The sequence below is a fragment of the Ostrea edulis genome, chromosome 9 (genome assembly GCF_947568905.1).
Source record: "Ostrea edulis chromosome 9, xbOstEdul1.1, whole genome shotgun sequence".
NCBI classification, from domain to species: Eukaryota; Metazoa; Mollusca; class Bivalvia; order Ostreida; family Ostreidae; genus Ostrea; species Ostrea edulis.
In genome coordinates, this window is record NC_079172.1 from 30,228,886 (window position 1) to 30,300,974 (window position 72,089).

The window sequence follows — 72,089 nt, forward strand, 5'->3', positions numbered from 1 at the left end:
ATATATATATATATATATATATACCAAATGGTAAATTGTATTCATTTTACATCTAAACACGTAGTTTACGAAAACGTAAATTGATTTTTCATCATTTATGAAAAAAGTTTGTTTGTAGCAAGTGTTGTTCAACTTTCTTCAGTGTTAGGTTCTAGATATATATAGAAAGATTCTGCAGCCATAAAAGTATTCTATACCTTCAGACAAGTTACTGAAGCCCCTTGTCGGCATAGTCTGTCATGATCAAACTTTGAATTCTGTGATAATGGTCAGCTGCTCTATTTGCTGTTGACAATTTTTCATTTCTTGATATGCATTGATAAGGCTATTGTCTGAAGTTATTTTTATTTATAGAATATTTAACATGAATGATAGAATATAACTAGAGTTTGGAGATGTTAAACATAGATTCAAATGTTATAGATTCTGAATTTTAACATCTTCAAACTCGAGTTTATGCCTTATTTTAAATAGATAGATGTGAATATGATGGTTATGGATAGGCAGGACAGTGGCATAAAAAAAATTGTTTATAAATTTTTCACATACTCGGTGAAATCTTGCAATAGGGGGCCCTCAATACAAATATGTCTAAATCATATTGGGGGGTGGGGGTGTTATTTTAGGAATAGTTATGTGCATGGAATAAATACCTTTCATGATAACTGATTAATATTATATTATGTCCCATTAAACTTTCCTTAAAATTAATTTCGATCACAAAACATGGGGAATGGATGCCCTTTTAACGCTTTTTCAGATTTTGTAGTGTAGACAAAAATATAGTCCTTTTCTCATCATATGTACTTTAAAAAAACAATTCTTTCACTGTTTATCAATGTAAAAAACATCAAATGAACCACAGAAATAAAATCTATTTCAAATATTTCATCAGATCGAAGGAGAATTGTAGGAGAAATTCAAGGAAAATAGAAAGAAAAAAAATCACGTTCCAGCAAATTTTTTGAGAACTCGGACTTGAGAGCCTTATCACTGTGAAAATCGATGTACCCAGATATGACATCACAGCCTACATCACATAACATAATTTAGTAGGTATTGATGTCTTAGCTAGTAAAACGAAGACAACCGCCATTACGATGTGACGTCTGCAACATTTATTTCCATCACATGATCAGTGTCCTGCCTGTCTTTTTATCCACATGTCAGCTAATGCATAGATTAACAGCGTAACACATGGCACTTGTTGAAACAAATTGAATTCTCAATGATTTCAGGCACATTAAATGCACAGAAAATATATAAAACTGCCAAAACATCAGGTCCACATACATGATTTTCATAGCACCCAACCCCTAAAAACCTCAAATTTGAAATTCCAAGATTTTGCTCATGTTCTTAAAAGCATTACCAATCATTTTGTAGTAAAGAAAGTTCTTTTTTACAATATGCAATATGCATAAGAATTGCTTGATATAAGTTGATTTCATCCTCACAACTATGATAAATGTTATAGGGGGTTTACCCATCCCTGTAATGGTACTGGTCAGTAAATAACCAGATAGATTTTCAATATGCAGTGATATCAAATTCAAATTGCCTTTTGTCATTTTTATTTATTGTCTTTGCAACATTGAGGTACATAGCAATTATTTATTTGCATCTTTAATGAAACATTCTTGCCAGCATTATTATTTTTCTTTTGCTAGAGTAGTCATTGCATGATAAGACATCTTACAGTATACACTGGCTTTTGTATGTATACTTAACATTGCCTTCTACACTGAATCATTGTCATAAACTAAAACTGCAAAACTATGTTTATTACAATAGTTGATGATTTGATCATGCTTATAGTCATTGAATGTATAGCCCTTGTTTATGTTGACCGGTCATATTCAGGTATACCACTAACACTTAAACCTGCCCATCTTAATATTCATATGGAGAGGGTAAAGAAAGTTTGTATATCTCGCATGCCAAAATCAAAAACATCTATAACAAATTCTCTGTACAGTCTTCCAGACAAAGAAAGAGTGCTGAATGATGACACAATCCCCCCCCACCCCCACCTTCTTAGTGCTTTATTATGATGCCAGCGATTAGTGCTAAAAAATTCCTGTATTTAACAATTATTTTTCTGTATTTTATTGCCTGCACATTGTTTTATGTTTTTGTTATTTATATTTAAAAAGTGCTGATTTTTTCTATCCTTTTTTTAAAACATACATTCTTTATAGTGCTTGGTATATATTTTTTTATACCATGAAATTGAAGCTGATATATATGATCAAGCAAAATTTAGTACATCTAATTAAAACTGTAACGAACATGGGAGAGTTTATAGGCAACTAACAGAGACTGTGTATAATGTATTGGATACATTTTTTCTAAATACTCTTAGTTTTTATTTTCTGTGGAAACTTTCAGTCTTTTAATTGTTTTACACACATTTTCTGAATACTCTTTGTTTTTGATTTTCTCTGGAAAATTTCAATCTTTTAATTACATGTATATGCACACATTTTTCTTGACTTTGCTCTGTGATATCACATGATGAAAAGAAATAGGGTTTGTTAATGAAAACCATTCTTGATTGATATATGTAATTATTTTACTAATATAGATTGAGTGGCGAATTTAAGATCATTTGCAGTAACATAATCCAAGTTTACTATATCACTCTTGAAGGTTTTAAAATTCTTAGAGCATATTCAGGTATTTTCTCCAAAGTCAAAGAGCCATGCAATAAGAAATTTGCATATTTTTGTGTACACTATGTCAAAGGAAATTATATTGGGCATTTCAATTATAATTTAATTTTCCATTGAAAGTATTTCATTGCATTTCTTTAAAGAAATCAATAATTTGAAAATGAACAAGTGATTATGACCTCATGCATTTGATATGCAGTTCCCGTAACTCCCTTTGTATACACACTTCAGGTAGAATATTCCCAGTTTCTGATACTCTTGCATGTGCACAAATCACACTTCGCAGTTTAGAATGCCATTTATATCTGGAACTATGAATATCCATAACGATGTTGTAAAGTTTGCCAACTTTATACATTTCATATAGAGTTTGATTACAGATTTAATTTTGTTCTGATACTTTGGTCTATGAACCACCATAAAATGCTGCAGATTCAGAAATATGCAAGACGCTTTAGTTTTGCTAGGTCACTTATGTTGATTTATACTTCAAAGAGATTTTGATTTCGTACTTATAATAGAAGCTATGGACGGCATCAAGGAACAATCAAATATAAAATTTCGTAACCATGTTATCATGCAAAATTTAACTTTAATACAAAAACTTCAAAATAAAAGACTGTTTTAAGATATTAATTTTTCTCAAGAAAGTTTTGGCATTGCTTTAATAATGCTTAAGCAGTCTCTGTTCTTGTACATGCAGATGATTGAAATGTGTTCACTTTCATTTTCACAGTGTTTCATTTGTCAAATCAATGTTGAAAAATCATGCTGTATACATGTATTGTAATCTAATCATTTCTTGTCGTATATGTTTTTCTCGTGCATGAGTGCTTCTACTAATTCTACTATAGATATGTATTTCATGAAACTGAAAAATGCTTCAAGTTTTACCAGAGTCTGTGTTAGCTAGCCGAGTCCTTCTGTGTGATATTAAACAGTACATCTGTAAACTAATAGATATTGCAATCAATTTTTGGCTAATTTTCAATCATGATTTACTTAACATACCATCAGCTGTGGCCTTTGCAAACTTTTAAGCAAATTACAAGTATCTAATATTGGCGATAACCACCATTCCAATATAAAAAAAAAAAAAAGGTTGAGACCAGTTAGCTTCTGATTCCTATCATGCTTTGTGACACATGTATGTGGTATATATATTGTTGATCTTGAAATATTAGGGTATACCTTCTGGTGTTTATAGTTTTGTTAGTATTTTATCAGTTATTTTTGTATTTATTATATATTCTTATTTATTTGTTGATTCTATATTATTGTTTAGTTGTCACTGTATAAAAGTGGTGGTCAGTTATTTCAAATTATTTGATTTGTCAGTTACCGTATTTACCCCAGTAAATAACCCCTTTCTTTTATCGACTATTTTAGATTTTAAACCAGAAAAGAATGAATAGTTAAATATTTAGACGTGAAAATTATGAATAACTTTGGAAATATGAACATTTATTGATATAGCCTGACTGTTAAGGTATAAACATCTAAAATCCAAACATTTTAAGTAAGTAAGAGGGGACACATGCTGCAGTGAATATATTATCTTTTGCATAATTGGATTGAATGAAAACTCATCTTTTCTGAATTGAATAGGTTTACTATGAAACCTTAAATACATGTAGAAATGATTATACAAAAATGGACATCTGTTTTGATATGTTTTATTTTTATACTTTTTTTCATTTGGAGTCGAAAATGTCTTTTGAAGTTGTTCACATCTCAGTGTGTTACAGAAGTTGTTGAGTAGAAATTGCCATTGAAATGAAGCACTGTTGTTTTAGTCAATGTTGACTGTAATTATAAGTGCGGAATTGAATTTTAGCAAATTTCAGTCTACTCCAGATATATTGAAATTCAGGGGTCCGACCCGAATTCTTCATTGTAACAAAAGTTCAATACATTTAATATATGGATTAATAGTGTTATTGGGGTTTTAGTTTTACTTCAATATAACACATAGTTCAATATAAGTGACTTCAATATGACAGATAGTTCAATATAGCAGATAGTTCAATATAAGCAACTTCAATATAACAGATAGTTCAATATAAGCGACTTCAATATAACAGATAGTTCAATATAGCAGATAGTTCAATATAAGCGACTTCAATATAAGTGGAGTAGACTGTAGGGTATTTACAGGGGAGTGTAAACGGATTAAGATGGTTAAAGTTGACTTTGTTGTAGCTTAGAAAAGTTTGTGTTATATTTATTCCTGATTATCAGTCATTGGTTTTCTTGTGATTTGCTGTATTGCCTTGTATAACCCACACATTTAGTTGTAATGAATATAAGATGGTCAGACAGTATATACCATTTTACAAGGAGTCAAACATGGGGAAAAAATATTGTTAAATCACATAATCATACACTTGAAGTTATATCCCAGAATTTCCTGTGAAGATTTAAACACTAAAACCTGGTTGTGAAATAAGAGTTTTATTTTTGATATTCACATGTGCAGATTTACATGGATTATAGAGTTATTATGGTGTTTGAGATCAGTAGAAGAGTTTCTATAAATATGGAAATTTCAAGTAAGCAGAAAATGAGAAATATAGAAGTAGTATTCAGTCAATTCTGTACATTTATCAAGATTACAATTGTGTCCTACACATCCACAATCACAAGGTGACCTTGAAACTGTTGTAGTACCTCAGGCTGTAACAGGGTTGTGTACATGCATTTATCAAAAACATACAATAGTGGAAAAGTCAATTTAACAAGCTTCATTCAATATATAAATCTTAATAGTTGTTATTGCTTTGTGGTTTACCAGTATAGGACACTGTATAAATTTTCTCTTGTATGAAACATGTAGAACACAGTTTTCCTTTTGTTGCGATTTTTACGTTAGAAAAGTCAGATGATCATGTGATTATATTAGCAGGCGTTGTACTTAAAATATTGTACAGTATTGGCCAAGAAGGGTAAATCAAAAAATGAAATATGAGATTTGGTCATTGACCTTTATATACAGTTGTTAATCGTTTTGATGCTATATAACAGTGTTATAATTTAAAATAATTGTAAAATTTGTAAAAGAAGTATTTGTAAATTTTGATGTTTCTCTCTGATTAGAATGATTTATGACTGGTAAGGAGATATTGGTGTAACAACAAAGTTAATGTCAAAACTGTCGTAAAACCTTCTTCTGTGTTTTACATTCTCGCAAGTATTGTGTAAAAGGAAAGGATTGCCCACTTTTCATGTTCACCTATTTTGCCTACCGGCATATATTATGTAGTAGAATTCTAAAATGTCAACGAATATAAATTAGCTTATTTAGAACAATGAGTTTAAGGTGGCAAAAAAAAAAATCACTCGTCATTTAAATCTAGACCAATAAAAATCTTTTTTTTTAATGTGTGCAGGCAAAAATATCCCTGTACACAGTATATAAACCCTCATAAAATTGTGTACCCCTCAGCACTTCAGAAAAGAGGGGAGTAGTGTACATTGTATTTCACCTCCGTCTCTTTGTTGATCGAATCAGTATTGGTATATAGCATTATGACATTTGTGACATCATTGTTTATGGTATGATATTGGATGATATGTATGTCTTATATCGTATTCCATATGGTATTGTATGAATAAAATATTACCCAAAATATTTATGGTTTGTTTTATCTTTAACGGATCACCTGAGTGACGCGGGTCATTTCTCACCAGATATGGGACATTTTTGGGGGCAAGCTATGGGAAAAATAAAATATGAATATCTTGTTGAACAGTTCGTTGCATCCCTTTGCTCCCATGAACCTTAAAAGTCTCCTGTACTCAGGAGATGAAACTGACAAATTGTGTATATACACATGATGAGCAAGGTTACCTCTTAACTATCGAAATTCTGAAATTCATGGCCCCTATGCCAGAGATCTGGAGCTAGGATAGAGGTTAGACCCACCCCACCCCACCCCACCCCATTATATTCTTTGAAAATCAACCTTCCTTTAGTCACAGACATTTAGTGTGTGGATAATCATAATGAACAGGGAAGCCTTTACCTAAATAACTTCTGGATTAGTTTGTGGTGTTGGAATGAAAGGTGAAGATAACGACAGGTGTTTAATCTCATACGAGGGCTGTTCGATATGTAATGTATATTGTGCGACGTCTCAAAAACATTCGACTCAAATAGTGAAATGAACATAATATCCCTTCAAAGCATTCTCCGTGATTTGAAATACATAATTTCAATCTCTGAATCCATTTCTTAAATGCGTCACAGTACGCTGATTTAGGTATACCTCTGAGTCACTGACTGATGGCTGAGCCAAGGGTTTGTCGGGACTTGTAACGACGACCAGATAAGAACTTTTTAAGTTTTGGAAAAAGGAAAAGGTCGCATGGGGCTAGAGAGTAAGGTGGGTGTGGCAAGACGGTAACCTCCGACTTTAAAAATTGCTTCACAAGCTCAAATGTATGTGATGGAGCATTATCATGAAGTAGACGAACATGCCTAAATCCTGACACAGGGCGTCGTTTTTGATAATATTTCTTGAGCTTTTTTAGTATAACATCTCAGTAATACCAACCTGTAACACTTTTGCCCTTCGGCACCGGAATTTGTATGGCTATCCCATTACATGAGAAGAATATGCATTAAAGAACCTTCTTTGTGCTTATGGTTCTCTTGGCAACTACAGGCCTTCTACTGTGTTTAGTTAGCAATATTTTCTTTCCCATTTTTCTTACTAGTTCGAAATAGTGAACCCATGTTTCGTCACCGGTAACAATGTTTGCAAATAGTTTTTGATTGAATTTGGGAAACATTTTGAGCAATTGCTTAAAGCGGTTTGTACTCGTACCTGTTTTTGGCCATCTGTCAATATATGCGGTATCCATCTGGCAGAAATCTTTCGTACTTTCAAAATACGCTTCAAAATGAAATGCATCCGCCATAGCGATATGCCAATCGCTTTGGCAATATCACGAATCATGTATCTGCCATCACTTTCAGTTATTTCCCTCACTTTTGAGACATTTGACTTGCCTGTTACAGTCACAGGTTGGCCAGATTTTGCTGCATCTTTGACGGACTGTACATGTGCCAGTCAGAAATTTCTTTCTCCACCTACGGACTGTCTCATAAGATATCTTATCAGACCTATACTCTTCCCCCAATTCAGTAAAAATCTGCATTACCAAATGACCCGAGTTTTGTGCAAACTTTCGTATAAGCTCTAATTTCTTCATTATTCTCAACCCGTTTCCCAACCATTTTTATGCCCCCCTTTGAAAAAGAGGGGGCATATTGTTTTGCACCTGTCGGTCGGTCTGTCGGTCGGTCTGTAGACCATGTGTTGTCCGCTCAATATCTTGAGAACCATTCACTTGATGATAATGATATTTCATATGTGGGTTAGTTATGAGTAGAAGAGGATCCTTATTGTTTTTCAGGTCAAAAGGTTAAAGGTCAAGGGTCAATCTACTCTGGACATAGGAATATAATGTCCGCTCGATATCTTGAGAACCCTTTGCTTGAAAGACATCAAACTTGGCACACTGGTACATCCTAAGGAGTAGATGACCCCTATTGATTTTGAGGTCATATGGTCAAAGGTCAAGGGTCAAACTGGACATAGGAATATATTGTCCGTTAAATATCTCGAGAACCCTTTTCTTGACAGACATCAAACTTGATACACTGGTACATCTTCAAGAGAAGATGACCCCTACTGATTTTGAGGTCACATGGTCAAAGGTCAAGGGTCAAACTTGACATGGGAATATACTGTCTGCTCAGTATCTTGAGAACCCTTTTCTTGACAGACATCAAACTTGGTACACTGATATGACTTCAGGAGAAGACGACCACTATTGATTTTGAGGTCACATGGTCAAAGGTCAAGGGTCACACTAGACAGGAATATACTGTCCGTTCAATATTTTGAGAACCCTTCGCTTGACAGACATCAAACTTGGTACACTGGTACATCTTCAGGAGAAAATTACCCCTATTTATTTTGAGGTCACATGTTTAAAGGTCAAGGGTCAAACTGGACATAGAAATATACTGTCCGTTCAATATCTTGAGAACCCTTTGCTTGACAGACATCAAACGTGGTACACTGGTACGTCTTCAGGAGAAGACGACCCCTATTGATTTTCAGATCACATGGTCAAAGGTCAAGGGTCAAACTGGACATTGGAATATACTGTCTGCCCCATATCTTGAGAACCCTTTGCTTGACAAACATGAAACTTGGTACACTGGTACATCTTCAAAAGAAGATGACACCTATTGATTTTGAGGTCGCATGGTCAAAGGTCAAACTGGACATAGGAATATACTGTCCGTTCAATATCTTGAGAACCCTTTGCTTGACAGACATCAAACTTGGTACACTGGTACATCTTCAGGAGAAGATGACTACTAATTATTTTAAGGTCACATGGTCAAAAGTCAAGGGTCAAATTGGACATAGGAATATACTGTCCGTTCAATATCTTGAGAACCCTTTGCTTGACAGACATCAAACTTGGTACACTGGTACATCTTCAGGAGTTGATGACCCCTATTGATTTTTAGGTCACATGGTCAATCCACTCTTGACATAGGAAGATACTGTCTGCTCAATATTTTGAACTGATGATACTACTCTCAATTAAATGATGTGTGTGTGTATAACCCTTTTCAATTTTGCACCATGGGGGGCATATGTGTTTTACAAACATCTCTTGTTACAAAAGTGGTCAATGACTGGTTCTATTGAAATGACTATAAGTTTAAAACTATGTGGAGCTGAAGGCTCGTGTTTATACTGTTGGAAAGGTATTGAATAGAGCTATTCAAGAGTATCATCTACGAAATCGTGCAAAGCGTTATCGCCCTGTGGTACAATACACATTACATATCGAACAGCCCTCGTAACTCCTATAATGAATACATAAAAGAGAGTTTGGCAAACATGGACTCCTAGTCGACCAGAGGTGGGATCAGGTGCCTAGGAGGACTAACCATCCCCTGTAAACTGGTTTTATATAATAGCCTTTCCCCCTAGCCATCCCCCCAGTAATAGCTATATAGCAGCCCCCCCCCCCCCTGGAAAAATGGCTATATAGTAGGTCTTCCCCCAGGAAAACCGACTATATAGTAGATCCCCCCACCTTTTCATTACGGTTACGTTTACGGCGGACCATTTTCATACATATTTTTTTCCATTCTGAAATTAATCCTTTACTGACTATTCATTTCTTTTATATCCTAAATGGAGAGTTAATTCCGAATTGGGATTTTTGGATATATTTATTCTACAAATATTTCATTCAGTCAAATGTTATGTAAAACAATCATATATTTAGAATGTAAAATCAAAATATTCCGTGCTTGTAAAACAGCACCTATTTAGACAACTCAGAATTTGTTAGTTAAACAAATAAGTATTTATCGTACGAGAAATCAAAATTGTCTCTTTCCATTTGATTTACACTAGAGCTTTTGATACAGATAGTGGAGTAAAACTTAAATTCTACAACTCTGTTGATTGTCTACCCCTGATTCCAAATTGCCGCTAATAAGGAATCAACTCGCTTTCTCGCTAGACATGATTCTTAACACCTCATTGGGAGATTTTTCAATTGGGAATTTTTCAATTGAATTAGAGGTTCTTGAGAGGACCCCCCCCCCACCCACCCACTGTTCTCGGGTCATTGGTGGATTAATAGATGTGAACATGTTATCGATATATAATCGTAACTATTCCAGGCGGTGCAACTCCCAGCTGTACTGTCAGTACTTTGATTTATACATGTTCGTTTACAAATTTCTCCAAAGATGAATTTATTTTTAATCTGACAGATGGACAACGTCATCATACTTTATTCCCATATGAAGAATATTCTGGAAAAGTTTTGATTTTTAACATGCACTCCTAAAACTTTTTAGCTCACCTGAGTGAAAGCTTAACTATTATTCATTTTGCCATCTCAATTTTATTACATGTACATACATGTATATTACATGTATCTGCTATCCTAAAAGATCCTAGATTGATTTAAAAAATGAAAACGAAGATTCGGGGTAGTATTTCGTCCATCTTGTATTAAAATACCCCCTAGACTCGTTTCGATTTCGTTTCGTGGTTTTCATGTGCCCTAAGGATCAAATGACCAAAGTGTCAAAAGAACGGCCTCAATCCATTTGTTTCACCTAAAAATTCGAAGTAACATGTTTTAGACAATAATGATAATGCATTGTACATTAATTATTTCGGAACATTGAAAATGAATCGTCATGAGAATATAAAAGGTACGTAAAATAATGGTACATACGATCGTTCTTTTTACATAATGCCTTTTGTTCCGCAGTTCAGACTTTGCGTTACCATGGTTATCAGGAATCGTTTTCTTTCTTTATTTTTGTTCTTACTTTAAATATACCGGTAAGTTTTTCTCAATACATGAACAAATTCTTTGCTAAGAAACACTTCTACTTCACAAACGATGTGTTAAAATAGCGCAGTTGAAACGCACAGCTACTTACAACTTGTGTATCCATACCGACCGCCTCGTGGAGGCCCGTAAAATGATCAAAAATTCTAATAATTACATGCGCTTTTCATCATATGTGTTCAAACGTGGATATAACATTAGAAATACCAAGTACTCTCTAAATTGTACTCGAAAATACAGATACCCTACCCCTGAGCATGTTTTCAATGAGAATGCAAATTACAATTGTGAACTCTCTCTCTCTCTCTCTCTCTCTCTATATATATATATATATATATATATATATATATGGGTGGGGTGAGTGGGGCAGGGGCGGGGGGGGGGTTGCTTTTACATGTGTGTTATGGGATGAATTTAATTGTTGTTGTTTTGAAATATAATTTCGTATGTTTTATACTTTCTCAGTAATACCGTAAAGCATATCTCTAAAATTTGTCTCTATGAAAATACACGTATCTGCATTCAAACAATCGGCCACATGTACACTTTTCGATACTTAGATCTATGCAATATCAATATTTGTTGTACAAAGTCCGACTGCCTTTCCATAGTCTGTTTTCTAAAATCAAAACCAAAAACGTGAGGGGGGTAACCTGCTATGGGGGGAGATCTGCTATATAGTAGTGTTTCCCCCGCGGGGAAAGGCTATTATTGGCTACTATATAGCCATTTTTCCGGGTGGAAAATCTACTATACAACACCGGTCACATCCGACTTGAGCTCTTTTTCTTCATCAGATAAACGAAGTAATCTGTAATCAAAATCAGTGTGCCAAGAACGACAAAACAATCGGTATCATTAAATATGTTTCAACACTGAGTACCTTTATGAAGAAGAACATCTCATAAGCAATTAATCCATGCTAAGTTCAGCTGTAGGAATCCCCCCCCCCCTCTCTCTCTCTCTCTGTGTGTGTGTGTGTGTGTGTGTGTGTGTGTGTAGTCGTCACTCCCAGATCTACAAACAACTTATAAAGGTGAAGATAACGAACAGTGATCAATCTCATAACTTCTATAAGCAATACAAAATAGATAGATGGGCAAACACGGACCCCTGGACACACCAGAGGTGGGATCAGGTGCCTAGGAGGAGTAAGCATCCCCTGTTGACCGGTCACATCCGCCGTGAGCCCTATATCCTGATCAGGTAAACGGAGTTATCCGCAGTCAAAATGGGTGTGCCAAGAACGGCTTAACAATCGGTATGAAACACGTCAGACATCATTTGACCCAATGCGAGGCTGTATTGACGAACTAGATCATTATAACGACCATTCCTGTGTTCTTGTTACTGATATGTAGACTGATTTCTGAAGTTCAAATGTCTACTAAAATAATAGTTCTACATGCGACAAAGGCAGATAACATTTTAGGGCGGTCGGAAAGTTTTTGACTGAAAACAAAACACTGTCAATATTCTCTGCTTCTATCGCACGTAGAACTACCATTTTAGTATATATTTTTTCCTGAGAAAATTCTGCTAATGTTGATATGTGACAATTCGTTTTTGATCAAGGTGTTATTTACTCGTTTGAATTTTTCCTTGTGTTGACTCTCGTCGTCATTTTCCCGGGTAATAGGTCGTGTCATAGTCACATGATTTGCCATCGTGACATGTATCTCTAGAAAAAATAGTTCTATAAACAATATACTAGTATCAAAGTTAAATTCATTGAAGAATAATAGGTTTCTATCGGAGAAGTGTCATGAAAGGAGAAATAGATGTTAACGGCAAATTAACAACTCGACTTCATGATAAACGGGATGATTTCAGCTTCTCTATCGTCAATTTCCCATATTTATATGTATTTATTTAGCAATATTCCATTATCACCTGCAGATGGTGTTTAGATCTCTCAAATGATTCGATACGCAAGAGGTTGTTCTGCGTATGATCAGTTTTTAAATCGAGGCAGGCTACTCACAAATAAGTTGATGATGCAGGGGTTTCAACAGTCTCGTTTAAAATCAGCTTTTCCCAAATTCTATGGTCGTTATAACGATCCAGTTTGCCAGTACAACCTATGATTGGGTCAAATGCTGTCTAAATTGTTTCACACCGATTGTTAGGCCGTTCTTAGCACTCTAATTTTGACTACAGATAACTCCGTTTACCTGATTAAGATATAGGGCTCACGGCGGGTGTGACCGCCGGTCGACAGGAGATGCTTACTCGTTTTTATATTCATATGAAGCAGAATTTGTTCAAAAATTTCTACGTGAGAAGAAAAAATCTCTTGCTGTGACCTTCAATTCGACATTTAGATATATCGACGACGTTTTGTCTATTAACAATAATAACTTTCATTCATATCTCGATTCGATATATCCCTGTGAGCTCGAAATAAAATACACCACAGAGTCGTCCACTTCTGCTTCATACTTAGATATTTTATTAAAAGTAGACATTAACGGCAAACTGACAACTCAACTGTATGACAAACGGGATGATTTCAGCTTCCCCACCGTCAACTTCCCATATTTATGTAGCAATATTCCATTATCACCTGCATATGGTGTTTATATCTCTCAACTGATTCGATATGCAAGAGCTTGTTCTGCGTATAGTCAGTTTTTAATCGAGGCAAGCTACTGATAAACAAGTTGATGGTACAGGTGTTTCAACAATCTCGATTGAAGTAAGCATTATGCAAATTCTATGGTCGTTATAACAATCTAGTTCATCAATACAACCTATCATTGGGTCATATGCTGTCTGACGTGTTTCATACCGATTGTTAGGCCGTTCTTGGCACACTCATTTTGACTGCGGATAACTCCGTTTACCTGATCAGGATATAGGGCTCACGGCGGATGTTACCGGTCGACAAGGGATGCTTACTCCTCCTAGGCACCTGATCCCACCTCCGGTATATCCAGGGTTCCGTGTTTGCCCAACTCTCTATTTTGTACTGCTTGTAAGAGTTTTGAGATTGATCACTGTTCATTATCTTCACCTTTTATTCACCACTGTGTTATTAAGTGACCATTCCATCATGCGTACTTTCTTTCCTCGGGAAAATGAATATGTACAGTCTTCAATGAGAAATTGTATTCAATGCACCACTGACCCAACCCTCAAGGTAGCACAGTTCTGCAGAGTGTGTCAATCTATGATTGTTTATGTAACTTATCACTGTCGTGTTGTCTGCTTGTACAACGATTACTTTCCCTTTTTTCAATGCAATGCCTCTTGTAGTGGTAAGTGCACACTCATTTATTCCAACCAATTTAATATATCCTCTTTTAGTATTTGGGGGTCATACCCCTGAAGTCCGCCAATCCTCCTGATGAGCACCCCACCGTGGTCTGATGCATCTTTACCAACATCAGCTGGTATGATGGGTCCTGTCATAGACCTTCATCTAAAACATTTCCCCTGATTCATCCACCATTTTAGATATGGAAAACTGGACGAATTATTATATGTGAACGAGGGTGAATATTCAGCCTCCACATAGTAAGTATAATTGTAATGAGCATGAGCAACCTGTTCAGTTGAACAAGACAAATGCATGAAGCCATCAGACCTAATAGTTTAAATATCACTACAGCTTGGGTGTGTTGCTGTTCTAACAGACTCTGCACTATATCTATTATACTCTGAAACCTGAACTCTGTAAAAATTGTAATGTTCTTTTCCAGATTGAACAATGCTCCCAGATACTCTCTATGTTGGCATGAAATCAGAGATGACTTCTTGAAATTGACTAACAACCCAAGGTCTGGAACTAGTTGTAACACACAATATCGCTGATGACGAATAGTTGTTTTCTCTGAATTGATCAGCAACCTGTCATTTAGGTACATGGAAGTTTGAATTGACAGTGTATCTTAAATATGCATCAAGAACTGAAAGTTTTGAAGTAAAACTGTCGGAGTCCAAAAGGCATTGCTTGGAATTGATAACTCCGGCCCAGAAACCTGATTCTCAGAAATTTCTGATAATCTGTGTGTATAAGAACATGAACATAAGCGTCCATTAAATCGAATGAAATTGCGAAGATCCCTTTCTTCTTTGCTCTCATAATATATTGGAGAGTCTCCATCTTGAAATACTGCATTTGATTTAGAGACATTTCATTCAAAATTGTTCAAAGGCATCCTTGTTTCTTTGACACCACAAAATTGTACTGTAATAGCCTATGAATTTTTGACTTAAAGAAACAGATTCTATAAGAAGTTTTCTAAACAATTATTTCTTCTAAAATAACAGACTCGTGAATACCATGTCTTGGTACACAGGTTCCTTTATATTTACACCTGTTTGACAATGGAATTCCAACATTAAGCATTTCTTTAGGATTTGTATAACCCGTTGATTTTCTGTGATCGAGGTCCACTTCTGTGAAACTTGAATACACGATCCCCATCTGGAAAAAACTTGGATACAGTCTGAACGTTTTCTTTCGTGAAGTTGAAAACCTTTTGGCCTCCAAATGCTTTCCTGCAAAAAGAATCTTCATGACCTGTCCCCAACGAAAATTGTCATTACTCTTCTATGAATTCAGGGAATTACTTGTTCAATTCATATTTGTTTGGTCATCCTGCCAGAATCAGATTGATATTATTCAAAAGAATCTGATTTTCTCTTCTACTCATCTCCATGAAGTTCTTATCATCTCTTCTCTTGTAATTCTTATCAAAATCTCTAGATGTGATGTAAACATTTTGAGTTTCTCTTGTATCTCGCAAGTTTTCTGTGGATGTATTTACAAGAAAACTTTTCTACGACTCGGCACTAACTGTGCCATTATGTTAGCAGTCAAATCAGTAAGAACCTAACATGCCTCAACTTTATCATCTTCGCACTCTGTCACATCTAAAATGGCAGCTATCATAGTACCATATGAAATGGCCATGAATAAGTTTCTTGCTGAATTGTCAACACGACGAGTCATCTAACTCCTTATAAAAGAAGAAACACTAACTTTGGGCCATCCAAAACCACTTTCTGTCCTATCAATAAGCCTTCTTCAATATTGTTATTCAACTTTGAAGGAGTACAAAAAGCATCAAAGTTATTTTTCTTACCATGAAAGCATTATCATCCCTGCTGAGAACTGACCTGTTCTTTAAATGACTAGAAGTAAGTTTTTTTCTCATCAGCCTCTATCATATTAAGAGGAGTACCCTCAATAGGCATTTTAACAAGATACATATTTTTGCCACTCTTGTCTCCTTGTAATCTAAAAGAAATAAATCATCTTCTCAAGATCAATAATAAACGCTTTTGTCATCTCAAAAACAAAAGAATTCCACTGCAGAGGATCAATGGAATCTGTTGTACCAAAGGCACCTCAACTGGCGTATCTGCAAATAATGCACCAGAATCTTGATCATCATAATCCCTGTCAGGTGCAATCATAGACAATCGATCATTTACACAGGACGCAACCGCCGACATTTGCTCATCTTGTCAAAAAGAGCATGACTCCAAGCTGCCGTTTTAGAAACGGCATGTTTATTATTTTTGGCCATCTTCTCATCTGGGACTACTGACTCTCATCTTAATAGTTTTCCAAGTTGCTCTTTAACTTACAGTTGAATTAAAGCCACCCCCCCCACCCCCACCCCCCAAGGATAAAGCGACATGCCATCATTATCGTTAGGATCATTCGACCTGGGACTACCATCTCCACAGACGAGTTCGTGTCCAGAATTGCTGCCATTCCGCCTCCACAGAAGGATTGCAGTATAGAAACAAGTTTCAAAGATTTCTGTATACTTTTTCAATCATCTTGTTCACCTTTTCTTCGTCCTTAACTTCGTGTGATGCACGGAAAGGCCTCATATAAAGACAATGTTAATAACAACTATCGCGATTATTTAGGACATATTTCTTACCAGAACATTTTGAACAATACTTAAAATCATTCTCCATATTTATTTACCACCAAACAACTCCAAAATGAACAAAATAGAAAATTTGCACACAGGCACTCGATGTTTTAAATATCTATAATTAAAAAATTGTCTTCCTGTAAACATAATTGAATATTGTGTTTAGATGAAGACAATTTATTTTATTATAGATATGTGAAACGTCGAGTGCCTGTGAATTTTGCACTATATGAGGATCAAATGGACTAAGCCAATATAGCATCGAGAGAGAAACTGAAGAGTTGTAGTCAAGGAAATTAACTGTAGGTGATAATGAACTGTATTCTAAAAATAGCTCGACGCATTGTATGCGGAAGTAGAGAGTTAAGGGGGCAGGTAAGTGGAAATATTGAAATGAGTACTTCATTTCTGATTCAATACCTTTCCTACCTCACTTGTGGAAAAGGCTATTTAAAGTGAGCTCTTCTGATCAAAATTTGTCCGTTTCCTGTTCTTAACTTTTCATATTAATTTCAACCAAATTTTGTACAACATATTCTTAGAGAAAGGGTTTTTAAACATTCCTAGCACAGACAATACAATTCGGCGGGGTATATTAAAAATGGTTTTGAGAGCAAAAGCTGTTATCTAACGTACAAAGAGAATAGGTTGATATAACGAATTACCTCATACTGCTTATGTTTTATTAAAACTAAAACAGTTACTTCATGAGTATTTCCTTATATATATTCCTTAAATATATTCATAGCTGGGTTTTCCAACGCCTTATTTGGAAAATCTGATGCAATGAAATAGAGATAAGATAAAACTCCTTACTTAATCAGATTATTTCAGATAGTTTCATTTTTAACAAGGATATTTGTGGTCCATTATAACTCATTATTCATTCAAAATCAAAACTGTTTTTATTGAGAGATTGATAGACGCTGCTCTATGAATTAGTTACAGAATGGATGACATTCCCCGTGTATCAGACGTCCTATATGTGGGTCTGTGCCATGAGATAGGGACACCGACAGAAGTGACTGTTAGAAAAGACGCGAAGGGCATGGAAGGAATCATGAATAAACCTGTACTGACATATAGAGGAGAGATAATTATCTTAAGTGGTAGTTATAGGGAGGGATTCAGGTTTCAATCATCGGACAGGGACGTCATGCACTGGTATTGTCACCATAAACTAATTACCGATATCTCACAGGCCAGGCTTTACGATAGAACAAAACACGACATTATACTGATGGAGGACAGTGATACACCGCCTGGGTTTGTGAGACTACAGCTTCTGACATCCCCTAAAGACGAATTAATTGCATCATTAGGGGTTCCAGTCAATGGCAGAGTTTATATCGCTAGTTTGCTATGGCAACAAGAAGAGCTCGATCAAGTTAATGATTTCAAAGGTCACGAGAGAGTCACTAGTCACGGTCCTTGCGCTAATGCTTATATAGAATCTCGCGAAGTTGATTATGCTCTTTGTATTTCGGGAACACATTGGCCTGCATTGACACAACCATGGATTGAAAGATGTCTATTGCATACTTGGCCTCCTGCACCTGAGCTTCAAGAAATTTTAGAAAATGGATATCACTGTGTGCCCATAGCAAGTAAAATTGTTTCAAGTGGAAACCTATTAGAGTGGAGATTGTCGTTTTCTCTAGCCGAACAGAAACTTGTGTCTACCATGAATCATACACAATTTCTGGTTTACGGACTTCTGAAAATATTTCTAAAGGAGATAGTCAATGATGGCGTAGAGGAACCATTGCTATGTTCTTATTTCCTGAAAACCACCGTATTCTGGATGATACGGGAGGGATCTGTTGAGTGGAGCCCTAACAATTTACTGAATTGTTTCTGGAAGTGCTTCAAATATCTCATTGGCTGTGTTTATCGTGGTGTATTCCCGAATTTTTTTATTCCACAGAACAATATGTTTATTAACAAAGTGACGGGTAGTCCAGGCGAAGCCCTCTATGAACAGCTTGATCAGTATTACAGAATGGGTGTGTCCTGTCTGCTGCTTAGCCCAACCCTCAGATCAATCCTAGAGCCAACCCTCAAGTGTCCAACATTTGCGATTCCCTCAGTTGAAGGACATATCAAAGCTGTGGTGGATATCGATACGGTTATCTACAGTGAAATGTTTATTCTTACTCCGAATATCAAACATCCTAGCTGCCATTTCATACTTTTGATGACATTAGAAAGATTAACACAGTTATCACATTCACCCTATCAAACATTAGCATTGCAATTTTTTACAGCTGAGGTTCTCGTTCACACGGCTCTCATAATGGTAAACAGTACTTTGTACAAGACATGTAGAAATGTGTACAAGCTAGACAAAATTGTCTGCAACATGTTGAAACTGGCATCAAGGATAGGCCCTGTGTCATATTCACTGTATCTCGCCCTGTATTACTATAGAACAGGTAGATATAACGAAGTACTCCGCGTGACTTATCTCGCAAAACAAAGACTATCACAGCCCTATATCATGTATAGCGGTGATGTAGACAGACAGAGATACAGTGAGGCTGTAGGTAGTCTGTCTCTGTCTCAGAAAATGAAAACAGCCTGGGTAGACAATGTGAAGTTAAAATATGAAGTCCACTATATTGATGAATTCATCTTAGAACAGGAAATGAGTTACCAAAACGATGAACCTGCTTTATACATTTCCCCCTTTGTGTTGACAGACATGCTATTGGTGTTATCTCACTACAGACTAGGTGATATATCCCAGTGTCTACAGTCACTGACAGACCTACAGACCCTGCTGCGTTATGATGATGGCATATATGTACCGTTACACTTCAGGGATCTGGCCTGGCAGATACTGGGGATCTGTCAGCATGTTGTGGGGGACTTACACGGGGCGTTACACTCTTATCGAAAATCACTCAGACAACGAAAATTCCACAAAATACAGACAGCTACAAAAAATAGAATAGTGTTTGTTAAACGTGAGTTACACAGAGATGGGCAGTCATAAACACTATATTTACTGCTATAAGCTTTAGGGACATGTCGGAAGAAATAAACAGCCTGTGTTTTATTGCGACCCTGTTCTACTCATAGAGATAATCTACCTATTAACAAAATCTAAGTCTCATACCAAAACAAATGTCAAAATATGTGAGAGTACGGCATTATATATTATCAGAAGTCCCTCATGGCCATGAGAGTACGGTATTCAAGTGATGTACTGACAGATTTTTTTTCCAGCTATGTGAATTTCAATTGTTTAAGATTCTGTAGTCGTTCTTATATTGAATATTGTAATGAGCTTACTTTCTGTAATGTTACAGTCTTAAACCAGATAGATAGAAGATACCACCATGTATTGTGTTTCACGTTGCTTATGTAAATAAAAGTGAAGACTTGTTCATTGACAGTCTTTGACACAGTTGTAATGAATGTGTTACAATATTAAGATGTTACAAAAATGGTCGAATCAATAAAGTGAATTTACACATAAAGACTGGAAGACTGGGTTTTCACGGAACATTTTTATATACAAATATATACTACTAACAGATGCCGTGGTATTCCTCTCTAAGATTTGGTTCTTAACGACAGCCTAGCATTCTTTTTATGCGCCCGTTCCTCATATCGTAGTGACTATAATCCTCACTTTCCAATTCTGTACATCTAACTCCGGACGCGAGAATATTTTCCTACCTTTCATAAATGGAGGGTAATCTTGTTTTTTAAAACTCCAAGCATCTACATGTAGGCTTGTTAATTCAAACATGCAACCATGTTAATTTCTTTGTTTCAGCTAAATGTATGTTTCATCTCAGGGGTTGTAAGTTACACAGGCACCTGAAGTATGGATATTACTACCCCCTCCCCCCCCCCCCTTTTTCATAATTTTTTTTTGGTGGCAATAATTTCTCTGAAATGTTTGAATTCCCAGTCTATCTCATCCCTCTTTCGATTCATGTAATCGTTTCATGCTTTTTGTAAGCTTTACAGATTGGCCTTCTACCGGTATAATAAAATACACAAGGTAAGAAACAAAAATTTGTAAACAAACAGGGGGTCCCCGTTTCGGGTCACATTTTCCAAGTAATTACAGCGTTACCTAAGGAATTTTGGCGAGCGGCAGGTCGGGGAGATGTCATACTACGAGTCTCTTCAACTCAAAACCCATCTCATCTCTTCTATTTGACAAAATCCTGCGTGCATTGATCGGACAGGGCTTCATCTCTTCCACTGGCAGCCAAAAAGGAGGTCACAGAGTACGAATTTATAACGTGTCGTGTGATTGGTCCGCGAATAATCCCGAGACCCTTCGGATGATCCCGAGACTAAGCAATGTCTTCGCGAACCAATCACACGGCGCGTACAACAAATTCGTACTCTGTGACCTCCTTTTTGGCTGCCAGTGGAAGAGATGAAGCCCTGTCCGATCAATGCACGCAAGATTTTGTCAAATAAAAGAGATGAGGTGGGTTTTGAGTTGAAGAGACTTGTAGTATGACATCTCCCCGACCTGCCGCTCGCCAAAATTCCTTAGGTAACGTTGTAATTACTTGGAAAATGTGACCCGAAACGGGGACCCCCTGTTTGTTTACAAATTTTTGTTTCTTACCTTGTGTATTTTATTATACCGGTAGAAGGCCAATCTCTAAAGCTTACAAAAAGCATGAAACGATTACATGAATCGAAAGAGGGATGAGATAGACTGGGAATTCAAACATTTCAGAGAAATTATTGCCACCAAAAAAAAAAATATGAAAAAAGGGGGGGGGGTAGTAATATCCATACTTCAGGTGCCTGTGGTAAGTTATGTTTCTCAGAAACGTATACCTCAGTGTGTACTCTTCATTAGTGTCATCCTTTGATTTCTTATTTTACACTTCTCTTTATGAATTGTATCAGTGTTTCCCGAGTTATACGCTGTCATCCCTAAAGTATTTCCGTTTATAGTTTACAAATTAAACATATTTTTACCTTACATCATCTCGATTGACACGTTACAAGTCAACAAATGTCAAGTGTACATGAAAGGTGAAGACAACGAACAGTGATCAATTTCATAACTCCTATAAACAATACAAAATAGAGAGTTGGGTAAATACGGATTCCTGGATATACCAGAGGTGGGGTCATGTGTCTAGGAGGAGTAAACATCCCCTGTCTACTGGTCACACTCGCCGTGAGCCCTACACCCTGATCAGGTAAACGGAGTTATCCGTAATCAAAATCAGTGTGCCAAGAACGGACTAACAATCGGTATGAAACACATCAGACAGCATTTGACCTAATGATAGGATATATCGGCAAACTAGATCGTTATAACGATCATAGAATTTGCTAAATGCTGACTTTAAACGAGATTGGTGAAACCCCTGCACCATGAACTTGATTGTCAGTAGCCTGTTTCGATTGAAAAACTCATCATATGCAGAACGAGCTCTTGCGTATCAAATCAGTTGAGAGATATAAACACCATATGGAGGTGACAATAGATAATCTCAGAATCTGAATAAACATTACATCACATGTGTACCTCAAGAAATCATATGCTTATTACTAGGTGTTGGTGTCATTCTTCATAACCTTACGAGTGCTGTACGTTATAATATATGTATAAATCAAATCTTTTTGTGTGTGTAATATGTATTGATTCTGTGACACACGTCTCTTGTATATAAAAACTTAGAAAATTGGAGTCGCCTATTTCACTTGTTAATATTTGGCGTCTACGCTTTATAGCTTAGTCCTGACGTTGGGAAATATTTCAGTTCTCGGTAATAATCGTGAATTCCTGTTGTCTCTCCATATATGGTCAAAATTCGACAAACGTGTAGGCTTGACATTTGTTGACTTGTAACGTGTCATCTGTGTTGTTGTAAGATACAAATTTGTAAATACTAAGTCTACAAACGGAAATACTGTAGAGATGACCGTGTATAACTTAGGAACGAAAATTTTTGAATTACAGACCAAGAATGGAAAAAAAATACTTTAAATGTTTTTAAATTTACAAATGATAGAAAAATACAGTGGTTACAATATAGAATAAATCAAAGAATATTAATTACAAATACTTTCTTGAAAAAAATTTAAATAATCAATCATGACATGTGCAGTTTTTGTGTTAGAGAAAAAGAAACACTAGAGCATATTCTATAAGAGTGTAAAAAAGTGCAGAATTTTTTATGTATTGTTTATACATGTTTTTTTTTAATCTTTTACATTTGATATTGTCAAAGATAAGAAAGCATTTTTACTTGGCTGTTCAGAGAATGAAATGATTAATATCATAAATTTTCATTTGAAACTATATATATTCTTCTCGATGTAAAGAAAGTCCACTGCTTCTAGTAAAATTTAAGAATATCTGGATGAATATATATCATATTCAAAGACACATAGCTCTTAGAAAGAATTGCATAGAACGATTTGAGGGAAAATGGAAATTGTTTAAAAAACTGAATAAATGATTTTGTATTACATTGTGTATAAGGATATCATAGGCATAAATGCTACATTACATCAGCATGATTTGTGCATGAATATATATATCTACTGATTTTGATACCAAAAATTTGAGACTTTTAGATTGTGCACAGGGTAAACAAAACAACATAGCCTATGTTGGCAATTTTTCCTTATTTTTATTCAGCAGCCAGAGTAATTGTTCCCTCTATCTTCTTTCTCTTTACTTCTATCTTTGGTATGAAAGTCTATAATAAGTGTGAAAGTTAGTGTTTCTGTAAATAGCAACGAGTCCCCATACCCGCTGGTCAGGTTGGGATATAGGGACAGTTGTAAAACTCCTGACTAAAAGAATTGAATAAATGTGTTGAACCAAAAAAAAAAAAAAAAAAAGATACTTCTCAAAATTGGTCATTCCATTTCAATTTCTTTAAAAAAAAAACAAGTCTACAACGGAAATACTGTCGAGATGACGTGCATAACTGGGGAAACAATGATACATTCTTATAAAGAGACGTGTAAAATAAGAAATCAAACGAGTACAACACCGAGGTTTACATTATGATCCCTGGGTCGAGGCCTCTGCTGGTGGACTGTTAGTCCCCGAGGGTCTCTACAGCCCAGTAGCTAAGTACTTCGTTACTAGCTTGAAAATACGGATGTATATTTAATTGCTCTTATAAAATTTAAAAATTCATTTCAAAATTAAGGATTATCTCCCTCATGCATAGCTCTTATCCTTGGACGAATTTGGCTCCACTTTTTTGGCACGCTGTTTTTGACTATCCTTAGCTCTAAAACTTCAAAGTTATTTCGGATTTCAAACATTTCGGTTGAGCATCACTGAAGAGACATTATTTGTCGAAATGCGCATCTGGTGCATCAAAATTGGTACCGTATAAGTTTTATATAGAGACAACACTGAGGTTTACATTCTTATATAGAGACAACACTGAGGTATACATTCTTATATAGAGACAACACTGAGGTATACATTCTTATAAAGAGACGTGTAAAATAAGAAATCAAACGAGTACAACACTGAGGTATACATTCTTATATCGAGACAACACTGAGGTATACATTCTTATATAGAGACAACACTGAGGTATACATTCTTATATAGAGACAACACTGAGGTATACATTCTTATATAGAGACAACACTGAGGTTTACATTCTTATATAGAGACAACACTGAGGTATATATTCTTATATAGAGACAACACTGAGGTATACATTCTTATATAGAGACAACACTGAGGTATACATTCTTATATAGAGACAGCACTGAGGTATATATTCTTATATAGAGACAACACTGAGGTATACATTCTTATATACAGACAACACTGAGGTATACATTCTTATATAGAGACAACACTGAGGTATATATTCTTATATAGAGACAACACTGAGGTATACATTCTTATATACAGACAACACTGAGGTATATATTCTTATATAGAGACAACACTGAGGTATACATTCTTATATAGAGACAACACTGAGGTATACATTCTTATATAGAGACAACACTGAGGTATACATTCTTATATACAGACAGCACTGAGGTATATATTCTTATATAGAGACAACACTAAGGTATACATTCTTATATACAGACAACACTGAGGTATATATTCTTATATACAGACAACACTGAGGTATACATTCTTATATAGAGACAACACTAAGGTATACATTCTTATATACAGACAACACTGAGGTATACATTCTTATATAGAGACAGCACTGAGGTATATATTCTTATATAGAGACAACACTGAGGTATATATTCTTATATACAGACAACACTGAGGTATATATTCTTATATAGAGACAACACTGAGGTATACATTCTTATATAGAGACAACACTGAGGTATATATTCTTATATACAGACAACACTGAGGTATACATTCTTATATAGAGACAACACTGAGGTATATATTCTTATATAGAGACAACACTGAGGTATACATTCTTATATAGAGACAACACTAAGGTATACATTCTTATATACAGACAACACTGAGGTATACATTCTTATATACAGACAACACTGAGGTATACATTCTTATATAGAGACAACACTGAGGTATACATTCTTATATAGAGACAACACTGAGGTATATATTCTTATATAGAGACAACACTGAGGTATATATTCTTATATAGAGACAACACTGAGGTATACATTCTTATATAGAGACAACACTGAGGTATATATTCTTATATAGAGACAACACTGAGGTATACAATCTTATACAGAGACAACACTGAGGTATACAATCTTATATAGAGACAGCACTGAGGTATATATTCTTATATAGAGACAACACTGAGGTATACATTCTTATAAAGAGACGTGTAAAATAAGAAATCAAACGAGTACAACACTGAGGTTTACATTCTTATATAGAGACAACACTGAGGTACACATTCTTATATAGAGACAACACTGGGGTATATATTCTTATATAGAGACAACACTGAGGAATACATTCTTATATAGAGACAACACTGAGGTACACATTCTTATATACAGACAACACTGAGGTATACATTCTTATATAGAGACAACACTGGGGTATATATTCTTATATAGAGACAACACTGAGGTATACATTCTTATATAGAGACAACACTGAGGTACACATTCTTATATACAGACAACACTGAGGTATACATTCTTATATAGAGACAACACTGGGGTATATATTCTTATATAGAGACAACACTGAGGTATACATTCTTATATAGAGACAACACTGAGGTACACATTCTTATATAGAGACAACACTGAGGTACACATTCTTATATAGAGACAACACTGAGGTATACATTCTTATATAGAGACAACACTGAGGTATACATTCTTATATAGAGACAACACTGAGGTATACATTCTTATATAGAGACAACACTGAGGTATACATTCTTATATACAGACAACACTGAGGTATACATTCTTATAAAGAGACAACACTGGGGTATACATTCTTATATACAGACAACACTGAGGTATACATTCTTATATAGAGACAACACTGAGGTATATATTCTTGTATAGAGACAACACTGGGGTATGCATTCTTATATAGAGACAACACTGAGGTATACATTCTTATATACAGACAACACTGAGGTATATATTCTTATATACAGACAACACTGAGGTACACATTCTTATATAGAGACAACACGGAGGTATACATTCTTATATAGAGACAACACTGAGGTATTCATTCTTATATACAGACAACATTGAGGTATTCATTCTTATATACAGACAACACTGAAGTATATATTCTTATATAGAGACAACACTGAGGTATACATTCTTATATAGAGACAACACTGAGGTATATATTCTTATATAGAGACAACACTGGGGTATGCATTCTTATATAGAGACAACACTGAGGTATACATTCTTATATACAGACAACACTGAGGTATATATTCTTATATAGAGACAACACTGAGGTACACATTCTTATATAGAGACAACACGGAGGTATACATTCTTATATACAGACAACACTGAGGTATACATTCTTATATACAGACAACACTGAGGTATATATTCTTATATAGAGACAACACTGAGGTATACATTCTTATATAGAGACAACACTGAGGTATACATTCTTATATAGAGACAACACTGAGGTATTCATTCTTATATACAGACAACACTGAGGTATTCATTCTTATATACAGACAACACTGAGGTATATATTCTTATATAGAGACAACACTGAGGTATATATTCTTATATAGAGACATGTAAAATAAGAAATGAAACGAGTACAACACGGAGGTATACATTTCTGAGAGACATAAATTACACACCCCGAGAGAAAAACATACAAAGCTGAAACTGGGAAATTGACACAGTTACATGTTTGGGTTAACAAGCCTACAAGCTTGGATTTTTTAATACGATTTGCCTTCCATAGACATAACATAGTATAGTGGTATATGATATCACAAGTAGTAAAGCGAAGACAGCCACTTTTATGACGTGACATATTTGTATCACATGATCAGTGTCCTGCCTGTCTTTTTATTCATGCACCAAATAATGAATGAGTCAACAGCGTAACACGTGACACTTGTTGAAACAAATTGAATTCTCAATGATTTCAGGCACATCAAATGCACAGAAAATAAATAAAACTGCCAAAAAACTTTAGGTCCACATACATGATTTTCATACCACATGACCCCTAAAAACCTCAAATTTGAAATTCCAAAGATTTTGCTCATGTTTTGAAAAGCATTACAATCATTTTGTAATAAAAAGGTGTTTTTACAAGATGCATAAGAAATGCTAAACATATGTTGATTTCATTCTTACAACTATGATAAATGTTATAGGGGGTTTACCCATCCCTGTAATGGTACTGGTCAGTAAATAACCAGATAGATTTTCAACATGCAGCGACATCAAATTCAGATTGCCATTTGTCATATTTATTTACTGTCTTTGCAACATAGAGTTACAATTCTTTGCGTCTTTAATGAAACATTCTTGCCAGAATTATTATTTTTCTTTTGCTAGAGTAGTCATTGCATGATAAGACATCTTACAGTGTACGCTGGCTTTTGTATGTATACTTAACATTGCCTTCTACACTGAATCATTGTCATAAACTAAAACTGCAAAACTATGTTTATTACAATATTTGATAATTTGATCATGCTTATAGTCGTCGACTGTATAGCCCTTGCTTATGTTTGGTCTATCATATTCAAGCATACTACAAACATTTAAACCTGCCCATCTTAATATTCATATGGAGAGGGTAAAGAAAGTTTGTATATCTCGCATGTCAAAATCAAAAGCATCTATAACAGATTCTTTGTACAGTCTTCCAGACAAAGAAACAGTGCTGAATGATGACACAACCCCCTCCCATATTCTGAGTGCTTTATTATGATGCCAGCGAGTAATTAACAATTATTTATTTGTATCTTATTTCCCCCTCCCGGAACATTGTTTGATGTTTTTGTTATTATTTTTAAAAAGTGTGGATTTTTTTCTTTCCTTTTTTACATACATTCTTTATAGTGTTTGGTATACATTTTTTATACCATGTAAATTGAAGCTAAATTTAGTACATCTAATTAAAACTGTAATGAACATGGGAGAGTTAAAACAACTAACAGGAACTGTGTATAAAGTATTTGGATTTTTTTCCAAATGCTCTCTTGTTTTTATTTTCTCTGGAAAATTTCAGGCTTTTAATTATTTACACACATTTTTTCTGAAAAAGCTCTATCATTGTGTAAATGATTAAAAGACGGACATTTTCAGAGAGACTAATAAAAAAAAGTCCGTCTTTTAATCATTTACACAGTGATAGAGCTTTTTTAAAAGAATGATTAATATGTCAGATGTCGATGATGTCACGTAACTAAAGCAAATACAATGTTTTGGAAATGAAAACCTTTTCCTGATTGATACATGTAATTATTTTCAAAGTTTGTCAAACAATTATATCAAGAACTGATTTGTGGTATCACAAGTGCATGTAGTTTGAAAATCTTCAGAGTATTAGTAATGTCAATTCTGAAAATCAATTGAAATGACTAATATAGATTGAATGGCTAAGTTCAGATCATTTTCTCCTTTAAAATTAGGTAACATCGTCCAACTTTGTTTTAACACTTCTCGAAGGCTTTTTCAAAACAAAAACAAAAAAATCCTAAGAGAATATTCAGGTATTTTTTCCCAAATTAAAAAAGAGCCAATCAGAAATTTGCAGCACACTAATCACAGGAAATTATATTGTGTATTTCAATAATAATTCTAATCTAATTTTCCACTGAAAGTATTTATGTGTATTTCTTTAAAGAAGTCAATATTTTGAAAATGAGTAAGTAATGATAACCTTATGCATTCAATACTAAGTTGCCCCCCCCCCCCCCCCCCCCCCCCCCCCCCCATATACACAGTTCATCTTGGATATTCATTAACTGAAACTGCCTCATTTTTTCTACATGTACCAGCGCTCGTTATTCACTACATGTACATGTATAAGGGTTGAATTCATAACTGCAGGCTCTTACATTCTCCTCTCATTCAGAACTACCCTCATTTTTTCACCCAACAATAGTTATGTTTTGTAATAATAAAAATGATTTATTCTATTTTTTTTTTATATTGGTGAGTGATTTGTAGTTTTCCTTGAATTTTCACAGTTGATAATCCTGACATTTGTACTTTATAAATTAAAGAATGTGTTGCACGTCTCATGTTAATTTCCCTAAAGGTGTTGCATGAAAGATCGATAAAATAAAGTTATTCAAATATATGATAAAACCAATTGGAACTTATGTGTTGATTCAAACATTTTTGAAAATAAGTTTGAAAGACGTGTATTGACAAAAATTAGCCAAATTAATTCGAGCTTAAATCAAGCAATAAGCGATTTATATGATTTTTAGCGTTAAAATGGAGGGGTATCCCCGAATTTAAGAAAAAATGCCTCCGTGAAACAAATTAGCATGAATATGTTCTTTGAGTTTTCCACTAAAAACTGTCGCTTTGAAATTTTGTTTCATGGGGGCATTTTTTGTTGTTGTAAAATTCAAAAAATCGAAACGTTTTCACTGACATTATTTTCATCTTCACCTGTTTTACATTAGAAATGTATATGGTCTAGTGCGTGGTTCAGTGGGTAAGGTCGTCGAATTTAAGATGTAAAGAAGTGTTCTTTTTTAAAAACGAATGGATTCGAATACAGGTACATATGTATTCGTATGCTGGATCAAAATTCAGTTTGCAGGAGCTTGCACATGGAATCCTTGATATTACACTGAATTTTACATTCACAGGGCATATTCACGCTTGAACAAGAGTGTTTTTAGGTTCTTGCGGAATGCTCCATGTGCTTCAAGCTCTCGAAGTTCCAGTGACAGTTTATTCCACAATTGTGCACCTAGTGTTTTTATGGCTCTTGTACCGTATTTGTTTGATGACTTCTTCACTACCAGTTTCCATTGGTCGGATGATGATATCAAGGTCCTATGTGGCTGGTAAACAGGACATAGCTCTCTCATGTATGCTGGTGCTGAGAAAGAGTGTAGTGATTTATGTATGGTTGTCAGCACTTTAAACACAACACGTTGATTTACCGGCAGCCAATGTAGTTGTTGAAGTACCGGCGAAATATGTTGCCTGTAGCATGTTTCTTGTGAGACAACGTGCAGCGTTATTCTGAGCCACTTGTAGTCGGTGCATGGGGCGATCGGTCATGCCAAGCAGGAGGGCATTGTGATAGTCAAGGTAGGATATGACTGTTGCTTTGATGACCTTCGCACACGCTTCCTGGGTGAGATGGTGTTTCACCTTGGATATTCTCCTGATGTTGAAGTACATCTTCCTTACCATGGAGTTGATTTGTATTTCCATTGATAAGGTGGCGTCCAGGGCAGCACCGAGGTTTTTAACAGTAGACTTAGGTGTCGATATTGCCTCACCAATCTTCAGACGGATATCCTTCACAAGGCACTGGTTGTGGGCACTAGCAACCACCATAATCTCAGTTTTTCCATAATTTAGTTTAAGTTTGTTCACAGTCATCCAGGTTCGGACACTTGCTATGCATTCTTCCATAATGTTGACTTGATAGGTCCGCTTGGCAGTGTTTTAACACTCAAACGGCTGTAAAGTTGAGTGTCATCTGCGAACCCATGACGGTTTATGGCATATTGGTTAATAACTCTCCTGAGTGGGAGAAGGTACACCGGGAAGAGAAGGGGGTCGAGAACAGACCCTTGGGGCACTCCGGTGGATAGTGGTACATCTGAGGACACACTGGTGTTGATCTTCACCGCTTGGATGCGGCCATTCAAGTAAGACTGTACCCAACGGAGTGCTTTGTCCGTCAATCCAGCTTCCACACGTAGTCTTTCCAGCAAGAGGGTATGATCGATGGTATCAAATGCCGCACTTGGGTCAAGAAGGACCAAGAGCATAGCGTCACCTTCATCCAGTACTGCTTCTACGTCTGCTTTTATTCGTAGGATGGCTGTCTCAGTCCTGGTACCGGTCTAAGCTGACTGCTTATCATCATGTAGACCATTCCTGGTGAGATGGCTATTAAGCTGCTGTGCAACAACACGCTCGATGACCTTGCTGATGAATGGGGTATTTGATACTGGTCTATAGTTACTAAAAGTTCTCATATCAAGTCCAGACTTTTTCAGACGTGGTGTAATAAGTGCACGTTTCAGCTCATTTGGAAAGACCCCGGTTGAAAGAGATGTATTCACCAGCTCAGAAATGGTCGGTAGCACCACAGAGAGAACAATACTGTTTTTCAAGAGCGCAGTGGGGATGACATCCAGTGAACAGGTCTTATTAGCACAGCTCCTGATGACCTTGTCCACTTCTTCCTGCGTCTGGATCTTGAAGGAACCAAGATGAGGCACTGGTCTGTCCAGGTCTGGAGAAGTTGTATTGTCATGGAGATCTGAGGCATCGAGACCCTGTCTGATCTTTTCAACTTTGCTGTAGAAAAACTGCACAAAATCGTCGGCAACGGTCTGGTCACTGGTAGCCGATGATAAGGGAGTTCCTGCATTATAATTCACCAGACTGCTAATAACTCTAAAAGTCTCTTAACTGTCCGCTGTGATGAGATTTTCCTGATAATAGCTGGACTTGGAGGAGTTGATCATATGCACCACAGCTCGGGTCTGCTCCGCAAGCATCTGTCTATGCACCTCCAGGCCTGAGCTCATGGCTTTACGCTCCAACTGTCTTCTCCGTTGTCTGGCTTCATGGATTGAGTCATTGTACCACGGTTTGAGGAAGTCGCCTTTGATGGTGATGGTTCGAAGGGGTGCCATGCTGTCCAGAACCTATTTTGCTTTGGAATCGAAATCTGACAGCAGATCGTTGATATTGCTCTCCTCTTTGATGGAAGACAGCTATTCTCTTAGCTGCTGTGCCAATATTTCAACAGGAATGCGCTTCAACGGCCTAGCTAGTCGAGTTTTGTTTGCCAGGTGTAATGGACAAGCATGGAGTTGGCATGTAACAGCATAATGGTCTGATATCCCTATATCAATCACAGAGATTGACTTTACTAGTGAGTACATAGGGTCATTCTTGTGAACACTAAGTCCAGAGTATGTCCAGCTGCATGTGTGGGGACATCTACGTGTTGTTTGAGGTCTAATCCAGCCACTATGTTCTGCATCTGTTTGGTGTTGGACATGTCCGGTTCGTCATAATGGGTGTTCATGTCTCCGAGGATGCACAGTTGTGATGGAGTAATGGTGCACTCGTGTGACAGGAACTGTCTCCACTCCTGGAGAAATTGGGTCACTGTGAGACCATTCTGTCGTGAGGGGGAGAATGATACACAAACACTAGAGTGACAGGATGGTTGCCATTGAGTCTGACCGTGCAAGTTTCAAATGTCTTGAATTCAGGTTGAGGGGTACATGTGATATCCATGCTGGCTCTGATAACGAAGCCAACCCCTCCCCCTCTAGCCTCTTTGGATGTAGGTCTGGGCACACCAATGTATTTGTACCCGGAGGGGCAGAGTCATTTATATGTGAATCATCTTCACGCAACCAGGTTTCAGTTATAACCAAGATGTCGACACACTTATCAGTGATATATTCACAGAGGGATACAGCTTTTCCTGCTACAGATCTTGCATTAACCAGATGCAGACTGATGGATTTGTCTGTAATGTGCACATGCTTGTTCTTGGTAGGTATATGCACTAAGTTATGTTCATTTACACCACTCAATTGTTTGATGTTTACATTTCTCTCCAGAGACACTTTCACCTGTATTTTCCTCTGTTTTGACAACTGGTTGCCAACAGTTGTAATAGGGACAATCTCGTTAGGTTCACCAGAGACTGTTACGGCTGATATATGGGTGATGGGTGTATCACATAAGATACAAACTAGGTTATCCATGTTAACTCTAGATTGTTGGTGTCCCACACATTTAGACCGCTCAATACACACTGTATGGATATGTCTAATGAGCCTGCGTCCAGCTTTCGTTCCTCTTCTTACGCGAGCATTTTTAGTATGACCTGTCAGATGTAGGTCAGTTGATCTGACAAAACACATCATCCAACTATTGAATATCTTGGCATGCACGAAATTTGATAGAGCGACCTTGGAGACGGAAGAGAGTCAAATCATACGGCAACTAAATATATTTATATATCTTTTGTAAGAAAATTAACAGGACGACTTATCAATACAATCTGAGACAGAAGGAATCAAGTCGTACGACATGCCTAGCCGAGTACGAAAATTTATAGAAAAACTTGATAATACAAATGGGAACAGAGGAAAGTTAATTTGAACCAGAACCGCGACGGTAAGGTCACACATCAGTGAACACAATGCCTAAAATTATTGTCTAAAAACTGTTTAAAATGCAAGTTTTTTATGGAAAATATGCCCGTTTTTGATTTCAAGAAGTTGGTCTGTAAGAGCTCAACAAATCTTAAAACTAGAACTTTCGTGGGTGGGTGTAAATGTAGTCCTGGACATATGTCCCGGGAAATATGTCCCGCGATGTCCGATATTGATATTCGCCGATTTAACGTTTTATGTTAGTGTTTCTTTAAATATCTTACTAAATGTGTTTTAAGACAATTCCAAAGTGTCATCATTGTGAATTTGGTGTATAAGAATTGCCTAATTATTTAATAAATGGCTTTTATTTATTCTTTAGGGTGTAAAAGTAGTCCCGAAGATTTTACGAAGAAAACGCATTTCCGGTTTTTGTTTTCGACTTGTTAATAATTAAAATAAAGATTTTAATGTGTTTTATTTGGCTGTCGATTTTGCTTGGATATTGTTTGATATCATAACAAAAAGATTTATTCAATATTCCACTTGTTATGTGAATGCTCGTCCTTCTTTCTGTGGGACATCGTTTCGATGGTTGATCCTATACGAAAGAGTGTAAAAATAAAACCGGAACAAGGTGACAGTTTGAACCCGTTTTATGAATAGTTAGGCAAATGTTTTGAAGAGTACGTTTAGTAAGGAAATTTGATTATGATTATATTCAAAATATTATACGTAATAATAAGTAAATAAATAATAAAAATACTAAGTATTTACATGTCTTGTTGAATATCCAGCTGTCCTCTCTATGGAATATATCTACATGTATCATTTTAAAGCGAATATGAATATAAATATTTGAAACTTTCTCTTCAATATCATTAAAAGTGTGTAAGGTAAATACTAAATTCTAGCATTACTATTAATCAATATACATGGTTTTTACTAATTATTGACATTAATTGAGAGTTGCTATCAAGATTAATGATCGTCTAAAATAATTATTCAAATGCAGAAGCGCGCACATGATTTAACGATGAGAAGTAAGTTGATAACCCTAGCTGTTTTACTTTGGCTGACAAAGGTTGGCCACCACCCCTTCTCTAAATTAACCAAAATCAATTATAATGCAGATACACGCATATGAAAATGGTGAGCATTGAAATTGAATGGTCAAATTTTTTAACGTCATTGGGTGCCGAAGTTTGTCCCCACCAATATTGAAAATTAAGACGTGTGAACAATATGTTTGTTGATTTTCCAGTTATATGTATCAAGAACTGGACAACGTAATTGAATTAGACATTCTTTACACGTCTTATTAACTTACAGCTAACAACCCCCATGCAATATCAATTTTATTGATCCTTCCACGATCTAATGTATAAATTACATTACATTTTTTTCTATGTAATACATGTACATTAACATTGCTGTTAGATTATTTTGAGTTTGTAACAAAGTGATATATTATATTATAAATATTAATGATAAATACCGCCTTATTACCAGCCCTCACCTGAATGTGGATTTAATGTTTTCATCTCAGTCCGGTTCTTTTATTAATATCCCAATTAGCTGCGATATCCCGAGGGAAAAATGGGTTTAAAAAACGATTATCAGATTAATTTGTTTAATCAGACAAAATAACTAGAAATAAGGATGTCTTATGATTATCAACAGGGCACAATACATAAAGGTTATAAATGTTTTATGCATAAACAAGGTGAAAACAAAAACCGGAAAAGCGTTTTCTTCGTAAATTTTTCGGGACTACTTTTACACCCTAAAGAATAAATAAAAGCCATAACATATAACATTCAGTATAATATGATAACTATTGCATGCAAGCAAGGGTAACAGTAGAAATTGTCAACCCTCGCAAAATCATTGAACATCAACCTCGGGTTCGGCTCTGTCGACAATGGTTTTCTTGGGTTGACAATGTTATCCTCACTTGTATTCAATATTTGTATAGTAGCTTATAGCTAACGATCCTTAATGAAGGCCTTGCATGTAATTTATAGTCAACAGGTGTTGATGAAAACATCTAACATTGTCATTGTAAAGCTCGAGTTCTTGCATAGCTGAAAAAAAAATGAATGTCACGACCAAAAATAGGAAAAATGAGCATGTCATATAATTCTGTACTACACAATCACCTCGTAGTACCAGGGGGCGGGGACGGAGGGGGCGGCTCCCCATTTTTTTTTTTTTTGGAGAACCTTCATTATTCGTTACTTTAACATGTGAAGTTAGATGAATTGGATGACACCCCCCCCCCCCCCCCCCCCACACACACACACACATTAGAATAAAGTGAAGGACGAATGCCTTTCCCCCTCCCGAATCTAGGATTTTGAAGTTTATTGAAGTCAACTAGCTTCTACCACCACCCCTCCCCACTTTGAACAACGATGCTACGTCTCTGAATATCACAGTGCAGTGTTTTGATAACAATCAGCAGTTTATGTTGACTAGGGGACATCCGATGAATGTTCTTTTTTTCTTGTTTGTGTCCTGACACTCATAGAAGAAGGTGTATGGACACTTCAGTAAAATTCATCGTAACACGCAGAAATGACAATAAACTTCATCGTAACACGTAAAGATGGCCGCTTCAATAAAATTAATCGTAACACGTAAAGATGGCCGCTTCAATAAAATTAATCGTAACACGTAAAGATGACCGCTTCAATAAAATTCATCTTAACACACAGAGATAAGAAAGTTCACCGTTTCAACAGGATTTGCCGAAACCTGCAGAGAATCAAACTTGTTCTTTCATTGTGCAGGAGACAAGTCTGGGTTTTAAAACTTCCTCCTCAACTCTTGATGGCCTCTTTAGAAAAATAAACTAAGAACATTTGAAACTGGGTCATAAGGAGGAGACAAAATAGTCTACACAATTAATTCAATGAGAAACCAAACGGTTCAGACGTCATGTACTTTTAAACTTGACATTTGAGAAGGATTCGTGTTTATACGCCCTTATCATCATTAAAAATCCGCACTTTAATTACCTGTATAACTAAATACCATTCTACTTATACGAACTCTGCAGCAATTCACTGTCGTCTATCTCTGTGATCAGCTGAAATGTAAGCCCCATAGGAAGAATTCTGAGACTGACATGGCAAAGACCAAAGTATCTTTTAAAAAATCTAGTCCGGTTAGAGCATTTGGCTCTTAGTTCCGGTTAGAACATTAGGCTCTTAGTTCCGGTTAGAACATTAGGCTCTTAGTTCCGGTTAGAACATTAGGCTCTTAGTTCCGGTTAGAACATTAGGCTCTTAGTTCCGGTTAGAACATTAGGCTCTTAGTTTTTTGAGTTATAATGTTAGGATGTTAGTTAATTTACTTGAATTATTAAAGTTTTTAGTTCGTCGGGTTAAATTGTTAATTCATTGTATTGAATTGTTAGGATGTTTATTGTTTGGCTGTTAGTTCGTTGTGTTAGAACGTTACAGTGTTAGTTCATTATGTTACAGTGTTAGTTCATTATGTTACAGTGTTAGTTCATTATGTTACAGTGTTAGTTCATTATGATACAGTGTTAGTTCATTATGTTACAGTGTTAATTCATTATGTTACAGTGTTAGTTCATTATGTTACAGTGTTAGTTCATTATGTTACAATGTTAGTTCATTATGTCACAGTGTTAGTTCATTATGATACAGTGTTAGTTCATTATATTACAGTGTTAGTTCATTATGTCACAGTGTTAGTTCATTATGTTACAGTGTTAGTTCATTATGTTACAGTGTTAGTTCATTATGTTACAGTGTTAATTCATTATGTTAGGGTGTTAGTTCATTATGTCACAGTGTTAGTTCATTATGTCACAGTGTTAGTTCATTATATTACAGTGTTAATTCATTATGTTACAATGTTAGTTCATTATGTTACAGTGTTAGTTCATTATGTTACAGCGTTAGTTCATTATGTTACAATGTTAATTCATTATGTTACAGTGTTAGTTCATTATGTTACAGTGTTAGTTCATTATGTTACAGTGTTAGTTCATTATGTCACAGTGTTAGTTCATTATGTTACAGTGTTAGTTCATTATGTCACAGTGTTAGTTCATTATGTCACAGTGTTAGTTCATTATGTTACAGTGTTAATTCATTATGTTACAATGTTAGTTCATTATGTCACAGTGTTAGTTCATTATGTTACAGTGTTAGTTCATTATGTTACAGTGTTAGTTCATTATGTTACAGTGTTAGTTCATTATGTCACAGTGTTAGTTCATTATGTCACAGTGTTAGTTCATTATGTTACAGTGTTAGTTCATTATGTTACGGTGTTAATTCATTATGTCACAGTGTTAGTTCATTATGTTACGGTGTTAGTTCATTATGTTACAGTGTTAGTTCATTATGTTACAGTGTTAATTCATTATGTTACAGTGTTAATTCATTATGTTACAGTGTTAGTTCATTATGTTACAGTGTTAGTTCATTATTTTACAGTGTTAGTTCATTATGTTACAGTGTTAGTTCATTATGTCACAGTGTTAGTTCATTATGTTACAGTGTTAGTTCATTATGTCACAGTGTTAGTTCATTATATTACAGTGTTAATTCATTATGTCACAGTGTTAGTTCATTATATTACAGTGTTAATTCATTATGTTACAGTGTTAGTTCATTATGTTACAGTGTTAATTCATTATGTTACAGTGTTAGTTCATTATGTTACAGTGTTAGTTCATTATGTTACAGTGTTAGTTCATTATGTTACAGTGTTAGTTCATTATGTTACAGTGTTAATTCATTATGTTACAGTGTTAGTTCATTATGTTACAGTGTTAGTTCATTATGTTACAGTGTTAGTTCATTATGTTACAGTGTTAGTTCATTATGTTAGGGGTTGTTCATTATGTTAGGGTGTTCGGTTGGCGATTTATAAATCAAGCGTTAATATCACTTTTTTTCCCCTCCTAACGATTTTACACTAAAATTATATTTTTTGTTACATTAGGCAATTTTTTCAATTTCTATCACACGCGACTTTACTAAACATTTTTTAAATGATTTTCAGTCATGAGAATTTCGATCGATGTGTTACACCTCCTTAATGTAGATAGTGTTTTATCGTGACCTGAGGAGAGAAAAAAATAATAACCAATTTCAACTTCTGACAAAACATGTCTATATGTCTTTTAAGGCTACACAATACATATCAAACATGAGTATTTATATATTAGTGGGCCTAAACATGTAACATATAGTTATATTTATTGATACAAGTAAAGACAATACACAGTGAAGAGTAATACTTCCAGTTAATACACTATCAGTGGTGATATTTCAAGTTTCATATGTAGACATCAGTGCTAAGTTGATATGTAAACACGCGCATTATTTCTAATTATAGAATATGCCTGACACATCATATGTATGCTATTTCCCTTGTTGCTCACAATGATGTTCGATCTCAATTTTTTTTTCTGTCAAAATATTACCAATTTAAAATCTCTAAACTATTTGATAGAAAATCTTTTGAAACCTCAGCATAGAGAGCAAACAATTTTTAAAAACCTGTTTGATTTAATCTGTTGATTCGGATTAAACTTATTTATCGGGAGATCAGATCTGGTTTGTCTATCTATCACATGGGGATTAAGAGAGTTTTGTTTGCTTAACTATCATCCCGTGGAACGGGTCCGTGCTTATGAAAGGCCCTTCTGAAACACGGTAACACGGCATTTGTATTTTTAAATAGGTTCGATGTTTACTGAACATAGGCGAAGAACCGGGTGCTGCATGTGTCCGCTTGTTTATTTCCTTGTTACTTTTATTAATTCATTTTAACCAGCTGTATCAAGCTTCAATACAGGAAGAATTAAGGTAAGATGAAATTTTGTGCATTAAGAGAGAGAGAGAGAGAGAGAGAGAGAGAGAGAGAGAGAGAGAGAGAGAGAGAGCAGAATATATGCACTTTGTTTTACAGCATTCCTTAGAAACATGTTGCAACTTAGACGGGACCCTTCATTAGTATGTAAAGGTAAACTTCATGTGTGTGTGTGTGGGGGGGTGGGGTGGGGTGGGGTGGGGGGTGGGGGGTGCGTGCATGTGTGCGTTTTATTACATCTTGATGCACTTTCTGTGATGTTTATCTCGATATTTTAATCTCCGATGTAAAGAATGATAGAGAAACGAATGTTTTCATGGGTTTTTTTCAATGCGGACGTCGAATAATCACAATAGACTGGCATGATACTGTCTTCTTAGTAGAATTACAAACTGTTCACAAAATTATTATGTCATTAAAGCTCTCAAACTTCACATAATAATCTGCAAAATGTGACATTTTAAAATACCCCAATTGAATCTTTTATATTAACTCTCTATATATCTACAACAGAATTCAGAATATGAAGTCAGTCGTGAAATATGTGGCCAGAGACAAATTTATTCATTGAAACTTTCTTCTTGAGACACCTGAAAACACCTCATACTTACGAAAATAGGAAGTGATTTTTTCACACGAGTTTTTCAATTGAATCAGCAAATGAAAAAGATACCGGTCTTCGGCTGAGTTACTCTGAATATCATATTTACATAATAAGTTTAATATTACTTTAAGATATGCTAATATATTACCCGAATCTGAAATAAGATGGCCCCTAAGGCTACATCGATCACCTGTGTCACAACAGGGTTTATTCGGCCCTTTATCTCAGTCTACACACTGAAGAGTTCCAATCTTTCATTCTCTGCTGATTAAGAGATCCCGGTTTTCACTTAAAAAGAATTACTTGATATAAAGTCATTAAAACCCTCGTTGAATGGTAAAATATTGGAGAGTGCTAGGACTGCAATTATTCTCTGAAAGGAAAATCGCATTATAATTCATGCACTGTTTTAGGCCAACAGTAATATGCTCTTGGATAGTAAAATAAAAAGTGCTTTAGATTCTATTCCAGAATATCGTTACTTTGATTGGTAGGGATATTCATTAAAAAAGAAATCACCCATAGCATTTTATAAAGAAGCCACCCATTAAATTTTCAGAGATAAACCACCTGTATAGCATTTTCAAAAATGAAACCACTCATACCATATTCATCATACCATGTTCATCATACCATATTCATCATACCATTTTCATCATACCATATTCATCATACCATATTCATCATAGAGGCACCAGGCTTATTTGCCAACATTCCTAAACTATCATAATATTAATTATGAAAATTATGTAAAAACCAGAAAATTATGGGACTAAAAGATGGGGGGAAAAATACATAATTTTCTAATGTTTTATTGCAATAAAAAAAAACCTACCGCAATAGCAACCAATTGAATAATACCCCCCTCCCCCCGGTACAATTCAGGACCTAGCGCCCTTGACAAGTTTAGTGGTATGACAAGCACTCTTTTTTTTTCTTCATATCTTAAAAAATGGTTAGCCACTCTGGACTTCAAAAAATGCATGTTAGCTTACAATTCCATTAGAACTTCTAAATGAAGACGTGTGTCAAGGCAGATAGACGGATGGGAGGGAGAGCTCGCTTCACAAGCTATGGCTCTGGTGAGCTGAAAATAAAAAGGAATCTATTACACATTCGACTTTCAATAGCTTTAATCTAATTTTGGGTTTGTACAGTCATGCACGATCATAGATTTAAACCATACATCACGGGCTGTAATCGTGTTATCTTCTCTAAATATCCTCCGGGTAGCTCTGCAACAGTCAAGTATGTTCCTAAAGATTTCAGTTACATAAAAAATTCTATAAAGAATACATGTAATTCCAAAATCCTCAGTCACATCCGTCATTTTTTTTTTTTTTTTTTTTTTTTTTTTTTTGATTTTGCGGAGGGGGAGGTGGTCTTTTGTTTTTGGTTGTTGGTTTTTTTAAAAAGGTATTTTAGCAAAAGGAATTTTTAGTTGTAAGGAAAATATTTTCCTGTTTCAGCATAAATTTCTTAATGTCAGTTATTATTTTATTTTTTAGAAATATTGCGGTCTATGTATGTATTTGGTCGTCAATGAAAACAACAAGCAAACGAAATGAACCGTGTGTCTACTTCATTTGATATTCAAGTACATATTCACAACTTCCTTATGTGAATGCAAAGAGGTCTTTACAAATAAGTTTTTACCTGTTTGAGTATCTTTTCAATGTTCTTTTCTTTCTATTGACAGATAAAATCTTTGAGAGAGAGAGAATGAGAGAGAGCGAGATAATATGTGGTATTTGTTATGTTAATTGTATGCTGTAAATCGTAAATCTTGTGTATCTTTAACAACATCACAGTCAAGCATGTTCTATACGAGCATTAAAGGAATGATAATATTTGTATAATGTTTTAACAAAGCGTTAAATCAAAATTAAAGAATAACAAGATTTTTTATTCTGCTGTGAGACCGGTGTTTATTGTGAATATTACCTGAAGCTATCAGCGTTAGTCTCAGTATTTCACGAATTGTATTATTTCTGAAAAATGGAACGGAACACTATGTATAGAAAGATGAATTATTTTACGACTCCCCACGGTGTGTTACTAATTGACCTTAGGAGATGTCCATACGCAATGGTGGAGTAAGAGGGGCGTCCCCAGCACTATTTGTGACCAAAAATTAGTCGAAAAAAGACAAAAGTGTAAGATTTGATATTATCCACACCAACAAGTGCATAAAAATAAACAAATAAATTTTTGTGTTTTATTTATCAGTTTTATTATGTATAAAGTATAGCTAGAATAATCCATAATAGTGACTTAAAAGGCCTCAAACCCTAAGAGTCCCCAGACCCTTCATCCTATTGCCCCACCCCTTTTTAAAAAAATCCTGGATCCGTCACTGATACTGTTCGTCCGGATCTTTGTTCGAATAAAAAGTGTCTGATCAGTCGACCGTAGCGTGATTGAAATTAACATTTTCATACTGATTTCACGCTGCAAACTTCAAACGATAAACCCATGCAACTGTAGCATTAAATCCGGACTGACAATACGTCTAGATTGCAGTCAGTCACCATCCAACAAGGTCCGGATGCCAGACGATATGGTAATTTCATCTTGATGAGATAAACTCCGTCCTTCATTTTTAGAACAAAGATTTGTCTATGATACGGGTATGTAGTCATTAGTATGGTAGAAATTCCATTTGGGTCATTTTTTTCTTTCGAAAAACCATGTAAATCCTGAAAACCCTGCATGTTTTGTCCATTGTTCTAGCTGAACTTGTCTCGCTAACCCTTGGCGGGCATGATTTAAACAGCATGATAAATGATAAAGCACGGTCATAATAGCGTATTGACTGACTCAAGAAGATAAAAATCTTTAATGTTATCCATTCAAAAATAGACATGCTCAATCGTTCCCACTCATTCAATACACTGGACAGCTCTTAAGAAGAATACACTGGACATGTTTGTGCTGTTTTATTAAGAGCAACCTGACCGTGAAGCTCAAGGAGCAGACTTATCCCTGCAGGATTCCCGTAATCCGAGTACTTTTGTACTGTCTTTGTAAAGTTATGCGGGCGAGTTTGTCATTCTTCAGGATATTTAAAATTGCGTAACAGGAGAAACGGAGAATTAGACACACACATGGTAATTGTGTTGTGACACATTTTTGTTATGACTGTAGAAATCTCTTTACACCCTGTGATTAATACATAACGTATTTGTAGTCTTCAGGACGCTATTGATGGGGCGCTGTTACTGAATGGCTTTATCACGATGAGAAGGTGGTGGAGAGGACAACGATTTCTTCGAGGTGTCGTACTGACAGGGCTACTGTTGGTTGTCCTCATTCAAATTAAATCTTCCCAAAATGAGAAAGGATATTTAGCATCTGGCGTTTTGGTGCATGACGCCAATGGCAGACGTTTGTTTGGTGACGTCAGTTACGAAACGACGGTAGATGTTTGGAAACTCCCTCAAAAGGACAAACGTCTGCTCTCAAAGATCAAATGGATGATACAAAAACCAGAGCAGGGTGATTATAACCTCACAAATCCGGATTTCACCGATTTCTCAAGAGGACAAAGCACTCAAATAGATAATATTCTTCAAGGCAAGGTAAGTGTCTGGATTTACAGTTTGGGAATAGGTTTACATGTATCACAGATAATGCTTGCCCGTAGGTCTCTCAAAACCCAATTCTTTCTGCTTCCTAATTCTTTCTGCTTGTCTGATTTAGAAAACACTGCTGATTTCGCTTTTTTCTTCATTTCTATACTCGAATGCATAAAAATAGAACATCACAAAAAGGACTTTGGGGAATGTGAAATTAATCTTCCGAGGTTTAAAGATGCGTGATACAAATAAAGATGGGTAAGTGGGTTGATAAATATTTTCTGGTTTTGTTTGGGTGTAATAAGTACAATTATCAAATTTCTAATAAAGAATAAGAAGGGACTTGTTTTCTATAATGTTTGATTAAAGGTTGAAATATATCATTCCTTCCCATATAACTCTTATGAATTTTTTCTCTGTTTAGGACTTAATTGAGACATCATGAGAATAAATTACATTCCATACTATAAATTGTATTGATTTTCTTATAAAAACAAATTTGGTTCTTGTTTCCATCATTGTTGAACAAAAACGTTTATAGCAGGTATCGTTAAAATGAGTTCAGAATGACCACTTATCCCGGTAGTAGTTATATGAAATCAAGTAACTGACATCACGGACAAGGACCCATACTTAAGCGGCTGTGCTGATTTTTTTTAAACATCTTAGACACCAACAGACAATTTTACTGTTGTACTCACCAGTGACTGGAGCAATACGATATGGACAAGGCTTTTGATATGTTTCAGCACTATGTACTTTGGTAACATGTGACTTAAACACTTTTTCAATCTCTACATGTATGTCTTTATATAGTCGTGGACTTTCATATGATTTTTGCAGAAGAATGGTGCCTCAGAAGTAAAGATTTGATCTGTGTCTATATAGTTATGGACTTTTGTTTGATTTCGTTGTGCAGAAGAGGGGGTTCTTTATAGAAATTGGTGCCTCAGAGAGAGAGAGAGAGAAGAGAGAGAGAGAGAGAGAGAGAGAGAGAGAGAGAGAGAGAGAGAGAGAGAGAGATTGAGAGAGAGAGAGAGAGAGAGAGATTGGATCTATGTCTATATAGTTATGGCTTTTCGTTTGCTTTCGTTTTTCAGAAGAAGGGGTTCTTTATAGAAATTGGTGCCTCAGAAGGAGAGACTGGCTCTGTGTCTCTTTTCTTTGAGAAGTCCAGAGATTGGGAAGGTCTTTTGATTGAGCCTCATCCTGGACGTTACAGGAAGCTGCGTCATAAACACAGGAAAGCCCAGACATTGAGGGCGTGTGTTAGGGTAAGTGTCCATCAAACATTGAGGGTGTGTGTTAGGGTAAGTGTTTATCAAACATTGAGGATGTGTGTTAGGGTAAGTGTCCATCAAACAATGAGGATGTGTGTTAGGGTAAGTGTCCATCAAACATTGAGGGCGTGTGTTAGGGTAAGTGTCCATCAAACATTGAGGGTGTGTGTTAGGGTAAGTGTTCATCAAACACTGAGGGTGTGTGTTAGGGTAAGTGTCCATCAAACATTGAGGATATGTGATAGGGTAAGTGTTCATCATACATTAAGGGCGTGTGTTAGGGTAAGTGTTTATCAAACAATGAGGATGTGTGTTAGGGTAAGTGTTCATCATACATTAAGGGCGTGTGTTAAGGTAAGTGTTTATCAAACATTGAGGGTGTGTGTTAGGGTAAGTGTTTATCAAACAATGAGGGTGTGTGTTAGGGTAAGTGTTCATCATACATTAAGGGCGTGTGTTAGGGTAAGTGTTTATCAAACATTGAGGGTGTGTGTTAGGGTAAGTGTTTATCAAACATTGAGGGTGTGTTTTAGGGTAAGTGTTCATCATACATTAAGGGCGTGTGTTAGGGTAAGTGTTTATCAAACAATGAGGATGTGTGTTAGGGTAAGTGTTCATTAACAATTCCACGTTGTACAGGTATGTATTAAGTTTACAAAGTCAAAACAATCTCTAGGATACGTGTCATTGCAGCATAATTTTATGAAAAGTTTTGATTTTTGTCCTCTCAAATTTTGACACTAATGAAATAGAAATGTCGCATACTGAGTGAAATGTACAATCCTTGTATTTTGCGAGTACTAGATTCAGCAAAGACATCAAAGGAAATTTACGAGCCCGTGAAATCACGAATGCTATACTCTGAAAGAATAAACTATGATAGGAATATGTGATGAGTAAAGGAAAGCTCGATATTTGTTTTCGATAGCGAGGCTTCTCGTGAATATTCATGACTCGCATATCATAAGAAATCCATACATAGTATTTACAAATAATTTGACTAAAACATCATTGAATTCCTCTCCAAATTACAAAGCATAATTCCTATGCATCCATATAACATCGGATGATATATTTTGTTTTCAGAGTAATTCTAGTGGACCAAGCCAAGAATTTGATGACGCAATCGAAGGTCACGTGTCAGTTCCGTGCCTGTGGATGGAGTCCATATTGGAAGCAATGGATCGCGAGACAGTTGATATGCTCAGCATAGATGCCAAAGACCAAGAAATGGATATTCTGAAGGCGATTCCTCTGTCCGAATATTTCATAAATGTCTTGACGGTGGAATTCGTGGAAGGCTCGGTCAGCGATTCGTCTGTGTTGAAGTATCTTCTGGATAATAACTACCATGCTGAACACCAGTTCGTGAACCATCCCTTACATAGAAATGATTTAGTGTTCACGAGAAAAAACCCACAAATAAAATGAAATATGTTTATAATAATAGTGTCTAGAACTACTTACATTCATTTACGTGATTGAATCAGTGTTTTCCCTATGAATAAAACCCGCGTTTAAATGAAAGTGTGAAAGCATTGTTATATGGACAAGAATGTCTCATCTTCATCAGAGAGAGAGAGAGAGAGAGAGAGAGAGAGAGAGAGAGAGTTTCTCATGTTTAGTTGATATATATTCTTTATAGGATAAAGTAGTATGAGATTGTTCGTTATCTTCACCTTCTTTATGTATGTATATATATTCTCTTATTTAGAGGCTACTACTGTATCACTGTGAATAAACATATGTTATTGTGGCAATACTTGAAGTTCATGTAATGTATCATTACATGTAATATGATATATATGTATCACACCTTATTTCATATACTATTTATTTATAGCACAAATAAATGGCTAAAACAAGATGTTTCTTTTGGTGTAAAATATACCCCATTTATATATATATATATATATATATATATATATATATGGACGAATTTGGCTCCACTTTTTTTTGGCACGCTGTTTTTGGCTATATTTAGCTCCAAAACTTCATAGTTATTTTGGATTTCAAACATTTTGGTTGAGCATCACTGAAGAGACATTATTTGTCGAAATGCACATCTGGTGCATCAAAATTGGTACCGTATAAGTTTTACATTATGACCCCTGGGTCGAGGCCTCTGCTGGTGGACTGTTAGTCCCCGAGGGTCTCTACAGCCCAGTAGCTTAGTACTTCGTTACTAGCTTGAAAATACGGATGTATATTTAATTGCTGTTATAAAATTTAGAAATTCATTTCAAAATTAAGGATTATCTCCCTCGTGCATAGCTCTTATCCTTGGACGAATTTGGCTCCACTTTTTTCGCACGCTGTTTTTGGCTATATTTAGCTCCAAAACTTCATAGTTATTTTGGATTTCAAACATTTCGGTTGGGCATCACTAAAGAGACATTATTTGTCGAAATGCGCATCTGGTGCATCAAAATTGGTACCGTATAAGTTTTACATATATATATATATATATATATATATATATACATGTATATATACTTTTTTTTAAATCCTGACGCACGAGTGCAGTAAATTTTATATTCAACAATAAAACATTGGATTTTCTTTTTAGTACATTATCTTAGGATTTTCGTTTACCTCTTTTAGCTGTCTCTTATGTGAAGTTCAAAAACTATTGCGCAGAAAATACAGCACCTTAAGAAAATTGCAAAATAGATATCAATACATTTTAACAATAAAACAACTTTAATACAATTTTATTTTTGGTTATTCAAACATGAAACATAAAAAAAAATGTATTTTTAATTATATATATAAAAAAAACAAAAAACAAAAGTGATTATGTATATCGCGTATGAATATCCCGGCAAACTTTCGGTTGTTATTCTCGCACTGTGGAGATATTCACAGCGCTTAATATATTTGTAAACCAATGTCTGTCTTTGGTTTTTCGGATGTGACCCTATAACGGAGGTCCCATGCCACGACAGGCCTTCACTGGCACGTGAAAGAACCTTACACTGCTATAGCTACGAACGGCCCTGAGCGATAAGCATATGGGTCTACATTTGTGCTAATTCACCTACATGAACTCTGAGCGCGAGGATTGTTAAAAAGCTTGCACTTTCTGAATATTTCTTATGCCGGAAAGTGAAAATTATCAACTTTCCATTTTAGCTCACATGAGTTGAAAGCTCAAGTGAGCTTTTCTAATCACTTTCTGTCCGGCGTCCGTCTGTCTGTCCGTCCGTAAACTTTTTAATATTTTTAATATTTTCAACTTCTCAAGAACCACAGGGCTAATTTCAGCCAAACTTGCCACAAAGCATGCGTGGATATAAAGAGGATCTAAATTTGTTCAAATGAAGTACCACGCCCTTTTTGAAGCCGAGATAATTAAGAATTAGTAAAAAAAAATTATGACATCATTTAAAAATCTTCTTCTCAAGAACCACAGACAAAACAGAAATTCTTTATATCCTCCAAAGGCTGTTACAGAATAGAATTACTTTTATTTCCAAATTAGGGCATCATGGATTAAGTTATATGGATGGATAAAGCTAGCAGACAATCGTTGTGCTCACATTTGCTCGAAGTAATTCTATATTACATGTCAAAACCGCATTCATGAATATAAAAACGACTCAGATAACGACAGCAAATATTTATCTGTCCCCGTTATGTTTTAAATCACCGTAAATCAACGAAAGACGTATTGATCATCTTCATATGCAATATTCCCTGGGCTACAGCTGACATGATAGAGCCCCATTCGTCCTCCAGAATGACGTGATGTTCCTTGGTTCCAAGAATTGTATCAACAATTACATAATCAAGTTGAAGACACGTTAACCGAATTGACACTATTTTGCGTTAGAGAATCACGAGTTTGGAATAGTTTATGAACAATCCAGAATGAAATGACGCGTAGATAATGTCGAGAGAGTTACCCTAAGAGAGCTTACACATCATGTTTTTCAAAGGCAAACTAGAGTCTGACGATTTCTGATATTTTCCATGTATATTTTGGGTATGTAAGACTCAGACGCCATAACGGAGGTGGAGCAAGTTCTTGGTGACTTTCCACGTATCGATTCAATTGTTATCTGTTTTATAGGGACTTTTTCCATTCTATGTGTACTGACTGTTGAAGTACTGAATTTGATTTTTTTTAATTTCATCTTTTTATTATTATTTTTTTTTTATATTATTCTTTTATTCTACTGGATTTCTAAATTTCACTAAAATTGAATATGGCTTTCAATTCATTCCGTATCGGAGGTAACAGTTATCTTTCTTTCAATTATAAAGTTGTTAAAATTAGCTCTTGTTAAATATATGTACCCGATTTTATGGAAAAGTCGTTAAGTTTGTGTTTAGCTAAAAAAATTCCACTTATACGGTATTTAAACAAAATACACTGGAGAAGTTTCAAATTCATTATGTGCTTCGTGTATGAGCGTATCATTTAACCTTTGTTTCATCTCAAATGAAAATCGTTTTTCATTTACATATTCAGTAATTCTTCACAATTCCACATGTATCCAAAACCCAAGGTATTTCTTTTATATTTGACAACCAAGTAGAAGCAAAGAGAGAAAGTTCATGTAAACTTGCGACGAATAAATTATGATTAAAAATTGACACAATAAATATTTCTCTCTGCTCAATGACCATAAGCGCCGTCAGGCATAGGCCTAACTTTTACAGCCTTTCATCGGCAATGGTGACGTCTTCATATGAGTGAAAGATTCTCGAGCAGGACGTTAAACAATAAACAATCAATCAATCTAAATTAGTCTATTCTGACGTGTTAGTTGAGATTTATGCCGTTTTCATTTTACAGAGTCCTAATGTGCAATTACTGATAGGATCGTCACTTGTCAATGATAAGAAAAAAGAAACCAGACGAAAGAACTCCCCCTTGTTCAATGCTTTGGTGTAGAGTAAAGTCCTGGGATATTTTGCCGTCGTACAGAATGATTGTTGGTGTATACTGAAAAGAAGTCGCCGGAAAGACTTACACAATAAACCTTCTTGCCATATCTTATTGAAGGCCTTGTCGTTGTCTAGCAAAGCTATCACTTTCCAGATAATGATTCACAATGTTCGTAAGTATGAAACCTGCCTTTATGCTTTCGCATCCTAGACGATAACCTTGCTATAGAGAATGTGGAAAGTTTATGGATTCACTCACGTCTTGTAGAGTATGCTTAGAAATTCTGTAAAACGGCCATCGAGGTATCATCACAGTGTTAGTTCTTTCCTGTCTCCTTTAAATAGTGTGATGCGTTCTTGAATTGGGAAGGTTATCATTCTAAGTTTTTAACCTATCCGATGACTTTGAAGTTCCTCGTGTTCCATTACAAAGTTTGTCGTATCCTGGAGCTTTCCCGTTTCTCATTTTATTCAGCGCAGCTCATATCTTGTTCTCGTCAATTGTCCTATTGAAGATACGATATCATTTTTTATTCTATTCTGAATAGGTATCCGATTAGCTTTTGTATATCATTTTTGTTCTACTTTTTTCTTCATAACTAGTGCATTATAAGGTTATATCACACCTCACAAAAACGTCTGTTTCGCGAACCATCATACCATCAACTCGCGAACTATCACACCACCGACTCGCGAACTATCACACCACCGACTCGCGAACTATTACACCATCAACTCGAAATTTTATTCTTCAACGACGTTGTGTCTTTGCGTTTCACTGCAAAGTAAAATAAAAATATGTCTATAATTTTAGTTGTTACTTGGAGATGACTGAACTGTTCTCTTGTGCAGTTCTAAGTTTGCGTTTTTGTTACTTCCTGTACGATTCATCTTGATTTCCTCTGGGCCTGCTCTATTGTATCCACAGCCCTGCGTCTGTTTACAACGTGTAGTGATTTGACATTTCCAAAGTTCCATTAAGATTTTAGATACAGTTTGTAATGTTTAACAGGAAGTGAACTGTTTGTTGATCGATGTCGTACTCTCTGAACCTACATTTCTACGTCTATTTAAGGTCTTTTATTTCCAGGTCACTCTCCTCGGACGAGTTCTTTGTAGATCAGAAAGTGTAACTGTTGATCACTTAAAGCTTAGGTCGAATTCATCAAGCGTATTTTGGTGTTGATAGTATTACTGATAAGTTGACAACAAGCCGGAAAGTGATTGAAGTTGTTGATTTAATGATAAATTATACCCTTTATACATACGAGATCCAATCTAATTAAATTTAGACTTCTATGATCCTCGCCGTATGCTCTACTGTAGCGATTGTGATCGTATTTTAGGATCTGATTTTAATTAGATTGATACAAGATCAATATGAACTAAAATAATGAAAATGTGTTGGGACTTTTCCCTCAATACAGACAGACGTAAGCTTAGTCGTGGATCTCCTACTTACAAAAACAAAAAAACTACATTATGTTCTAATTCGTTACACTCAACAGAACATAAATAATTAATACTATAAAAATAAACACAGTGTGTAGGTACAGAAGCGCTCTCAAGAGTGCAGTTTATTGACGTCTATAAGTATATATAATAACATCATAGAAAAAAATCTGTTCTCTACAATGAGAAAATAAGATCAGTAATAAAACAATTCATAAATGCTTTGTGGGTGGGTGGGTGCCATGTCAAAACGCACAGGAAGAAATCCTTCTAATGGGGCCAATTCCTTACTTACAAAATCACGAGAAGACGTGCTTCTCTAATTTAAATACCTGTATAACAGGTAACAGAAACTTAAATAGAAACCAATGAAATTTGGTTTCCGGTAAATATATAAACAAAACACGTGTAACACGTGTTCGATATACACACGTGTAACTATAACTACAATAAAAACATAGATATCTCTTTAACCTTACGTCAACAGACAATTCGGTCTACATCATATTCGCACAAAACTTTACAGTTAAAGTTTAAATACGTTATAAATGTGTTTGAAGAAGCCAAAGCTAGTCTATACTTAAATTTTTCAACACCAGAATACAGATTGAATTTTGCGATCGTGGATGTTGACAATCACAGGCTCCTTAAACAACCGTGGGTTATGGATGATAATCCGTCCGAATCATGCCGTCAGGTCCTTAAACTTAAATTTACTAACAAGGGAGTAGAGTAGATGCCGTCAAAATAAGCAACATTCATCGTCATAAAAAAATGTTAAATCTTGCATTCCATGTAATTCATCATATTTCAAGTTCAGGTCCCTGCAAATATACTTCTACTATCACATCCAAACTTTTTAGTTACAAACTTACAGTGTCTACATACAGACCATCTACATGTTCTTTCAACTATATAGTCCAGCTGGATATGTCACTACTGGTGGTGTCGATATAGTTGAAAATGAGAACAGGAAATCACTTTAAAAAATACAACCTCGTCGTTTATTTTTAAAAGTCCTAAATTGAAAGAGTCCCGATCTCTCAGCTGGCGACAGAACTTCTCTCTTATAAATTCTGTCGAAGATTATGTCAGACGATGGGCTAAATATGAAGAATTCCACACTTTGTCAGAATGGATAAAAAGTGTAAGAGGAATATTAAAATATTGTATTAGGCACATTTCAAAAAAAAAAAAATGTGTATACAATCTATCTTTCTGTATTACCATCTATCTTTCTGTATTTAGAGAACCAGATTTGATGAAGAGTTAGACAGGTTACATGAGTAAGATGTTTTCAGTTGACAAAGTTTGCCACAACATTGTTTTGTTTGTAATTATTATTACAAATTATATTGTTTTCATTATCACGCCTTGATGAATCTATATTTTTCTCCATCAGAGGTCTTTATCATTTTTATACTATTTTGTGAATATCTACGACTATTTTGTGATATCTATGACTATTTTGTGAGTATCTATGACTATTTTGTGATATCTATGACTTTTTGTGAATATCTATGACTATGTTGTGAGTATCTATGACTATTTTGTGAATATCTATGACTATTTTGTGAGTATATATGCGTATTTTGTGATATATGTGACTATTTTGTGGTATCTATGACTATTTGGTGATATCTATGACTATTTGGTGATATTTGACTATTTGTGAATATCTATAACTATTTTGTGATATTTATGACTATTTTGTGAATATCTATGACTATTTTGTGAATATCTATGGCTATTTTGTGAATATCTATAACTATTTTGTGATATTTGACTATTTGTGAATATTTACGACTATTTTGTGATATCTATGACTATTTTGTGAGTATCTATGACTATTTTGTGATAGCTACTATGACTATTTTGTGATATCTATGACTATTTTGTGATATTTATGACTATTTTGTGAATATCTATGACTATTTTGTGAATATCTATAACTATTTTGTGATATTTGACTATTTGTGAATATCTACGACTATTTTGTGAATATCTACGACTATTTCGTGATATCTATGACTATTTTGTGAGTATCTATGACTATTTTGTGATATCTATGACTATTTTGTGATATCTATGACTATTTTGTGAGTATCTATGACTATTTTGTGACATTTATGACTATTTTGTGAATATCTATGACTATTTTGTGAGTATCTATGACTATTTTGTGATATCTGACTATTTTGTGATATCTGTGACTATTTTGTGAATATCTATGACTATTTTGTGAATATCTATGTCTATTTTGTGAGTATCTATGCCTATGTTGTGAATATTTATAACTATTTTGTGAGTATATATGCCTATTTTGTGATATCTATGACTATTTTGTGAATATCTATGACTATTTTGTGATATCTGTGACTATTTTGTGAATATCTATGACTATTTTGTGAATATCTATGTCTATTTTGTGAGTATCTATGCCTATTTTGTGAATATTTATAACTATTTTGTGAGTATATATGCCTATTTTGTGATATCTATGACTATTTTGTGAATATCTATGACTATTTTGTGATATCTGTGACTATTTTGTGAATATCTATGACTATTTTGTGAATATCTATGTCTATTTTGTGAGTATCTATGCCTATTTTGTGAATATTTATAACTATTTTGTGAGTATATATGCCTATTTTGTGATATCTATGGCTATTTTGTGAATATCTATGACTATTTTGTGAATATCTATGATATTTTGTGAATATTTATAATTATTTTGTGAATATTTATAACTATTTTGTGAATATTTATAACTATTTTGTGATATCTATGACTATTTTGTGATATCTATGACTATTTTGTGAATATCTATGACTATTTTGTGATTATGACAAATCGAAAGCTTCTACATGAGAAGAAAAATATCTTACTGTAGCCTTCGACTCAATATTTAGATGGATCGAAAACATTTCCACTGTCAACAATACTCATTTTCATTTATACGTTGATTCGATATATCTTAGTGAACTCGTCCCGTGGGGACCCGGGTTAGAATAAGTCCTCAGTACCCCTTGCTTGTCGTAATAGGCGACTAAATGGGCGGACTTTTGGATGACACCGCAAAAACCTAGGCCCCGTGTCACAGCAGGTGTGTCACGATAAAGATCCCTCCTTGTTCAAAGACCTTAATTAAATGCCGAGCACAGGCCTAAATTTTGTAGCCCTTCACAGGCAATGTTGACGTCTCCACATGAGTGAAAGATTCTCAAGTGGGACATTAAACAATATGAAATCAATCAATCTCAGTGAACACGAAAAAAAGACACCATTTGCAGAATCTTCCATACCTGGTTTCCTCCCACAAAATGGTCCCCTAATATCAGCATTCGTACAAGTCGGTAAATAGCTACATCATTATTGTATGTCCGACTTTGGAAATACAGATTATTATCATCATCATCTGTTTCATATTTAGATATTCGATAAAATGTCAATAATTTTATATAATACAATAAATTCTCTATGTTTGTCAAAAGCGATGAGACTTTTTAACTTCGTTAGGATTTCCACTTCAGAAGGTCTTTGAACGTATTTTTAATGCATCATAAAAGTGTGTAAAAATCGAACATTAATGGAATGCAAACATTAATTAACTGCAATAAATCATTAAATTAATTGTCTTTTACATTCAATGCTTGCTAAAAATTACGATGATATGAAATCAATATTGAGGTTTTTAAAAATGAATACTAGTGTCATTATATAGTGTAAATATGTCAAAGCATTTCTCACATTAAATGAACTTTCAACGATTTTTGGTTTATTCTTAATCATATTAAACAATCTACTTGAATTTTATGCAAATTGAATGAATACAGCAACATGTCCACCGTCAAGTCAGGAGCGTTTTTCCTCCTTGCTCTAAATATACTTATTTCAAGCTCAGAAGAACTTCGGGTTTCCTCCATGTTTTCCATTCGTGATGAATTGAATGACATTATGTTCCAACACGCCTTACTATTTCAAACGTCAGCAAACACGTTGTCGGAATGTTCGTTATTATGTGTAAATTTGGTCAGTTGTACATCATTCCAGATTCACCCCCAGCATATGCTCTGTCGACTGTACTGGACGCACTTTGTACTGGATCTTGTCGGTATTTCTTCGACTGGCTGGAGGACTTACTCCGACATTGGTAAGTTCTAATGATTCCATTTACTTGATTAAGATAGAGGACTCCCGGCGGGTGTGACCCGTCAACAACGGATGCTTACTACTCCTAGGCACCCGAACTTACCTCTGGTGTGTCTAAAGGTCCGTGTTTCCCCTGGTCTCAATTTGGTACTTTTTATAGGAATTATGGGATTGATCACTGTATGTTTTCTTCGTCTTTTTCGTGTATTTGTTTTCATTTTGAATGTTGATTCTAAAACGGAATCACGTGCAGACAAATGAGACAGTCTGGTTGACTATTATCAATTTGATGAAATTAACCAAATGTTAAATGAGCACAGAGAATGCACTCCCTAATTTTAATATAAACATTGCAAAATCAGGGGTATAGCTTGAGAATCGTGCTCAGAGTGTGTTCTCTTCATTTTGTTTTACGTTCCATAGACAAGTTTTACTATCATCAGCTGTAGGGGCAATGTCACAAATGTTGACCTATGCATGGCGATTAGGTCCATTATAGCAGTGAGGGTTCTTTATCGTACAAATAGTCTGTCGCGACACGGGGCCTCGGTTTCACAAGTCTCATAAGAAAGTTCCACGACTCTCGCTTTTTAATGATGAACGTTTGACGAAAAATCATTAACTAAGCATTTTTACGGCTTTAAGTTTTATCTAGTCAAGATAGGAGAAGGGTTCGAACCCATAATCTCGCGGTCACAGTACGAATGCTATAAACACTGGACCACCGCCATCGAGTTTTTTTAATAAAGTTTCCTTCTTTTCAAACATTAAAAATTTATTGACAAAATATACATTTTACTTTTATAGGAATGCTTATGACTAACCACCGGAAGAATTTATTTTCCACTGTAAATATTTCTGCTGTTGATTTCAATATTTTCAGCCAATAGACTACGGTTTTTTTTTTGTGTGCACGATTTCTAAAATAGATATTTCCAATCGCTCAGCGGTTTTTCGATCGATATCATTCTTGCACGTTTTCAACAGTAGACTTGCAGATAATATAAAATGTTTACACTAAGTGCACCATGATTCGCGTATCTCTTAAATTTTTTTTAAAACTTCAACAGGTCCTTGTCACACAGGATATTACTACACAAGACAATTCCAGTACTGTATGCGATATGCTGGACACACTTTCGACAAAACTACTTCGTTTCAAACTTGCAACGATAGAAACGAAACGCTCCTAAAAATTGATTCGGCGGAAGAAAATCTTTTTGTGAGCGGCCTAGCTTGTGAGTAAATGATAGAATTTATTCGAATCCATTCGAATTTTTTAAAGCTACATGTGCTGTATTAACTGTATTTTTTCTATGTTGGAAAGCAGTTTCCGGGTTGCCTAACAGTTCTTTCCCTTTGTGGAACTCTTACGCACAGTGAGACCCAAAACATACTTTCGTCCACACGCGGTAGGTACAAATGTTCATCGCTGCCATCATATATTGCCTAAAGACCGATTATCAGACATCATGCAACCACCCAAACTGCAGGGAAACGCAATATTAGAAAGTTTATCGGTATTTGATAATAGAATGGCTAAAACAAAAATCGATAATCACCATCTTTCTTTGATTAAGATATCACTCGTGCAGAAGAGGAAATAAAAAATCTAATGGCTCCGACAAATATTATAGGGTTATTGAACTTATATTGGTGAATATAGGCACGAGTTGGCTGGGAAAATGCGCGAGCTTGCGAGTGCATTTTTACAGCCAACGAGGGTTATAACCCTTTTTAGCTCACCTGAGCTGAAAGCTCAAGTGAGCCTTTCTGATCACCCGTATTCCGGCGTCCGTCCGTCTGTCCGTCCGTCCGTCTGTCCGTCTGTAAACTTTTCACGTTTTCAACTTCTTCTCAACAACCACTGGGCCAATTTCAACCAAAGTTGGCACAAAACATCCTTAGGTAAAGGGAATTCTAAATTGTTAAAATAAAGGGCCAGGCCACCTTCCAAGGGGAGATAATCAAGTAAAGGAAAAATAGGGTAGGGTCATTAAAATATCTTCTTCTCAAGAACCACTGGGCCAGAAAAGATGAAATTTATAGATAAGCTTTATTAGGTAGTGCAGATTCTAAATTGTTAAAATCATGGCCCCCGGGGGTCGGATAGGGCCACAATAGGGGATCAAAGTTTTACATACAAATATATAGGGAAAATCTTTAAAAATCTTCTTCTCAAGAATCACTGAGCCAGAAAAGCTGAGATTCATATGAAAGCTTCCTTATATAATGCAGATTCTAAATTGTTAAAATCATGGCCCCCAAGGGTCGGATGGGGCCACAATAGGCCCCAATAGTTTTACATACAAATATATAGGAAAAATCTTTAAAAATCGTCTTCCCAAGAACCACTGAGCCAGAAAAGCTGAGATTTATATGAAAGCTTCCTGATATAGTACAGATTCTAAATTGTTAAAATCATGGCCCCCGGGGATCAGGTGGGGCCACAATAGGGGGTCAAAGTTTTTTTTTGTTTTTTGTTTTGTGTGTGTGTGTGTGTGTGTGTGTGTGTGTGTGTGTGTGTGTGTGTGTGTGTGTGTGTGTTTTTGATATAGTGCAGATTCAAGTTTGTTAAAATCATGGACCCCGGGGATTGGATGGGGCCTCAAGGGGGGCATCAAAGTTTTACATACAAATTTATAGGAAAAATCTTTTAAAATCTTCTTCTCAAGAACCACTGAGCCAGAAAAGCTGAGATTTATATGAAAGCTTCCTGATATAGTGCAGATTATAAATTGTTAAGATCATGGCCCCCAGGGGTCGGATGGGGCCACAATAGGGGGTCAAAGTTTTACATACAAATATATAGGAAAAATCTTTAAAAATCTTCTTCCCAGAACCACTAAGCCAGAAAAGCTGAGATTTATATGAAAGCTTTCTGATATAGTGCAGATTCAGGTTTGTTAAAATCATGGCCCTCTGGGGTAGGATGGGGCCACAATAGGGGATCAAAGTTTTACATACAAATATATAGGGGAAATCTTTAAAAATCTTCTTCTCAAGAACCATTGGGCCAAAGAAGTTCACATTTACATGAAAGCTTTCTGACATAGTGTAGATTCAAGTTTGCAAAAACCATGGCCTCCAGGGGTAGGTTTGGGGCCATAATAGGGACTACGGTTTTACATGCAAATAGATATGGAAAATCTTCTGATATGGACCAAGGTGACTCAGGTGAGCGATGTGGCCCATGGGCCTCTTGTTTATATAGCTAAAGTATTTAGTTGTTAAATTATCTCCCTTTTCACTCAAAACACTCCAAATAGACAAAAATTCATCAATACTGGTATCTGAGGTAAAAGTGTGCAAGATCAGCATGCATTCCATTAATGCATGAAGCAAGCTGATTTTGTGAATGAAGACATCATAATTTGTGTACAGTAAAATATTTTATTTAAGTAAATGAATATGATGTCGACTACCGGTTCTGTCAGATTCGGAGGACCGTCGTCTGCCATTTTGGCTTGTTTACATCGTTACGGTAAGGTCAATATTGAACGCTCATACTCGGAATGTTTCGGGCGCACACAATTTGCGCAATGCAAAGTTAGTGTTCAATAAATTCTCAGGATATTGAACGCTAACATTCTCTAGATTTTACGCAGATTTTATAATAGACTATCTACATGTGGATTAGCTATATAATAATAATCATTCTTGATATGATTAGTTTAATGTATACCAACAGCTGATATAAACAAAATTTACGCTTTCATAACTTTTATTCTTATTTACATAGCTAGTCTATAATATATGTATTCATCTTGTACACAAGCATTCAAAAGAATACTGAACGTACCTCCATCACAGAAGAGCTGATATCCCGGAAGCTGCGTATTGTATAATTTGCTCCTAACTGTATAACTTTTAAAGCTTGATAATATAATACCTGTATACATTATTCCTATGATAATATCCAATTCATACGGCACAAATAGCCTTAACATTGTGATGATTTTGATTCTTGAACTTGACAAGCACTCTGTCTTTTTAAAGTTTTCCATACCATAAAATAGACATACATTTTTGTAGATGTATGTTTTGTTTCTAAAAGGCCGCATTTTAAAAAAGAATTCTTCTTATTAAACGTTTAAGGCTTCAGTCTTCTGCATTTGATTTTGTCATCGTAAAAGAGTGATATATATTCCCCCGTGAGAGAAAAATTCCGAATTGTGGGATATAACGAATTTTGGTTACAACGAACTGTTTTTCGCTTGCCCTGGAGGTTCGCTACACAGTGATTTACTTACACTTTTTTTTTTTTAATTTCATTTATTTTATTTTTCACTATTTTATTTATTATTTTTTCTTAAGGTATTCAGTGTGTAACGAAAGGGGATTGAACAATTTTGAATGATCTAAACAAAGATAATGTCTTTTGTAAAATAATGACGATAGTACTGACAAATGATTGGAGGTTGATATTTTTGCACTTGAAACATTTTGGAAGAGTTATTCGCCCTTGATAAAAAAAAATTAAACCTATTTTTCTAAAGCATCTGTGGTTAATGATTAATTTCATTTTATATTTCGTAAAGAGAAAATAAAATAAAAGCTTTTATAGTGTTTCACCAAGAGATTTGTATAAAAACACAATATCTTTAAAGAATATTTCAAAAAAGTTTGTTCTTCCCATAGATTTCAATGTAAAATTCAAGGTAAAATATATCAAGCAGTAATAAAATTTTTAATAAAATTCCTATGGTGAATTATTTTTATATGATAAACATTTCAAAATGACACCACGAGTACAAAATTCACACCATTCATTCATTAGATATGAAAAATGATCGTTATACAATGAATACCTTCAATGCAATGACACTTTTTGAATGGCAAAAAATAAAAATCAATTACTACCATCTAGATTCATTCATCAATAATACCTTGGGAAGAAAAACTCACGAGTTGATTATAGACGGAGAGATGTCATCTAACGGACAATGGCTATCTTTATTTGGAGATCGTTCGGAGTTGAAATTCACACACTTCCAATCTGGATACAGTGCAACTGTCGGTGAAAGAGCAGTCATGAGACCTTTCGATAACGGCGAGCTAAAATCGTATGAATGGAAATCCATTCCTCTACGTGATAGCGGACGGATAGTGTTTTGTCAGTATCATGCATAACAAGATTACAGATTACTGTACGACACTCTGCTGATGAAGAATGAATTCTTTGTTTATCATTTTTATTAGAGAACATCCAGCAAAAAGCAATAACACGGTTTCAAATATTTAACAATAAATGACTGTGATATGTTTTACATCCAAATGAAATACTTTATACGATCTGAAATTTAAAAAACCGCACATCTGAAACTTATACAATGGATGATACAACAGTGAATAAAGCCATATCTAAGTATTTTCCTTACTGGATATTACAATGACACAAATGTAAAAATAGCATACCATCCCATGGTAGTACATACTGTTCTAGACAATATTTTCATGTAATATGTGTTTGTAAATAGAGTTTGATATTAATCATGTTTATTATGAGGTTGAACACATTGATTATACAAGTAAAAGTTATTGTGATAAATGACTTGTGTTCTTGTCATTAATCAATTCCATAGCAAGGAAATTTTATCTAGATAGTGATATTATTTATATCTACAGATGATCTTTAGAGTTCGTTTGCACACAAACAAAAATGTAACCCTCTCCAACTTTTGAGTGGGGATCTTCGTAATGGTGCAGATGCAGGAGTGATTCACTCCCGCAACATTTTCGGTCTCTCTAAACATATTTGCTGACTTTCTTTACGTAAATGAAATGATATTTTATGATTGTTAGTCAATATATAAATTCACAAACTGCAACTTACGATTGGCGAGTCTCTATTCTACCGATTTTAACAATTTCGATATGTTACAATATCTCGATTCCTATTGTGCGCCATGTTTGATGTACTGAAGCTGAACTTCCGGTTCTCAAATTATTTGCATATGTCTATATACACATGTAAGGTAGTGTTTACAATCATGAACAAGTACGGATCTCGATGGTATTGAAAAGGTTTGAATTTTATATCAAGTTAAAAAAAACGAACAGCAGAGTGTATTTTATTTCTGCCACCATATGATTTTCCTTTCTTTCTCGGAATGGCTCGAGTAACTACATTTTTGCGCTGATTGTCAATGTTTAGGTGTTCAGTGGATCCACCTCCGAGATTTCGTGATAACAAGCATGGCAGAGCAAACGAAGAATTTTGAATGTTGCACATTACATTTAATGAAAAATACCTTTATTAGACATGCCCAAATGCTAAATTTGTACATTTTTGTGTACACGGAGCTTATTACGGGTTATTCATCTTTTTTTCTCTCGCACTATTATGAACATCCTATGGAATTGTAACCGTCTCCCAAAGAGTCAGAATAAAAAAAAAGATCGGAGAGGGCTACATTATTGCGGCTAACCAAACTCTTCCATGCAGGCATTGTGGGATAGAGAATTCCAGCGAACTACTTTTCATAAAGATGGCGATGGGATCATCAGAAAGAAAATTTTGGCATTAGTTGAAAAATCATTCTTTTTCCAAAGCCAGTTGGTAGTTGTCACAGAATGTAACTTGCATTTACGATTTTAATTCAATATTGATTCTCAGTATGTGTTTTGCATGTGTTATGTCTGATTTTTTTTACTTGAAGTAAAAGTAGAAAAGTTACATATTTATAACCATTCTCTACTCAGAGTTCCGTGCGCTACTCGCACTACACCTCTATCAACAGCTTTTTACAGAATTCTTGTAAAAACGTTTAATCTCCATCTTTTATGATTTCGACTAAATATGATTTCGACTATGCTTTTGGTGCATTTAAATTGATGCTTACTGTAAATTGTTTAAAATCGCTGTTTTCTTATCCTAAATTTAGAACTTCTTCCTAATATGCATATGAACGTAGGACATTCTCGTGGTGGAGACTTAAATGCAAACATGGAATCAAAAGTAAGAAAAAAAAACCCTGTAAACAATAAGAGACAAACAACTAAATGGTAAATAAGAACTTATCAATATGCCAGTGGGCAATGAAAAGAGCTCAATGTATCCCCTGTTGCCGGAACTTTTAAAGGGAAAGGAAACGAGAATGATTGTTTATATCATGTGATTATATTGTCACGTGATTCCAAGCGTTGACAGAGGTGCAAGTGAAGCTTGCGTAACTCGTCCTCTGGTGAGAGAACGATTTATAGCATTTACCTCAATATTTTATTAAAGTTTTCCCTTTTTTCAATATACATATACTCCAATTTCGTATCTTGCAAATTCAATTCATTTATGCAACCCTATGCTTTTTAATATATGAAATTTCTGATGATAAGTGCGCAATTATTGCCCTATGTATTTAGGCCGCGTTGCAATTGTGGACGTACATTATCTCAAATTGGTATGTGAAAGGTGAAGATAACGAACAGTGATCAATCTCATGACTCCTATAAGCAATACAAAATACATGTAGATAGTTGGGCAAACACGGACCCTTGGACACACCAGAGGATGGATCAGGTGCCTAGGAGGAGTAAGCATGCCCTGTCGACAGGTCACACCCGCCATGAGCCCTATATCCTGATCAGGTAAACGGAGTTATCCGCAGTCAAAATCAGTGTGCCAAGAACGTTCTAACAATCGATATGAAACACGTCAGACAGCATTTGACCCAATAGGTTGTATTCGCAAACTAGATCATTATAACGACCATAAAATTTGCGAAATGCTGACTTTAATCGAGACTGTTGAAACTTCTGTACCATCAAATTGTTTGTCAGTAAGCTTGCCTCAATTTAAAAACTGACCATACGCAGAACAAGCTCTTGTGTATCGAATCAGTTGAGAGATATAAACACCATATGCATGTGATAATGGAATATTGCTACCTATATATGGGAAGTTGATGATGGAGAAGCTGAAACATCCCGTTTGTCATACAGTTGAGTTGTCAGTATGCCGTTAATGTCTACTTTCGATAAAATGTCTAAGTATGAAGCAGAAATGGACAACTCTGTGGTGTATGTATTTTATTTCGAGCTCACAGGGATACATCAAAAACCTGATCACCAAAGACCACGAAGATATTGTCAGTAGAAACTCTAGCATATTTTTTTTTATTTCAACTTCAGAGTACTTGTGCGTGGAATCAGAGTGGTTTAACAAAGTCATTTTTTGGATATTTCCGTTTTCCATTTTTGTTGAAGAAGCAACTGTCTTTGATGTCAAAAAGTCTACTATTTAATTTATCATGAGGAATGGTCGTGTAAAGTGTTGAAAAGTCATATTTTTTTATATCATTGATTTGGGAAAAGTTTTGCGGTTTCATGTTTACTAAAAGTTCTTTACAATTTTTTTTTAGAATCCATATTTGATTAACACCACTTCTGGCATATGTAGTCGCACAGTAAGTTTGAAGTTTCTCCTTTACAGCTTTTAATATTTTCGTGAGAAGAAAAGATAGGGGCATGGTCGACCACTTATTGGATCCAGCAATGTATCTTTGTAAGAGTTTTTATGTAGTTTAGGAATCCAGTATAGATACGGTAAATCATATTCATTCGACACATTGACTGGTATATTAAATGTGTCTAAAACTGAAGCATGCTTTTGAAGAATTTCATCTTTTGAAAGGGCAGTCGGAATATAAGTACGATTACCAAATGTGGAATTAAGGTCGATCGATCCTCATGTGATTTATCAATAATAATGGTTAAAAGTGCAAAAACTGTATTAATTTCCATTCAATATAGTTAAATTTAAACAATAACCATAGAAAATGTTTATGTTGCTACATTTTTAAAGATGTCAGACATAAAAAAAATACGGAAGTATATGTTAACATAAAAAAATCACACATTTTCGTTGTACAGAAGAATTAAAATAGATAAAATCTTGTTGAGATGACAAATTTTAAATGTCAACAGTTTAAGAAAACTGTTAATTCATAAATGCAAGGTGAAAATAACGAACAGTGATCAATCTCATAACTCCTACAAGCAATACAAAATAGATAGTTGGGCAAACACGGACCCCTGGACACACCAGAGGTGGGATCAGGTGTCTAGGAGGAGTAAGCATCCCCTGTTGACCGGTCACACCCGCCGTGAGCCCCATATCCTGATCAGGTAAACGGAGTTATTCGCAGTCAAATCAGTTTGCCAAGAACGGCTTAACAATCGGTATGAAACACGTCAGACAGCATTTGACCCAATGCGAGGTTTTATTGACGAACTAGATCGTTATAACGACCATAGAATTTGCGAAATGCTGACTTCAATCGAGACTGTTGAAATCCCTGTACCATCAACTTGTTTGTCAGTAGCTTACCTCGATTTAAAAACTGACTATACGCAGAACAAGCTCTTGCATATCGAATCAGTTGAGATATATAAACACCATATGCAGGTGATAATGGAATATTGCTACATAAATGTGGGAAGTTGACGATGGAGAAGCTGAAATCATCCCGTTTGTCATACAGTTGAGTTGTCAGTTTGCCGTTAATGTCTACTTTCAATAAAATATCTAAGTATGAAGCAGAAGTGGACGACTCTGTGGTGTCCTTTATTTCGAGCTCACAGGGATATATCAAATCGACATATGAATGAAACCTATCATTGTTAATAGACAAAACGTCATCAATATATCTAAGAGTCGAATTGAAGGTCACAGCGAGAGATTTTTTCTTCTCACGTAGAAGTTTTTGAATAAATTCTGCTTCATATGAATATAAAGGCAGGTCAGCTAACAAAGGAGCACAATTCGTGCCCATGAGAATTCCAACAGACTGTTGGAAGACCTGATCATCAAAGACCACGAAGATATTGTCAATGAGGAACTCTAGCATATTTTTTTATTTCAACTTCAGAGTACTTGTGTATATGTATAAATTAATTGTGGATATTAGGGTAATCATGCATAATAGACATGCAGTAGGAGAAATACCAGCATAGGAGTTATTGCCCTTGACAACATTTTTTAATTATAAAGAATTGATTATCTATAGAAAATATACACTTTTTCAATTACAATAGTTTAACAGATTTTTTTATTTGATGTAGTAAATAAAATTCTTCTGAAGATATATTTCTTTCATGCGCAAAGTTTAATTTGATAAAGATTTTTGCAAAAACCTATGACATCACAGGAGGATCAATTAACCTTAATACCAAGTTCATTTAAAATACAGTTGTAATGATGAGCCTTACAAACAAAGCCAATGTTGTTAAAAGCTTCGTCAGCTGGAACCAAAACATATTCCTCATGTAACCTATTTAATTATTTTATCACTTCTGATTTATTAAACACAGAAGGATAGATGGCACGTACGTTTGTTTTAATATGTCTAATGCGGGATTTTGACACTCCTCTTATACTTTTCATCCTTTCTGACAATGTATCAAATTCTTTTTCATATTTAGCCCATTGTCTGGCATAATCTTCGACAAAATTCATAATAGAGATGAAGTTCTGTCGCCAACTGAAAAAACCGAGGTTCTCTGTATTTAGGACCTTTTAGAATAAGTGATATGAGGTCCTCATTTTCAACTATATCAACATCACCAGTAATGACATGTCCAGCTGGACTATAGCTGAGAGAAGATGAAGAAAAAGAATATGTAGGTGAATTAAGTATAAGTCTATATCTAGGCATTGCAAAGTTTGTTTATAATCAAAAAGTTTGGATGCCATAGTAGAAGTATATCTGTAGGAAATATAGGATGTAGACTTAAGTTGGAATATATGACTGAACCCTTTTATGACGAAGAATGTTGCTTATGTTGACGGCATCTATTTAATTGTTTGTAAATTTGAGCTTAAGGAACTGGTTTGGAAGGAAAATCATCCATGACACGTGGTGTTATAAAGAGCTTGTGATTGGCAACATCCATAATCATAGAGTTCAGTCTATATTCAGGTGTTGAAAAATCCAAGTATACACTAGCTGTGGCTTCTTGAAATAACGTATGTAAAACTCTCAATGGAACAGATTAAAGTTTTGTAAGAATATGATGTGGACCTAATTGTCTGTTGACGTAAGGTAAAAGTGAATCAAACGTGACATCGTTTATACTTGGTCTTTTTTATGAACGATGTCCATGACTGTCTTTGAGTTTTAGGAAAGAGTGCCATCACATTCAAGTTATTTCCTTGTGGACTAGTCAAAATTCGCATATCATATACATTATCATTGCATCCATATGGAAATGCAGTGTCTAGGGTCCTGATCCGGTGATCTTCTCGTTGTCTACGATAAACGGTACTAAATGTTGGATTGTTTGTGTAATGGTAATTTTTTTCCCAAAATCCTTACCCTCATGGACAAGATGGAATGGTCCAGTGAATTAGATACTTGTAAAGAAGTTGGTTACCACCATTATTAATTTGAATGTGTTATGCGGTTTTTGGTAGTGTCACCTTTATGCAAATATTTACATGTGTACCAGTCTGCTGGGATTTAATATAATATATATGTAGTATAATATGATATATTTCCTTTGATATTGTTATCTTAAAAAATTGCAAGAAAGTAATTGATGATAAAGTAAATTACAATAAATCCTATTTTTTCGCACAGGGTATAATGTTTGACTCGTAGTTTAACTGAGTAACGCTTTTGCACTTTATGCGAGGTAAGATTGTGTGTATATGAAAAGGTGAAGATAACGAACAGTGATCAACTCCATTAAGCAATACTGCATCTGTATTCATTTCTAGACATCTCGACTAATGAAGGTGATTTAGGAGGAGAAATTGAGGTTGGTGGAACGCGACCATTCTTCACTTAAATCAAAGTCATCAGCGCAAATCATAGTTCATTTTTCATATAACCCATTACATCACCACAAACACTGAAGTCCTGTGGTGATTGGAAAACGACGACAACGGCGGGTGTGGATACACTGGAAGCTGCAGTTGTGACCCTACACACAGGTGGCTCAAGATAACTGGTCGTCAGCTCTTTGACTGAGACAGCAAAGGCTCCCGGCAACATCTTGAGTGACTGAGCAGCCCTTTGCAGGAACGCACTACACATTCCCGTAGCCTGGGGAGGGGGCAAGAAAAGATGCTCCAAACATTGCCTGTCTCAATTAACCTGGGCTAGTTTACAGTTGCCGATCACAGTCGGCATGTGGAACGTTCGAACACTCTTAGACAAAGGTGATTCGAATAAACCGGAAAGAAGAACAACGCTCGTAGCAAAGGAACTGTCAACCTCCTAGGTGTCAACAGGGGAAGAAACCATCCAAGGGCCTGAATATTGACAAGATGAATGATGTCAACGTCAAGCAGCAAAGTCGCTAGTGAGTTGGATGGTAAACTTGAGTCATTGCCCTTGAACTCTGGCAACATTGAGTAGGACTGGGCGGATTTCAGGAACAATGTACACCCAATATGCAGTGACATACTAAGTCCTAAAATGAACTCTCACCAGGACTGGTTTGATGAAAACAATGAGGCCATAGACAAGCTGCTTGAAGAGAAAAACGGGCTCTTAAAGCTAAATCTTTCAAACAAGACTCCAGCCAACACAGCAGCTTTACATCAAGTAAAGCAGACTATCCAAACTGAATTAAGGCATATGAAGGACAGATGGCTCAGTCAAAAGGCCAATGAAATCCAGGGCTACGCTGACATCCACAATTCCAAACGCTTCTATCAAGCTGTTAGAACACTGTATGGACCTCAGCCTGCTGTTACATCACCACTGTAGCCAGACATGGGAAGATCTAGCTCTTGACTGAAGTGTCTGGCGCTCTAGCTTGAAGATGGGAGCAAAGATACACGATGAGAATCTTACCTGCCTGGCAAACAGAAGAGGGCTATGCGAAAGGACAGAAAAGCATCGACAGCAGCTCCATCCGGATCACCTTGTCCGGAATGTGTAAGGACGTTTCATGCGAGGATTGGACTTGTCAGCCATCTTCAAACCCACAACACTCAACGTAGAAATTAGCAGAGATGAAATTATCGTCTTTTCTTCTACATCGAAGGATGAACTACTACTAAATCCATTGGTGAAAACATATTACACATCTATTACTGAATGCAATGCAGTTGAAAAAAAAATTGTGTCAATTCAAATTTTGAAAGGGTTTGGCAGGGACTACATTTTGTGATGGAGGAACTGATTAATCAAAAAGTACTAAATGGGCATATTACAGTTTCTGTTTCATCCGATATATCTTCTATTTTTGTACTCCTATACGTGTATTTCAGTTTTATAATTTATGATACAAGTAGTTTAGACTTAGAATTAGTTCAAATGTTGTAATTCATTAATTTGGTTGATATAAATTTCCAAACAGAACACCGATTCTTTAAAAGGTTTAAATCAATTTACTCGAAATTTTATATAAAAATTCATTATTTTTGCCAATAATTTAATTTTAATTCTTACCCCCACTTTCTATTTTAAGACAAGACATTGGAAATAATGTGAAATTTTAGAAAATGAAATTACTCCTAATTTGTCCTTTTATACTCTCGAATTTGATATCGTGAATTGTTTCGTATATCAAGTGCAAAAAGGTAATTATTTATTTCCATTACTAGTATTAAACTTTTTATCTGTATTGTTAGAAGACTTGCTTATGTATCTATTCTATGTAACAATTGATTTGCGTTGCTTATGTTTTGTTGTCACCATTAGACAAACAAAGTTTAATTGACTAAATCTTGAGTCAATTTTAAGTGCATAAGGCTCATGTTTAAAACACTGTAGCTGAATAACAAGCATTGTGACCCCAGTATTTCTCTTTAATTTCCTTATTCTCCTTCAATATAGAAATCAAAAATACATTTGCCAAAAAATTTACATTACTCCAAATATGAGGTGCGAACCAATTTAACTGACAAAAACAATGAAATAGAGATACATGTATCCAATCCTAGTATGATCCTAAAATATTATGCAATTTGAATAAGACTGGAAGTTTGAACTAAATAAACTTATGATAATGACTATACCAGTATTGTTGCATTGATTTGCACTTTCCGATAACCCATGAAAGCACAAGTTCTTATTTCCTATGGGACCACACTGGATACGACAATAATACCATTATACTTTACATCGACTTTGATCATGTTAAACCTTTCCATCTTCTACGATATATACTCTGTTTTAATCAGAGAGGTCCTTTTGGAGAATATATATTCTTTTCTTTGATTGAAAGGGTTGTCTTTGGCTTTCTTTTTTTCAATTCTTTCAAAAGGATGATGGAGTGATGTGTTCTACGAATATATACGATTGAAAGCCACGACAAAATGTTTATAAAAGACAAACGGTCGGTTTGAAAATCGAATGTTAATGGATGACTGTGACGGTAAAATACATTTATAGATTTAGAAATTATAATATTTACTTACCTGGGTATTATAATATTGACTATAGCAATATGAAATTTGTCAATCTTTGGCAGTATACAATTGATTTTAAAACTTCAGAGGAGCGTTAGGTGCCAAAGCAACATGTCCTGCGTCAAGCCAGGAGCGTTTTTCCTCCTTGTTCTAAATATTCTTATTTCAAACTCAGCAGAACTTCGGGTTTCCTCCATGTTTTCCATTCGTGATGAATTGAATGACATTATGTTCCAACACGCCTTACTATTTCAAACGTCAGCACACACGTTGTCGGAATGTTCGTTATTATGTGTAAATTTGGTCAGCTGTACATCATTCCAGATTCATCCCCAGCAAATGCTCTGTCGACTGTACTGGACGCACTTTTTACTGGATCTTATAGGCATTCCTTCTACTGGCTGGAGGACTTATTCCGACAATGGTAAGCACTCAAATAAGTCAATTTCTCCAAAAAGCAAGTTTAGAATGAAAACGCAGAAAAATAGATCACCTTTTCTATATACCTCTAATTACAGCTCCCGTTTACGAAAGTCTATCTGAGTTTATTTTCTTGGGTAGACTTTAGTTTCGCGATATAATGTAAAGGTTTCGCATAACAACGCAATACCTTTACGTAGCAACGCGGAAACTATTTTCTAAAATTGTTTCGAGTACGGAAGACATGTCAGGATTATTGTTCTTATTTTGATAAGTGCGTGCCTCCGATAAGTTATTCATCAATATTTTCTCTCTTTCCTTAGATTTTCAAAACATGTATGTATCAGGATGCATCAAACCGCTATACTGCATTGTTCAAAGACCTCGTCTCCAAATTTCTTTCAAAATTGCTCGGATATTTTCTTTGGAGCACCAAATTAACATAAACTCAAATAATTGAAGATATCGTATCATTATATTATTAACGGAATCATGGGAGCGACGTAGTGTTCATATTGATTTGATCACTAATACTAGTAGACAAAAACCTCAAAATGTCATTATTTGAAAGATATAGCTCGATGTAGAATCTCACTAATTCATCGACAGCCATTAGTTACTTCCTCGTAGATACAGTACAACACATTGTCTAAAGTTTTGCGTCATTATACGAGAGCCTCCCATTATAACGCAAGAATTATTTCAAGACAAGAGCATTTTAAAATTAAATTGTTCAGGAAAATCATGAAAAGACAATAATTGTATCAACGGAACAAAATACGTAAGGGATTTTTTTTATTTGAAAAGCATAGTACATATGAGGTGCCATTTTGGTATTAATATCACCTATTCGAATATAGGTAATACAATGTATCACCTATTTATTTGAAATTGACGGCATCACGTACCTTTTCCAGTGGTTGATATTATACTAAATGAATTGTCCTTCCTTCAAAACAATGTAGCTGAAAAAGAAATATGACAGACATCGATGAAAAGATGAAATTCAAACAACAATTTTGTCTTCCCAGAGTTCCAAACAAAAAAGAAAAAAAAAACCATCCTTTACTTAAAACGGATTTTACAGAACGGAACCCAAAACACGAACTACATGAACATACAATAATTGTTATTTTTAATGCGTGAAAAGTGGAAATTATTTAGAACGATTTTTCAAATTAAAAGTTGTCTCAATTATGAAGACGCTTTTCTTCTCCGACTTTCACAAATATTATCATTCTCGAGAATTTTTCACTCATATGGAGACTTCACTATTGCCGGCGAAGGGCATCAAAATTTTAAGGCCTATATTCTGTGCTTACGGCCTTTGGGTAGGGAGGGATGTTTATCTTGCCACACCTGCTATGACACAGGGCATCGGTTTTTGCGGTCCGCTCTATTTAGTCGCCTCATCCGACAAGCAGGGGATACTGAGGACCTATTCTAACTCGGATCCCCGCTGTTATACACAAATAGGGGTATCACACGAACACGTGACATCATGAATTCAAATGGAATAGGTGATATATGTGATATGAGCTAGCTATTATTATAGATGACACTTTGTTCTACGTCCGTTTGAGACTATTTTACTCATATTGAGACGTCACCAGCTGTAGGTGATACTGGTTTCATTTAATGCCACAAAATATCAAAACGTCCCCTCATGATAT

General features: G+C 35.2%; 6 protein-coding genes across 12 annotated transcripts in view; 5 read left to right on the top strand and 1 right to left on the bottom strand.

The window, feature by feature from the left end:
• LOC125657814 (rho-related BTB domain-containing protein 1-like) overlaps window positions 1-6,306 on the top strand; it is a 46,008-nt gene extending 39,702 nt beyond the window's left edge. For all 3 annotated transcript variants that reach the window (XM_048888601.2, XM_056150142.1, XM_048888600.2), the window contains one exon: window positions 1-6,306. This exon is cut by the window's left edge and continues 746 nt beyond it. The gene's annotated coding sequence lies outside the window, so the exon portion shown is untranslated.
• A 10,911-nt stretch (window positions 6,307-17,217) lies between these two features.
• Window positions 17,218-46,995, top strand: LOC125657820 (uncharacterized). 5 transcript variants are annotated; one of them, XM_056150155.1, is made up of 4 exons: window positions 17,218-17,368; window positions 43,461-43,851; window positions 44,949-45,122; window positions 46,215-46,995. In XM_056150155.1, the coding sequence occupies exons 2-4, from the start codon at window positions 43,510-43,512 to the stop codon at window positions 46,557-46,559; spliced, it is 861 nt and encodes a 286-aa protein (XP_056006130.1). In that variant the 5' UTR covers window positions 17,218-17,368; window positions 43,461-43,509; the 3' UTR covers window positions 46,560-46,995. The 5 variants fall into 5 exon arrangements, with proteins under 5 accessions (XP_056006130.1, XP_048744573.2, XP_056006131.1 ...); XM_048888616.2 differs by lacking the exon at window positions 17,218-17,368 and adding an exon at window positions 39,322-39,662; XM_056150156.1 differs by lacking the exon at window positions 17,218-17,368 and adding an exon at window positions 41,602-42,833.
• Window positions 17,346-20,483, top strand: LOC125657819 (uncharacterized). Its single transcript, XM_056150143.1, has one exon. The coding sequence runs from the start codon at window positions 17,943-17,945 to the stop codon at window positions 19,989-19,991; it is 2,049 nt and encodes a 682-aa protein (XP_056006118.1). The 5' UTR covers window positions 17,346-17,942; the 3' UTR covers window positions 19,992-20,483.
• Window positions 30,578-31,048, bottom strand: LOC130050511 (uncharacterized). The gene has a single exon (XM_056150705.1). It carries the CDS (start codon window positions 31,046-31,048, stop codon window positions 30,578-30,580), a length of 471 nt encoding a protein of 156 aa, XP_056006680.1.
• Window positions 46,996-55,339: 8,344 nt separating the features above from the next.
• LOC125657827 (uncharacterized) lies at window positions 55,340-61,182 on the top strand. The gene is made up of 3 exons (XM_056150158.1): window positions 55,340-55,632; window positions 56,702-56,869; window positions 60,502-61,182. Exons 1-3 carry the CDS (start codon window positions 55,404-55,406, stop codon window positions 60,762-60,764), a joined length of 660 nt encoding a protein of 219 aa, XP_056006133.1. The 5' UTR covers window positions 55,340-55,403; the 3' UTR covers window positions 60,765-61,182.
• An 8,925-nt stretch (window positions 61,183-70,107) lies between these two features.
• The window catches only part of LOC125660321 (uncharacterized), a 4,189-nt gene continuing 2,207 nt past the window's right edge, over window positions 70,108-72,089 (top strand). Inside the window, exon 1 of the mRNA XM_056150706.1 lies at window positions 70,108-70,420. Within this exon, the coding sequence (XP_056006681.1) occupies window positions 70,108-70,420 (313 nt within the window). The remainder of the gene's footprint in view (window positions 70,421-72,089) is intronic.

What these genes read in the sequence shown, in the direction of transcription:
- LOC125657819 (XM_056150143.1), top strand. Translation starts at nt 17,943, where the DNA reads ATGGATGACATTCCCCGTGTATCAGACGTCCTATATGTGGGTCTGTGC.
- LOC130050511 (XM_056150705.1), bottom strand. Translation starts at nt 31,048, where the DNA reads ATGACTGTGAACAAACTTAAACTAAATTATGGAAAAACTGAGATTATG.
- LOC125657820 (XM_056150155.1), top strand. Translation starts at nt 43,510, where the DNA reads ATGAGAAGGTGGTGGAGAGGACAACGATTTCTTCGAGGTGTCGTACTG. An exon ending in ATAATATTCTTCAAGGCAAG is followed by an intron (nt 43,852 to 44,948) that starts GTAAGTGTCTGG and finishes TTCGTTTTTCAG; the next exon opens with AAGAAGGGGTTCTTTATAGA. An exon ending in CATTGAGGGCGTGTGTTAGG is followed by an intron (nt 45,123 to 46,214) that starts GTAAGTGTCCAT and finishes TTTTGTTTTCAG; the next exon opens with AGTAATTCTAGTGGACCAAG.
- LOC125657827 (XM_056150158.1), top strand. Translation starts at nt 55,404, where the DNA reads ATGTTTTCCATTCGTGATGAATTGAATGACATTATGTTCCAACACGCC. An exon ending in GAGGACTTACTCCGACATTG is followed by an intron (nt 55,633 to 56,701) that starts GTAAGTTCTAAT and finishes AAACTTCAACAG; the next exon opens with GTCCTTGTCACACAGGATAT. An exon ending in TTTTGTGAGCGGCCTAGCTT is followed by an intron (nt 56,870 to 60,501) that starts GTGAGTAAATGA and finishes ACTACCATCTAG; the next exon opens with ATTCATTCATCAATAATACC.